Source organism: Typha latifolia, chromosome 15 (assembly GCF_019914945.1).
Source record: "Typha latifolia isolate L0001 chromosome 15, TyphaL0001v2, whole genome shotgun sequence".
Classification (NCBI taxonomy): domain Eukaryota; kingdom Viridiplantae; phylum Streptophyta; class Magnoliopsida; order Poales; family Typhaceae; genus Typha; species Typha latifolia.
The window spans coordinates 1,794,702-1,866,790 of record NC_133100.1 but is presented as its reverse complement, the minus strand read 5'-3'; the positions used below and the strand labels follow the sequence as shown (position 1 = coordinate 1,866,790).

Here is a 72,089-nt window from a genome sequence, read left to right as displayed (position 1 = left end):
ACGTTTCATAAAGTATATGAAAAATAGTAATAACTGATAGTGAGACAGCGACTATATGAATGAGTTAAAATACTTTTTGATGTAAAGATGGTTTTAATAACTTTAAGCAATTTTTTTAATGTTAAGATAAAAATGAAAAAAGAGAACTAAATTTTAAGAGCAAATTAGGAATATTTAGAGAACTAAATTTTTCGTTTTATTAAATGCAAAATATAAGAGACACTCATCCACCACTGGAAGCAGCTCTCTTAAGTTCGAATTCAACTGTGATTGATGCTTCATTGAGTGCATACATTCTACTACTTCTCAGCAATAATGAAACAGAGAAATTAAAAGAAAAAAAAGTAAAATCTTTTATTGCTTAAAAGCAAATGAAGGGCTCCTGGAAAATTTGTTCTCATAGTTCAAAGGAGAGGTTAACCCTTAAAAGAGTACCGAAAGCTCTTAAAATTAACATGATGCTTGTTGTTCTATGATCTGACAGTAAATAGCTGAAGAAGAAGTAAATATATACATAAAACATGCCCCTTATTCCTATAATTACATACGCATCTAACATGAATAATGTTTGTTGTGCATCGTTCTCCTCAACTTTTCTAAGATTCCACTAGCCTTTCTTTGCGCCCTCGACGTACCATTTTGAGCCAGCCAAGATATCTTTCCGTTCATCTTTTCGTCGTCTCCTACCTCTTTCAGCTTTGTTCTGTCATACATACAGATAGAGAATAAGATTACAACTGCATTCTCTTTATTACGCCCACATGAGCTCTCCCTTATGATGTGCAGTACACAAGGAAGCCCATCGCCCTCACTGATCTCCTCAACCGCCTCTTGATCACTCGATAGTAATGCGAGGATTGCCAACGACTCGTCCACAAGTGACTGATCCACAATGGCCTTCAATGCTACATTGACCACCCCTTCCTGAACTGCTCTTGCTCTATTCTCATGTGCCATGCACAAATTAAAAATAGCAGATGCTGCATCCTTCTTGGCATTTGGGCTTCCAAGTTCTAGGAGGTCCACAAGATGTTTCATGGCTCCCATTTCACCAATCTTCAACTTATTTGTATCATGAGATGATAGCGTGAAGAGTGCGGCGGCGGAATTGCTGCGAGCCTCCATTGTTCCAGACTTGAGCGCCTCGATAAGCAGCGGTATGGCTTTGGGGTTGTCTCCAACAATCTTTTTATTGCTGTCGTGGATTGAGAGATTCAAAATTGTGGTCACCATGTCCTCTTGTACTTCTAGATCACCATGTAAGCCAGGCACAGAGAGGACACTGAGCAACTCCGAGATAGAATCTGGCTTGTCTCCTATAATAGCTCGGAATGACCGGTTGCGTTTGGTAAGGAGGCGGAGCTCCCTCACGCCTTGCTTCTGTTCGACAATGGAGGAGGAGGATGAAATCTTCTCAAGGAGCTGACTGAATGCACTTCTCTCATTCTTTGTTACTAGACATTCCTCTTGGTTGTCAAGTGAGGGCAAAGTAATGTTATGTTCTATGCACCATTCAGATATCATGCTCCGAACAAGGTGGTTTGGCGTGAGGGTGGTGTTGGAGAGGACGTGCTGGGTCTGAGGGCAAGTCCGATTGCCCGAATTCAGCCATTCTTGAATGAAGGGCCGATCATAAGTCTGTGTGAGGGCAAAGAACCAAATCTAGCTCAGATGCCAAAAACAAGGAACAATGAAGAACAGACATATAGCAGCAGTTCAACTATTTGAGATTCGGAAGGCAATATTAGCTAGTTAGAGGGATGGATGCAAGTAGCTTCCTTCTCATTGACAGTACTGGCCACCTTCATCACTACATATTACAGGCACCTAAAATTCCAAGGCACAGGAAGAATTTTCTTTTTCTTTTTCTATGATGAGAGATTAGGGACTAACAAACCAATTGCAGAGACACCAATTCACAAATCTAAGCAGGGGAAATTTTTTTCCCATAAGTATGGTTTCAATTGTGTGTTTGAAGATTTTACCAAATTAGAAAGCAACCACTAAATACAAAGTTATGTCGCAAAACGTTATAGTGCATCACATAGAGATATTATAAGAGGAATAATGGCGAACATATAAAGTACCATAATAACACAAAGAAACAGAGCAATCCTATCTCTGAAATTGAAAAGAACCGAATTTGGCAGCACATTTATGATTTGTTCTACAATAAAATCAGTAATTTGTACGTTTAAGAACAGCTAATTCCCATCCAACATTACGTTTCCGAGATTATAAAACAAGCAACACAATCGTAGACGACGATTAAAACAGAGCCCTCAAACGAATAAAAAACCCAATCCCATAAACTATAAATACATTTTATTCCCCCCAAAAAAAGTGTCGATGCCAAATCCTCTCCACTAGAAACCACTCCAGAGCACAGGACCAAAAACCGAACAAAGATTAAAAAGACATAAGCCTAAGAGATTAACGATTACCTGCCCGGAAGCCAAAACCACGGGATCTCTCATTATCTCTGACGAGATAGGACATAGGAAGTGCACAGGAATCTGAACACTCTCCTCCTTCCTCCTCTCCTTCGAGAAAGACGAACCCCGCCTCCCATTCGAACTCCCAAATTTGAGATCTCTCAACGCTGCCAGCGCCACCGCAGCCTCCTCGTACGTTTCGGCGGCGGCCCCGGCGTCATCGGAAATGACGCGCACTAGCCGCCGCAGCTCCCTCCTCAGCTCCGCGGCGCACGCGGCCGCCTCCCCCGCCTCCGATTTCGCCATTCCCGGAGAACGATTTGGCCGGGACTGGATTAAAGACAGGATCTTAGCGTCGGCTCCTCGTCTTCGCCTCCTCCTCCCTCCTCTCTCATCGCCTCGCGAAGCGGAACCGATACGAACGGAAGCAGCCTTTAGCCGCTTATATAAGATATGCTAATACGCCATCGATCAATTAAAGCTAAAAGGGCAATTTTGGAAATAAAATTTTTAATTAACCAAGGAAGGATGGTATGTTGCGCCGACGGTACAGGTTTAGAACCATAGCAAAATGAGGGAGTTTGAATTTTGCAAACATTAAGGCTGCTCTTAATAAAATAATAATAATAATAATAATAATAATGTAATTGCGTTATTAGGGTTGTTTCGGAATTTAAGTTGTTCCTACGGAGCAGGTTAAAGCGGGCAATGAGGAGGCCCACATGTCCCACCTGTCCTCCTAATCGTGGAACGCCTGGCTCGACAGCTGGCTCTGCTGCTATCCTATTCCTACTCCTTCTAGTTTATCCGGAATAAGATCCACTTATCCACCTTTTTAATTACCTCTTCCTGGACTAAATTGGAAATAGAAGAATTAGAATTTGGTAAATTTAGTAGGGTCGGTGGCTTGCCGGTAAGTGGGTGGCCTTCTAATTAATCTTTGGCCATAAAGTTTTCAGCTTATTACGAGACAGCCATTGAACTTTTCTTTTTTTTATCACGGACGACTACCGCGTGCCGTGAATTTATCCGGATTTGCGGATGGGATAGCGGAGTTATTAGGTATTTGACAGTGGATAACGCAATCGGGAATAACGAGGTCTAACTTATTCTACTATTTAATAGAATTCTCATATATTTCTTAGTATTATTAGAATGGTTTATTAATACTTTATTCATCTGAACTTTGGTAAGAAATTTCTAATATCTATGTTGGGTGACTAGATATGTGAAAAATCCCATTCCCTCAATTTTTAAAATTTATCTTTCTAATTATATGGAAGTATATTTGAGAGAATTTTAGAAGATAATTAATACACTTTTAATTTTTACAGAGCAAAGTGATACTGGGTTAACATTTACGAAAGCAGACTGTAATTAAGCCTATTAATTAAAAAAGAAGAAGAGAGAAGATATCTTAATTACTCTAAATTTTATAGACCTTTTTGCCTTCAAGCATGCATATCTCTGACATTAATATTAGGGCAATATAAGGAGTTATATAAATAAATTAGTCATCTCAAGTATTATTTTTTTAACGCATTAATATGCTCTTTAAAATATATGGCTCCATAAAATTGCCGAATCAAACATAGTTTGCTTAGTAACTTTTAAATTTTCAGCACTTAAATTTAAATTTAAAATTTAAAAAAGTAGTTTAAAAAAAAGCCCCACTGATTCTTCCTACTATTAGACCAACCAACTTTACGTTATTCTAAGCAGGAAAATGAAAATAAACCAAGAAGATAAAATAAGATATACGGATAACTTTATGCAAGTTCTTGGGTACACATGTTTGTCAGTAGTTAGGACAGTTTCTCTAACGTCATTTGAGACCTGCAAACCGGGTTTAATTTTTTGAACTTGTTAGAGAGGTGAAAAGAAGTAATACCTTATCAAACTAAATGATTTACGGCCGGACAAAGTGCCAACTCTCTCTAGATACAGAGACATTGAGACACCATCAAGCTTTTAGCTGCTTAGTTTAAGCTTCAAGTCATATTCGTTGTCGATCAATTGCTCCGAACCAAACGTCGTCGAAATCTGCTCCAAGCCATTGGTGTTGCCAAGCCGTCCTCCAAACTACTGCACTATCGAGTCATCAACTGAATTAAGCTAAGCTACTAAACTACCATGATCACAATATTGTTTGGGGTTGGAGTTAAACCCATGACCAAGGTACCCAAATGATTTTTTAGTTAGATGTTTCTTTTTTTTTTTAGTTTTATTTTTTTTAACAGCAAATTATATTATATACTGTATATTTTTATTATTTATAAATTGAGCTTTAATGAACTGATACCGGTACAATATTCTATTGAGGACAGAGATTTTCTTTCTAAAATAATTAAAATGTCGTTAGTTTTAAAATGATGAGCTTAGCATGACTCGATTGATAATATTTTTATAATATTTTAATATAACTAATTTAACTGAGATGTTTAATTAAGTTTAATTAACAGATCTAATAGTATAGTATTTTCTACACATATTTGCTAAAGTATAAGACTCGATTTATAAATAATAAAAATCTAATAGAATAGCGTTCTAAAATTGTTCACGGTAAACACTTCTTAAAAAAAATGTCACATCGTTTCCAACTTTACACTATTAATCCTTAACTTAAAGTTGTTAGTGGGTCTTGGATTATGTGGCCTATCCACTGATCTCTGACACCCATTATTGAACTCAGAATGATAAAAAGCAAAAAAAAAAAGAGAGGAGAAGAAGATAGATGGATTGATGCCATCAAACCACAAGCCAAATTAAGCATAATCTTCAAATCTTAATAACTTCTTGTAGTTGTTAGCCATGAGATTTCGTGGGTTACTTAATTGTTCGACTCGGCTGATAATTTGACGATATGATTGACTGAAATAGCAGTTCAGCAGCGCAATAATTTAGAATAAATTTTAGTTGTATTTAGTTCGAAATAATTATTTAACGAGACATATAATTTAAAACTTAAATTAGAGAGCTGACTGTACTATATATATATATATATTAACTAAGGCTCGGATAGATGGATGGATGGATGGTTGGATGGATGGCATCATACAACGAGCCAAATTAAGCACAACCCTAAGAGAACTTGATAACTACTCATAATAACTCAGTCGACAGCTCGGACGAGCCACATGATGTGGTGAGGCCCACCATGCATGGCCATTGGATGGCCATGACATCATGGGCATCAGACCACAGTAGTATGGTCGGAGTACTAATTTATTTTTTTAATAAAAAAAAATAGTATCTACTCGTACTTCCAATCATTGTCTCTAGGTTTAGCTCTTGCAGTCGAACGTCATACAGAGAGCGTACCCTATTAGGATGCGCCACGTATGTTACTTTTTTTCCCACCTGGCGTCTTCTGGTTGGGTTATATTCGGTGGCTGGATTGGCGCGCGGGTAGCGACGGAGCTAGCCAATCATGATGCAGCTGTCTAGTTATCCAAAACTAGCAACGAGAACGTGGTCTTTGATTGTTCTTCCACATGTTAGAAGAATTATTGTTAGGTTAAAGCTCAAATTGGAAGAGGTTTAAATTTAATTAAAATAAAAAAACTATAAATTAAATTAACACTTAGTATTTATTTCCAATGTCTCTTTTGTACTCTAATACTAATAGGCAATGACTTTTAACACCTTTTTTTCACGAACTAGAAAAAATAGAGAGAAATAAAAGCGATAGATAATCAGTTTACCAATAGGATAACTAAAAAGATAAGCCGTGATGCTATATTAGATAGTCAATGATCTAAAATTTTAAGTTAATAGTTAATGAGGTAATAATATATATCATAATTCAACGTGGTTGGCACCAAAATAAAAATTAGAAAAAAAAAGAAATAAAAGCTAGATGATGAGATTTCAATTCATAGCCGACGGTGTTCTAGTGGGTATATTAGCTAACTAATTTATCTAAAAGCTTAAGTCGATAGATAATAAACCACACAATATCACATGCTATCCGTAATAATAAGAACTAGAAAATGGAGGAAAAAGGTCCTAATACTATATTAGATAATCTGTTGATCTAAACAACTCTTAAGCTAATAGGTAATAAACTAACAATATGTATTATGCTTTTAACAATATTAGATAATTAGTTGATTCAATGGATTAAATTGGCAGATATGATAAATTCCTTCCTATCTTGCATGATGAATTATTTTCTCTTTCCCTCTCTACTCTGCCAGACATAAAAAGGGTCTCTCTTTATTTATTTTTATTTTATTTTGATTCTTTTGAAGGACCCATCTGCACTCTCCTCTGTCTACTTCTGAGGTAGCAATCCAAGGCCAGACCCTTCATATGCCTGCCCATTATTTTGCCTCAAGGTCACATCATTTTCCCATCTTGGTCCTTAGAGGTGCTCTTGGGACCCACCCAATGACTATTGCCACCTCACACTATGTAGGTCTCTTATATATATGCAGAGAAAATGTCCTTTTGAGCTACTTGTAATCTTTATTTTACTCTATGAGTGAAGTTACTAAGTAGTTTCTTAAGATATTTTCTAACCTAACAGCACACTTATCAAATTTACTGGACTTGATTTTTGCATAAATACCTTTTAAAATACTTGGTTTCTTTTGCATGGATATTGTTTTTAAAACTCTTATTTTTATATAAATATCCATGAAAATTAACCAATAGTTACATATTCCTTCATATTTAACATAGAAGGACAAGATTACTATTTTTCTTTTTCTTTTTTCTATTTACATTACATTGCTCTCAAATAAGAGCATCTTTGTTATTTTATCTATTAAATGCTTCAAATTTTAATATATTGTTATCAAAAGAAAGGCAGAAACAATAAATCTTGAAAGATATTCATGTAAATACAAAATTTTGACACAAGAAAATAAAAGGAGTACAATAAAAAAAAAATCCATTATAAAATGTATGAGCTATTCACATAAAGAACTGTTAGATTTTAGTATTAGTAAGATTGAACTTTTAAAACTGAATGTGCTCATATTTTATAGTAGATATATATTTATTTTATACCGAAATGCAGTAATTTACATTGACTATGCCATAAGTGCTTATTTTTGCTAATTTAAAAATTAAAAGGTATTTTTTTTGTTGCAAATGTAGTACTAAAATATTAGGTGTTATTTGAGAAAGTGAGAGATGTTTGTGTAGTTTACCCACCTCAAACCTACCAATTCTAACTTGTAATCTAATCCAGTGGGGTTTAGTTTTGGTCCCATTTGGATTGGCCACTTCCTAATCTAGTTTGATATATAGATTGTGATTAGTGGGTCACCCCCAATGAAGCATCAAACTGCTGCACTATCTAATGGCTAAATAACTACTAATGAGTTTCCAAACAGAGTGTTGTGGATAATGACACCCCACTAACCTTTTTAGAAGTACATAGGAGACTTATCCACCCATTTTGTGGTCCTCTTATTCCCATGGACTTGGATAAGCATAATTTCTCCATTGGTTTTAATTCTCTAGCTACTCTAAAAAATTAAAACATTATTATCTAATTAACAATTTTAAAACATAAAAAAAAACAAAAAAAAACAATAGAAGTAGCATCACCAAATCAATAATCAACATCTATATATTCTTGCTACTTCATAATAATAAGAGAAAGGAAGAGGAAGTAACATCCTAAATGTGTTCATATACATATATTCCTTCTTCCTTAATCAAGAAATGATTTAGATTATCTTTTAAATTCTGAATTCTACTGTATATAATGGGGTTATTTCTTTTAATCAAATTAAGTAGAGGAAACAACTCTAGATTATGTAGAAGCTGGAGATTTGGTTTGTTAGTATGGATAATTTGGAAGTATAAAAGATACTTTCCTCCAAAGAAAGCCTAAAAAGCACCTTAAAGAGAAATTGGGCCGAAAGGTGCTCCATATGAATGCAGCCCAAATTGAATAATTAGATTAGCCAAAGAAGATTTGTTATCCATTATTCAAATGGCATTGTGAGAATAATCTATACCTATATATAATCTTTGTCATGAGTTTGTAGGACTAGACTAATGCAGTGTTTTCAAGAAAGAAACAAGAGGTTTGCATTAATTACTAATTATGATTATGGAATGCTTAATTCATATCCGAACAAAAAATATGTAGAAATTTATTTCGTAATTTGTGAGCCCTTATGCAGCATTATTAGCTTCCCGATAAATATGATAGTAAGATAACTAAAGCAAGTAGAATAAGGCTTCCCATATGGCCACAACCTTAGCCATCAGGGTCAATCAGAAGAAACTGTGGCAATAGCTGACCAACATAGGAGTGTTTGTGCCTGCACAGAAGCAAGCCTGCACCACTAGGTTTACCCTCATAAAAATTTATATCAGAATCATTAACTTCTCAAATACAAGAAAAAAAGAAAATAATAAAGGAATAAATTACTAAATGTTCTCGAAAAAGCTTATAGACAGGTGCAATTTTTTGTAACACTTAAACTACCTCAAATATCTAATATCTCCTCGTATTCTTAAACACTGTGTAGACGAAAAATGTTAAATGATCATCTTATTCTCAACTTCTCTTTCTTATTTTTCTCTAAAATAATTAAGAGTAAAACAATCCCCTCCTTGAGCCAAGGAAAGTCTTTTATTGACGGCGCTTACTTTAAATGCTAGTAATTTTTTTACCTTCCCCTTACTTGTTCAAGCTCTTTGATAGCCCGAGCATTATACAGACAAGTATCGATTGGGAAACGGCATTCAAAGTGATCAGTCTGCTAGTTTCTTTGATCTCGCTCGGTGTAGGAATTTATAATTGAATTCTCCTAGGCAAACATGCAGGATGGTTGACCAAAACCTAAAATTGATCGAACACGTGAAGTTTATTTGATATTTTTCTTAACAAAGGAGAGAATACTAACGGAAGGGGGCAATTAAGATATTTTACATAGTTGATGAGTCAATATGCCATGGAAAATAAACGACAAAGTGTATGTGAAAAATAAGAAATACTTCAGGAGGTTTAGAAATAATTATCTAATTTTTTGGTGTTCTTTTTTTCTATTACCCTCCAAATTTTCTTATTTATATTTGTACCTCTCAAAACCTATGGTTTTTGCGTGGATGCCATTCAGCTTACTTTTCTAACACCTATAAGTTAAAAAGTTAATAGATTAATGAGAAAACTTAGTGAATCTTAATTGAAAAGGAATGCATCTAAATGTGTTTCTTTATAGTTACTTATAGGAAATATTAAAGGTTAATTACGTTTGAAGGGTATCCATATAAAAACACAATGGTTTTAATGATATTTATATAGAAACTAAATGGTTTGAGATATATATACGAATATCAACATAAAAAAAAAATATACATGTAAATAAATAAAAGATTCTAAAACGATATACATGCAAAAAAGAAAATTTGATTTTCCCAATAGTCATGGCAAGGATTTTATGTAAGCTCCCTTGTTATATATGAGTGTAATAAGGTTTTGTTGTCTAGCGCAATATAAATGCATGAATTATAAAAAGAAAGTTGAGAAATGGCAATAATATATTCTGAACTGATAATTAAAAGATGTGAATTTATTGATGATCTATTAGATTAGCACTGATTCATTCATACTAATGAATTGTTAACATAATATTCTATCCCTAAATATATCACATGCTCAAATTGACATTTACGTGTATTATTTGGCTAATTTGTAACACCAAAAAAAAAAAAAATCGCACACGTGCTGCATTGCCGTGCACACTGTTCACACCGCATCCTAGGGGCGAGGAAGGGTCATCCTTCCTCTTCAAAAATCTCTTCCCCTTCTCACCCTTCATCTTCCTCCATCTCTTCTTTCTACTTCTCGTTCCTTATTGTTTGTCGTTACCTTTGCTGGCTAATTGACACTTTGGAGTTTAGGGGCATGATTAGAATATGTTATCACCATATTCTGCTCATGTGATTCATGCATTTTAGAGACATGATTAGATTAATGATGAAATGATGACATGAACTATTGTATGTGAGGTTGAAATATTAGTCATAGCGATACCCGATGATGTAAGGTTAGGGTATCTTTTGAGCTGCGTGCTTCTTATTCCGTTGCATGCGATGATTTGAGTTGCGTAATCCTTATTTCGCTATGTGCGATGATATAGATATAATGTTATGGGCTTATGACTGAGGTCCTTAGTCTGATTGCCATAAACTATCGGTCATATACAGTGCTGCCAGGCATGCACGGGCAATGTTACTACTAGATACATAATTCTCACCTCATTATTTTTATGATTTGTGGATGGATATAAAATTGCTCTGCGTGAGCCTATAATGGAGTAAATAAGAATGGATATAAACTTTGCATAAGTTTTCATTATGATATATAAATTGTATGATAAGTTGGGAAATAATACGTAGATATTTGACAATTACAACTTGATTATTTCCTTCATTTTAGCATCTTTACATATTGTCATATTCATGTAAGTATGAAATTTATTTTTGCTATGTTTACATTATCCTTGGACTATTGTATTATACTTATTGGGCAATTATGCTCACTATCTTTGATGGAATATATATACTACAGATTTAGAGGAGGATCATAAGTTCACTATGGACTATAGAGTAGCTGTTGCATAGACTCAGACATTTTCCTTTTATTATGTAGAGTATGTTATAATAGCTCTTGCATGAGCTGGATAGTATGGGTTTGTATGGACATATAGTTTTGGAGATTTGTTGTGGCCTATGACTTGTAGTTCTTGTCTTGTTGAATTTATGTTTCTTTTCAGTAAATTAGTTCTTATTATTTAATACTGATTATTGAGTCATATGATTAGCATGTGTTCTGTGGTGGTGGTATTTCAACTTGGTATTAGAGCAAAAGTTCCATTGGATAATCCGGCAAATCTTCCAAAACTATGCCCATACGAGTTAGGTGTAAGAGAAGTTAGTTAATAAGGATGTAGGGTAAGAAAACTTTAACGTCCAAATAAATTAAATCTCAACCTTGTTATTGCAGATTCTTTTTCTTCTTTAAATGCCTCCTAGGCATGCAAGATTGGTCTGTGCTACTACATCTGAGGGAGCTTCAACTCCACTGGATGAACAAATAGTTGATGGTCTAGTTAGTATCATGGAAGCGATCAGATGATTGATTAGATAGTAGGAGAAGCTCATTGATGTGCTTATGCAAGAGTGCAAAACTATAGCACCTCAAACACAGTACGGGATGGGTAGTCTGCACAGACTGGTAGTGGGCAACTTTGGCCGCTAAACCAGTTTATCCAGCTTAATCCACCTCTTTTAGTGGAACCATTGATCCTATGGAGGTTGATTGGTGGATTGTGGATGTCAAGAAAATATTGATAGCATTTAGATGTCCAGATGATCAGATGGTGACTTTTGCTACTTTCTTATTCCGTGGGGAGGCAGAACAGTGGTGGAAGGCCACAGAACGTTTGATGCCGGCACGCGCGGATGGTGAGTATATTACATGGGAGGCTTTTGCTGATGTCTTTAACTAGAAGAATTTTTCGGAGTCATTGAAGGCTTAATTGACTAGGGAGTTTGTTCGGCTACAACAGGGTTCTACAACTATAGCGCAATCTGAGGAGAGGTTTAACACTCTATCTCGGTTTGCTCCTCATATTGTACCAGATGATGCTGCTAGAGCTGAGCAATTTAAAATGGGCCTTCGAATTGAGCTCCGCAAAGAAGTTAATATGGCCAGGAAACTTTCATATGCTGAATTTGTAACGCCCCCCGGCATAGACCCATGCATGCCCACGCGCCCACACGGCATGAGCGACGCACGCGACAAGTCTAGCAGGGCCCATCACGCACAGATACACTCTTATGCACATATAATCATGACATCATAAAATAAAACCTGCTAATATATACTCACATAATCCATCACCAAATAAATCATACTATTAACCAAATAAATCTGTTAACATATAAATATCCAAGTCCACAATAATATACACTAGACCACTACATAATCTGGCAGAACCCACACAAGCCACGACAAACCATCAAGATACAACTAAAATAACTAATATAAGAATACACTATGATTCAACCTGTATTATACAAATCATCGTCTAATACAAAGAAGTACAAATATTAAATACTAATACAACTCAATTTCTGTATAAACTATCATCTATACAGTCTCACATTTATAGTTCACCTCATCATCGCTCTAAAATATCTTCTTAAGATATCTTAAGTCGCTATCACGTACCACATATCTAAGGGGTTAGAAAAAAAAAAAAAAGAGAGTAATAAGCAAAAAGCTTATTGAATAGACTTTACCCCGAATTAGTGATGCCAAACAAAGAGTAAATCATATATTGGATAATATGAATCACATAGGAACATCATATCATGGATGAGTATATGAATATATTCTCAATAATATATAAATAAATAGTAGATATCATGTCATAACTGATCAAATTTATATAAATCTCGACAATATATAAATAAATCTCTATATCATACTATCATCATAACTCTCTCTCGAATATGACACATGAAGCATGCCGACCATGACCATGTTATGATATCAAATACAACAATATATAATATATATTGACTACTAGATAATCAGGTAATCAGATGATAATAAAATTATATGTATTTCTCAACATCTTAGTCATTAATGTCATCTATGTGTGCCATCATCATACTAGACCAATATGCACAGTCAATACCCGGTACCCGGTCTCAACATCATTCCCGAAGGCTCAAAGTATACTCTACCACCCGCAAGGAGTATCTCAAATATAACTATACCCTGCCACCCACTAGGGTATCAACATCCATCCATATCGGGCACCCTTCTAGCTGATAGAAACCTCGTGAGGATAACTCGCCACATATGTCCTGGCAAACGACATGTGTCCGAATGTCTACTGCGCACACAGACTAATTGCCTCGGACATAAGGCCAACAGGATTGCGACTATGTCGAGTGATCAATCATCTCTAGGCACGCCCTAATCCTCGTGCCCACTTGAGTATTCTCACGCTTTCTATCAACTATCCTATCAATCACATTTAATGCTTTTTTTTTCTAAATGACAGATCATATGCATATATCCAGTACAATAACAAGTCAATGCATAACAGGAATTTAGGTGGAATATGAATCAAGAGAAAAATGGTGCGATATAGTCTCCAACCATGTAGTCAACACATGCATACCCATGCTACAAATCAACTGGATATAAAATTATAACAATAATCATCTCTAGATAAAGTTATATAATCATGCTGCAGGCCAAGACATGCATGTACATAATATATAATATAACCTAAATTGAGAAATGCGTTTATGGGGATAAAGCTACTCACATCTGATCAAAAGATCTGAACCACGTATCCCTCACATCCATCAATCAAACGTCAACTCATCGACAATGTCCACGGGGTCTCACATAAGGGGGTTCGAGATCTAAAAATATTTAAGTAATATAAAGTTAGTCATTTATCTAATTAGAATTAATTCAAGTAAAATATAAAGGTTTATTAGGTTTAGAATCACTTCTTTTTTACTTTTGATTACATAACTAGATCTATATTATAGATACGATTCAAACACTATAATTATACTATTATCATAAAATGTTAGTTATAACATAAGGAGAAAGATTTGTTTCTTTTTATTTAAAATATTCTAAATATATAATTATAAAGTAAAAGCTAAATAATTATAAAGTAAAAGCTAAATAATTATAATAAATTTTATAATTCTTACTCTATCTTGATTAATTAGAAATTATATAGTATTTACTTAATTATGCAAATAATAAATAAATAAATAAATAAGACTAGTATCTTATTCTACACACAATAGTATACAATAAATTGTTAAAATTACTTTAAAATGCACATACTATGAATATTAGTACATAAATATAATATAAATAAATAAATATAAGTATTACCTATATTTATGCGTAATAGTTATAACCTAATTAATCATTACTTATACTACTTATAATTAATAATCATCATGTTGAAGAATATACATTATTATGAACATAATTCATGTCTAAATAATTTATTTGCATTAATTAAGAAAGCAATACCTAACTAAATAAATAAACAAACATAAAATAAAATAAATAATAAAAGCAATGTCACCAGTGCTGGGCTCGGCCCAACATTGTTGCAGAAACAGAAGAAGAAGCTAAGAAAGGAGAAGAAGAAAGGAAGATGAAGGAATTAGAAAGAAGAAGAAAAGAAATAGAGGAGGGGAATCGAGCCGGCGTGGAGGGGACTCGGCAGCTGCTGGCCAGCCAGCGGCCGGCCTCTCGTCGGTGGCTCAGTTCCGGTGAACCCGAGAGAGTGAGAGAGAGAGAGAGAGAGAGAGAGAGAGAGAGGGAGGAGAGGAGAGATGAAAAGAAGCTCACCTTGGCCACCGTAGCAACGATGGCAGCAGCGGCGGTAACAGTGGGAGAGAGAGAAATTTAAAGGGGGAGAGAAGCGGTGGGGACGTCGGCGGTGGGGACGTCAACGCTGCGGCTACGACGTCAGCGGGCCCATCGGAGCTAGTTGGCTCGGCCGGCGGCTGGGAGTGCGTGGTGTGGCCGGCCACGTCGTGCCATGCAAAATTTCTTCCTCTTCTTCTTTTTTATTTATTTTTATTTTTTATTTTTAAGGATAGGTTGTTACAAAATTAGTGGAATGCCCAATTATAGCAGAGCGGGAAATTTTAGAGGAGCGTTTGCAACGTCAGGAGCAATTTGCTACACGGTCGGGTCGCCTTGATAGTCGCCACTAAGGGGGAGGATTAGGAGGGAGTGCCCCAAGCACACCTTATCAACAACGGTTTCATCCATATGCTGGTGGAGCGGGTGCCAACTCTTCTTTGAGTAAATCAGTTACTTGGGATCCTAGTAAGACCTAATCACAAGCTAGTTTCGAAGGATCAGTGCTAATTATTGGTGGCACTAATTGTGGAGGATCTTCACGACTTTCTCTAGGAGGGAAGACTTGTTGCAATTGTGGACAAAGAGGACATTTATCTTAAGAGTGTCGTAACCCTCGTTAGGCGACTTGTTATCATTGCAGTTGACTAGTCATATCCACCCACAGTGTCCATTACTAGCTAGCAAGCCAATCGAACAATCTACCCCGACAATAACAGGGGCTTCAGGGGCTAGTATAACTACGAGTGGGGGCTGAGGAGGCGGTCGGTCCGATTCGCATGCCAGTGGATGTGGAGGGCATACCAGACGAGTTTTTGCTATGATGTTGCGGGACGCAAAGGCGTCCAGTGATGTGGCGATATGTATGGTTTAATATTATTTTAAATAGGTGTTCTATGCTATTCCATTTAGAAATTAATACCATTTTTTATTTTCTTGAAAAATGGAATTATGATTAAATTATTAAATTAAACGGTATCCTCTTTTCTCCCAGACTGCTAGGATTCTATTTGACCCTAGAGCCACTCATTCTTTTATTTTTATTTCATTCTTGAGACATGTGATTGTAGCTCCAGAACCTTTAGATGAACCCTTAATCATTGCCATTCTTGGGACATATTGTATTCCTAGGACATATTGTTTCAGGTGAGGCCATTCAAGTTGACTAATCTAAGATCACAGCGATCTTAGGTTGGAAGCAGCCAAGTACTATTCTAGAGGTCTGTAGTTTCCTTGGATTAGTTGGGTACTATCAGCAATTTGTGGAGGGCTTGTCAAAAATTGCAAGTCCTCTTACCAATTTAAATCGGAAAAACTATCATTTCTTATAGACTAATGAATGTGAAGAAAGTTTCCAGGAGCTCAAGAAAAAGCTAACTTCTGCCCTTATTATTATAGTGCCTCGTAGTGGGATGAATTATCAAGTCTATTGTGATGCCTCACACTTATGTTTGGGCTGCATATTAATGCAGGAAGGTAGGGTCGTTGCTTATGCATCCCGATAGTTGAAGGACTATGAGCGAAATTACCCCACCCATGACTTAGAGCTAGCAACAATAGCTTTTGCACTAAAAATTTGGAGGCATTACCTTTTTGGAGAGAAGTGCGAAATTTACATTGATCATGAAAGTTTGAAATATTTATTCACTCAGAAGGAACTTAATTTGAGGCAAAGATGATGGCTAAAATTGGTGAATGATTATGATTGCACCATTAATTATTATCCGGGGAAGGCTAATGTGGTAGCTGATGCTTTGGGTCAAAAATCAGTAGGCAATCTTGTCTATTTGGTCACCAATCAACAAGACATCTTAAAGGACCTTCAGAGATTAGAAGTTCCCATTTTTTTTTCTAGAAGTGCAAGCTCAGGATGATAGCAAAGTTATTTGTGAGGCCGACTTTGACAGAGAGGATCAAAATCGTTCAACTAGAAGACCTACAAATGAAAGAAGTGTTGCAACAAGTTCAAGGCCTGGGACGGACAAGTTTCCTTATTGATGAGGTGGGAGCTTTGAGATTTGGGGAAAGGCTTTGTGTTCCCAATTTTGGTGAACTTTGAAAGGATATTTTAGAGGAAGCTCATCATTCTGCATATTCCATACATCTTGGGAAGACCAAAATGTATCATGATATTCATAGAAATTTTTGGTGGCTAGGCTTAAAGAAGGATATTGCAGAATATGTAGCTCGGTATTTGACTTGTCAGCAAGTAAAGATTGAGCACCAAAAACTTATCGGAACACTCCGACCTTTGCCTATTCCAAAATGGAAGTGGGAACACATTATGATGGATTCTGTAGTTTGGTTGCCTCGAACCTTGAGGAAGAATGATGCTATTTGGGTAATAATTGACCATCTGACCAAGCCAGCTCATTTCTTGCCAGTGTGTACTATTGACTCCATGGATTAGTGAGTTATTCTTTTTCGTGACAAAATTTTTTCTTCGTCACGGGCGATAGTATCCATCACCTCCGATAGGGATCTAAGGTTTATCTCCAGGTTTTGGCATCACTTTGCTAAGTCTGTTGGTACTAAATTGTAATTTAATACTACTTATCACCCCAGACAAATGGACAGTTGGAGCGAACAATTTAGATCTTGGAGGATATGTTGAGGGCATTAGTGACAGATTTTGGAGTTAATTGGGACCTACATCTTCCTTTGGTTGAGTTTGCTTATAATAACAACTATCACTCTAGTATCGAAATGCCCCCTTATGAGGCATTATATGGCTGAAAATGTCAGACACCTATTAAGTAGGACGAAGTGGGAGAAAGAAAATTAGAAAATTTTGTTCTTGTTTAGGTCACCATTGAGAAGGTGCAAAGAATTCGAGAACATTTGAAGGCTGCCCAGAGTACACAAAAGAGTTATGCTAATCACAGATGCCGAGATTTAGAATTCTAGGTTGGAGACAAAGTCTTTCTCAAAGTTTTATCATGGAAAGGGGCAGCAGGTTAGGGAAGAAATGCAAGTTAAGTGCTCGATATATTAGTCCATATAAGATTTTGGAATGGATTGGGTCGGTGGCATATCGTGTGGCTTTGCCTCTAAAATTATCTCAGATCCATAATATTTTCCATGTTTCTATGCTGCGGAAGTATCTGCATGATCCGTCACATGTACTTCGAGATGAACCTATTCAATTAAAAAAAGGTTTATCCTATGAGGAGCAACCAATCCGAGTTATCGATAGATGTGAAAAGACACTTCGAAGAAGAAGTGTACCTTTGGTAAAAATCCTATGGCGAAATCATGGTATGGAAGAAGCTACTTGGGAACTAGATGAAGAAATAAAATCTAAGTACGCACAATTATTTAACAATGCAGGTATGTAATGGTATTAGGGTTTCATTCCAGTTCTTCTTTACTAACTTGATATCCAAATTAATTTTGAGGACGAAATTCTTTCTTGTTGGTAGTAATTGTAACACAAAAAAAAAAAGCTCATGCACGACAACCCCTTCATCTTCCTCATCGAGGTTGAGGTGGAACAGTGCAACGACACTGTTCACACTACAGCCTAGGGGAGAGGAAGGGTCATCCTTCATGTTCAAAAACCGCTTCCCCTTCTCACCCTTCATCTTCCTCCATCTCTTCTTTCTACTTCTCGTTCCTTATTGTTTGGCGTTACCTTCGCCGGCTAATTGACACTTTGGGGAGATTGTCGGAGCCTCGCCGGAGCAGGGAAAATATTCCGCCCAATCTGTCGATCTATTACCATATGGAGAGGGTTCCAAGACGTAGGAGGTGATCGACATTTGAGGAGAGCTCTTTTCGATTCAGTTATAATACCGAGGCAAGTGAATCTTTCATAGTTTAAAGATGACGTGAATTTTAGCTTGTTATTAATGAGTGTTATATTAATTCAGTTATAATTGTCATACGTAGTATTTGTTTCACTATTATTTTATTCATAATATGTTATCACCATATTTTACTCATGTGATTCATGCATTTTAGAGACATATGATAATAATTAGATTAATGAAGAAATGATGATATGAACTATTATATGTGAGGTTGGGATATTAGTCATAGCAGTACTCGATGACGTAGGGTTAAGGCGTCTTTTGAGTTGCGTACTCCTTATTTCGTTGTATGCGATGACTTGAGCTACGTAATCCTTATTTCACTACGTGCGATAATATAGATATAGAGTAATGGGCTTATAACTGAGGTCCTTAGTCTGATGGCCATAGACTACCAGTCATATACAGTATCGCTAGGCATGTACGAGCGATGTTACTACTAGATACATAATTCCCATCTCAATGTTTATATGATTTGTGGATGGATATGAAATTACTCTACGTGATTCTATGATGGAGTAAATAAGAATAGATATAAATTATGCATAGGTTTTCATTATGATATATAAATTGTATATTAAGTTGGAAAATAATATGTGGATATTTGATAATTATGACTTGATTATTTCCTTCATTTTAGTATTTTTACATATTGTCATATTCATGTAAGTATAAAATTCATTTTTGCTATATTTTCATTATCCTTAGATTATTGTGGAATATACTTGCTCGGCAATTATGCTCATCATCTTTGATGGAATATATATATAATAGATTTAGAGGAGGATCATGAGTTCACTATGGAGTAGCTGGTGCACAGACTTAGACATTTCCCTTTTATTATGTGGAGTATGTTGTAGCTCTTGCGTGAGCTGGATAGTATGGGTTTGTATGAATACATGGTTCTAGAGATTTGTTGTGGCATGCGACTTGTAGTTCTTGTGTTATTGAATTTATATTTCTTTTTAATAAATTAATTTTTATTACTTAATACTGATTATTGACTCACGTGGGCATCTGGCACGTGATTAGCATGTGTTATGTGATGGTGATGTTTCATAATTGGTTAATTAAGTTTCAAAACTTAAGCAATAGTTTCTTGGATATCCATTACAATTAAGATCATTTGCTGATTTAAAAGATTAATTTGATTAGTGAGATTGCATTAGTAGATTATCTAACTCGTAAAAAGTGAAGAGGTAACTCCTTATAGTAATCAATACTTACAATCATTTTTGTAGAGTATTATATGATTTCAAAGAGAAAAAAAATACATTTATCGAGCACTTTTAAAGTAGATGGTTTCAGAGAAATAGAAAAACTCAGTTTCCATTCCAATTTCTTTGTCGATCCATCCGGTATAAATTTTTTACTACTTCCTATTGACCAATGACAAGCTAAAACTCTAACCTCTAAGCTCTACTCTCTTGGTTCATTGAACCTGGACATTTTTACATGGATTCAACGTATCAGGACGCTAATCCCATCCGTCCTCCTCCCTCGTCCTCGACCCCCCGCTTTATAAATCCGATTCCTCTCATATTCCTCTCTCTCAATAATACTCCTCCCTCCTTCCTTTCACCACTTCTTCTATTCTCTTCTCGTCATAATTTTAATATTATCGACGTACGAGCAGCTCGGCTGCAGGGCTCATCGTGTGGCATCAAACTTTGTGCCCGAGCATATTCTGCCACGTGTGCGGGCGTGTAGTACTCGTAACAAGCATATGCTCTCAGTCCACAGTGGGGGATTTTTTACATCCTACAGAAGTTGAAGAAAGGGAGATAAAAGGAAGAATATTCTTCGCTTATTTCATCATCCTCTCCACATTATTTGTAGCACGGTGATCGATGGATGGATGTCGACATCTCTCCTGATCGTTTATATTTCCACTTGTAAAGCACCGAGAGAAAGCAATTCCCCTCTCCGGCCATCTATCGGTCGGAGCTCAGATGGCGGCGCACGCGAGAGCCAAGCGCGCGACCGACCCCCTCGACGACGCCGCCAAGGCCCGCCTCAGCACGTGCTGCGCCAGCAGCGGCAGCGAGTACGAGGCGGCGCTCTCCGGCCTCGTTCACGCCTTCCTCGAGCCCGACGGCGTCGCGCCGCCCGCCGCTGAATCCGACGGCGGGGAGGAGTCCGATGATACCGGGGGCGGTGACGCCGGCGTGGAGGCGGCGGAGGAGATGAGGAAACTTCTCGATCCTTACTCTAAAGGCGACCCATTTCGAATCCGGCTCCACGGAGACGCGGTCATCGCGGTGGAAGCAATGGCGGCGCTTCGGCAGAGCCGGTCGGGGTTCCGAAGGGCGGTGATGGCGAGGCTGAGAGAGCGAGGTTACAACGCGGGAGTTTGCAAGGCGAGGTGGGAGGGGTCGAAAGGAATGGCCGAAGGAAACTACGAGTACATCGACGTGATTGAAGAGGTTGACGAGAAGAGATACATCGTCGACGTCGGCTTCGCATCGGAATTCGAGGTGGCGCGGTCCACCGAGAGTTACAAGTCGTTGGCGGCGGCAATGCCGGAGGTGGTGGTGGCGCAGCCGGAGGAGGTGCGGCGGGCGGTGCGAATCGCGGCTGACCTGGCACGGCGGTCGCTGAGGCAGCAGGGGCTGAGCGTGCCGCCGTGGCGGAAGCGGCGGTTCATGATCGCCAAGTGGCTCGGGCCATATCGCCGGACCGTCAACCCTCTGCCAGCATCCGCCGGAGCAAAGATGGACGGCGGCGGGGAGGTCAAATGCCGCGCCGTCGGATTCGCGCCAGCTGAAAAGGAGGCCATAGCTGGATCTAAATTAATATACTATTTTTAATAGTATATTTAGGGTATATATAATTAATTAGAAGACAAGGTATGGATCGATCGAATATGCGGCGAGGGGGTTGGCTTGTTTGTTAGATTCATGGGGTATTAAAAATGTTTTCAGTGTACTGTAAATACTTCTTTTAGCATATATTGATCTAATGCTGTATTGTACCTTTTAAGAACATGTTTAAATATGAGGAGGAGGAGATTGAAGAAGAGGGGATAAGGAGAGGAGAGGATTCTAAGGATGAGTACAGGGGAATGATTCATAGGGTGAAACGGATTAGGTAGTGCTTGACTCACAGTTGGATTTATAATTTTGGTCAGATATAGATATTAGATAGATAACAATTCTAAAATTATATACTAATTAAATGGATATAGATTTAGATGGGATATTGGTCGGGGCTTAACCAAATACTGATAATATGATGCACAATATACCCTAATTTGTTACTCATAATCCAAATTGGAGCATCCAGAATGAGAGAAACAATCGGATAAAGAGCAAATAAAGCAAGGATGGCCGTGTCGACCGCGTACCGGCACATGGCACGAGGGGTGCCGCATGGCACCCCTTCTAATATTTTCGCTGCTCGCCGTCGACCTCGTTGTCGATCGCCGTCGCTAATCGCCATCGCCGTCGCTGTCGCCGTCGATCAGAGAGCGGCAAGCGGCGACGGCGATCGGCGAGCGGTGACGACGAAGGTGAGTATCTATTTATTTGTGTATAAAATCTTAGAAATTGTAGATTGAAATCATTGTAAAGTTTATTGGCAATGTAATTCAAAATATTCTAATTGTATAGAAGTGTCTAGATTGTTTGTGTGAGTATATGCACAAATCATATGATAAACTATGCAAAATTTTAAGAAAAATAAATAAATATTACAAAAGTCAATCTTATAACGACTATGAAAATGGTTCAAATAAAAAAAAAATAGTAACTTTTATGTAATTAGAAGATTAATTCTAACCTATTAGGGAATAAAAATTGAGGAATCCATATTTGGCATTTGGATTCAAACACCCTTATTAGCATTCAAATGTTGTAGAATCTTGACCTAACCATATGACAACTATTCTATTATTTTTGAGCAACTTTATTAAAAAAATTATGAGATATTGAAGATTTAAATGTTGCAATACAAAATTATTTGAATTTTGTTTTCGAAATGAGGTTTGGAATTTTTTTTTTTTTTGGTTGAAAAAATGATTTAAGGATTATAATATTAAAGGGGGAACATGGGTCTTTGCAATGGGTTTGTTCTTATTAATTAGACACTTTATCAATTAATTAATGATAAAAATGGTGAGAGTTTAGTTTGGTCTCTGGTTTCTGTAATTGGTTTCTAGTGTTTTTAGCTGGTCTTCTAGAAAATTTAGAACTTGAGAATTATGGTATTATAGTATGTCTGGTGTCCTTGGGTTTATTATAGATGATGTGCATGCTATTATATGTATTAATTTATCACACATTTATAGTTATATTTTTTTTTACCATACATGCTTTCACTTAGTATATATGTTTTTTGGTTTCACAGATTTATTTAAATCTCATAACACTTGTGATATGCTCCTTTAGGGAGTTGTAATGAATGGAGTTAAACATTGCATTGGTGAAGTTTATTTAGTCATAAATTACCAAGGAAGAAAATTGGAAGATTTTATTATAATCGGCATTGTGTTTTAAAATATTCTCATTATGTAAATTAGATTATTTTTATGAGCAGATATATAAGTCATATGATTTACTATAAATAATTTTAACAGAAAACCAAATCCTCTAGGACTAGAAGTGGTTGGAATTGCTTTGAATATTGTTTATACTAAAAAATTATCAGAGAATTTTAATGTATGGAGATTGAAATTGAGGAAATTAACAAATTATTGGCGATCTGTAGAGATTCTACAATTGTCTACTTCCTGGAAATATTTTGAAGAATATTAGGAGTTTATGTGGTAGAAGTATAAAAGAGGAGGACTCTCATATAACCTATGGCATCTCTTATGTTATCTTTGAAGTAAATTTTGGAGATCATATTATATCTTTGGAAGGTTTGTTGATAGAATGTGTCGAATAACTAGAAGGGTTACTCAGTTGCCTAGTTGTTTGTAAGTCTATATTTTGCCTGCTATAATTATTTAGTAATTAGTTTGGTCTTAAAGTTAATTTGCAGTGACCGGGACTTATTATTGTACATTCTATTATTATTATGCTGTGTGAATAGTCTTTGTTACAGTGCCGATGAATAATTGTGAATAGTGCCTTTGAATATTTGGTTTAATTTTTTATTTTGTCTTCCACTAAAATCTGTGACAAATTGATCTCTCTAGTGTGTTTTAATATTTTCAATCATGTCATCCAAATTTATTCCAAAAATATATTAATAAAAATATCCACATGTTTCATTTGGCAACACTGAACTGCGAGTGTTAATTAAATTTATGAGCAAATATATTGATTCATGGAGTACTCTAAAATCTTAAGATGTTATGGTTAATACTTTTCCTCACTTCTAGATTTAAGATATTTTTGATGGCCCAAGAAATAAACTTGAATAAAATAGATGATTGTTTTATACTTTAGATAATAGATAAGCTTGGCGGTATTTATCTCTGTTAAGTTTTGTAACTAGCCAATTGATAATCAAATAAAGTCAGTCATAATGTAGTTTTTCTTGATTTTAATATATAAGTTATGAGATAATACTCTATAGAGTTTGAAAGATAAATAAAGTGGATGCATCAAAAATTAAAGTTCGTTTGAAGTTCGTTTAAAGTTTATTTAAAGCTTATTCGAAGTTCATTCAAAACTTGTTCAAATAACTTCGGATAAAACTTGCCCTAAGGCTCCAGAAGATATTCAAGAGAAGAAGTTGAGTAGTTTATTCAAAATAGTTCAAACTACCTTAGATTGTTCGAAGTCATTAGAACAAACTTCGATTGTTCGAATTTGTTCGAAGCCGTTCAAATAAAACTTGCCCAAGAGCTCTAGAATATATTCAAAAAATAAAGTTGAATAGTTTGTTCAAACTTATTTGAACAAACTCGGATTGTTTGAAGTTCTTCAAAATCGTTTGAACAAAACTTGTCCGAAAGCTCTAAAAGACTTTCGAAGTAGCTTGAAGCGAGCATGTTTGAATTTGTTCGAATATGTCATGAAAAATTCTTCTCATTCCGAATTAAGGTTTCGGGAGCCTATTTTTTGGGGGGCTATAAAAGAGAAAAATTTCCTTAGAGATCACTCAAGGAGGAGTTGGGGAAATCATTTGTGAGAGTTTAATATTTTATCTTATTAGAGTTCCACTATATTAAATATTTCATTAAATATTATCTTAAGTGTTATAGAGACAAACCTACAACTTTAAGTGTCACTAAAAATAATATTAAGCGTCAGTAGCACCATGAGGGGGAGTGAAGCAAAACACTATCAAGAGGATTGTGGGTAATAACAATCTGATTGTAAGTGTTCTATAATTATTTTTTTATAATGCTTGATTTGATCTCATAGAAAATATTTATAGTTTTTACCCTTAATTGGTAAGAGGTTTTCCACTTTAATATTGTTGCATTTACATATGCCTTTGTGTTCCGTATTTTAGTTATCTAAATAAGTGATGGAATAAATCTTCTAGACGGTAATTAAATATTTTCAATCTCTATCTCTAGGTTCCTATGTTTTTTCAAATAGTCTTTATTTGGATATAGATATAGGTTAAAGAATACCATCAAATTATATATAATTTAAAATATTATAAAAAGTAACAAATAAATAAAATAAAATAAAATATTGTACTTTTTGCAAAGAACTAGACTGGACTAGGTGGTCGGACCAAACCAGTTCAATTTTATTTTTATACCGAAAAAACAATATTCTTGATAAAAATCAGCCAACTCAGTCAATCTTTTACGAACCGACCAAGCACTTATGTTAGCAAAATTACCTAATAATCTTTGTGATATTTAGTTGTTCTATTTCTTACCCTAAGAGTACTTTAATCCTCAAATTGAAACAAATTTTATCTTATAAACCTAAAATAATTTAGAGGGAAACCTTGATCTCTTTGCCAGCCACCTTAGAAACAGTGATTGAGATACTCTAGAGTGCTGTACTTGTGTCATCTTTACCTCTGCATAAAAGCATAACCTCTCTACTTACAAGATATCTAAATTCAATGTTTGAGAGCATTATAAACACTTGTGTGAGCTTGAGAGCTGAGGAATAGGATAAAGAATTCCATTCCGAAATTCTGTAGTATTTTTTTTTCTCTCATTTTGCTTCTACACTTTAATTGTTTCCATATTAGCCCTACCTTATAAAAAAGATAGAGAGAACCTAGCAAAATGTTGAACCTACGGAGCTAGGCTTAGGGTTGAAAATGGGTCGGATTAATTCTGATCCAATTTAGATCGGATTCGGATAAAATTTTTTTATCCAATTCAGATACAGATAGAATTTTTTTTTAAAAATTCGGATACAGATTCGGATACGGGTCGGATATAGTTTTTCGGATTCGGATACGGATATCGAATAACTCGTTTACCCGCATATTTTTTGAATGATTTACGGTTTTTAGTTTGCTTATTTAAATAGTGAATATTGATATTGTTACTAATAATGTGTTATATTTTATTTGTAAAGATTAATTTTTCTAATTGTATATGTATTTGACATACAAAAAATTTAATTTTTCTGAAACTCTTAATATTTTTGTGTTAATTATGTCTAAATAAAATATCATAATTCATTTAAAATTAGATCAACATCCGTTTAAGATTCGATTCTCTATCCGAAAATTATCCGTATCCGTTTAGTTAGGATATGATTTGAAATTTTGCTATCCGTCCAATATTAGTATCTGAATCTGTATTCGGACTAAAAATATGGATCCAGATATGGGTTGAGCACTATCTGGTTTGTATACAATCCATTTTTACCCCTAACTAGGCTCCATAAATGTTGAGCCAACCCTACTGTTTTTAGAATATTTATAAATTACACCATAGTTTTACTTATTTTATAATTCACACTCCGTTTTTGCGAATTTTATAACTCGATCCCACATTTTCTTCTATAATTCTCATTTAATACCCTGGGTTAACTAAGACGGTACTAAAAATAAAATATTATATTATAAAATATAAAATAATTTATAAATACCTAAATTATCCGTATATTCTTTATCTTATTTTTCTCTTCCCAGAGAAGAAAAAGAAGAAGAAGAAGAAAAGGAAGAGAAGGAGAAGAGGGGAAGGGAGGAAGACGAGGAAAGGAGGCGGCGGCGGCAGCGACAAAGATGACGGCAATGGCGACGGTGGAGGATGTAGGTTGGAAAGATGATAGAGGGATATAAAAAATGAGAGAGAATTATAGAGGTATTTTAGTAATTTAATTGACATTAGTTAGTCAAAATAATGTTAGAGTGTTAAATAAAAATTATATGGCAAAATGGTGAGTCGGGTTACAAATTTCTCTAAAATAAGGTGCAAATTACAAAATAGATAAATATAGGGTTTGATTTGTAAAACTTCCTTTCTTTTTAAAGTAATTTAGTGAACATTGTGCCAACATAAAGTAACACATTGGCAATGATTACTTCATTCATTTGTTGTCCTATTGACACATGGCATAACGTTTTAGGACCCACCTTTGATGGTTATAGCAACAATTATTGCTTGAATTGCTAATGAATTATATTATTTTCTTTACATACATATATAGATATGCATAGTAAACAGGTACCAAAATATATAGGCTTACTATGCTCGTTTGCTTGATATATAGGCATGAGGATGGAATGTCGAATTTATTCATATTTAATAGTTTGTGAAGCCATCAGAAATATGAAATCACTTAAATCTATAATTAAAATAAAGAGATTAGAATTTCACATAAAATTATAATTAAAAATATTGGACTGAGCATTGACATGCTTAGAGTTTGTTAGTTTAACCCTTGATTCACCCAACTGCTGATTTTTTTTTTAAATATAATTGTATATCTTCTATTAATAGCCACTTTTAACTAATCTTTATGTTAATAACATTAAATTTATGTCTCTAATAACAATTATCGGAGGTGATGAAGGGGTGGAATCACTTTCTAATTGCTCCATACTTTCTTGTAAAAGTTGAGCGATGGATCCAAAAGTACTCAACAAAAATAAAATAATGATAAAGGAATACCAGAGGAACAGTGGGTTTATAAGTTAACTTTTGTTAACTTGTTTTATAGCAACGAGGCTGCAGAGGTTGAACACAATGGAGATTGCATAATGCAGGGCTTCTTGTGGCTCTCAGGGTTGAAACTTGGATCCTGGCCAAGCCAATTGAGGAATTTTCAATTCGAGACTACATAATTACAACCGGGTTTAGGTTCTTCTTGGACACCCTAGACAGTTAGGTTTTGTGACGTTCTTTTCCACCTACTTGGAGTTGATTGGTCTTCCATGAGCTCTTTTGCAAGGTCACTCATCTTCCTTACTTCTCGGACAAACCATGTGGCTATTTGGCTGCAATATGGTCTTTTTAATTCCCTCAACGAGTATGTCATAAGTGGTTCCTGCCTTAGTCCTCGATCTAATGGGTTGTCGTGTGTTGCTTTGCTGCTACTTTGGTCTATAGTTTTCGTCAACGCTCTCATCTGCTCTTCTCGACCATTAGTGTCCTAACCTCTTTGCATCATGGTAGCCTTTCATGAGCATCTCCCATAAGTCACCTCACCTAGGAACAAATGGACATTGCGCCTTGCGGTGGATTTAGCCATCTGTTGATCCAAACACAGTCTATTTTTACTATGTTTAGCATAGAGATCATTGTATCCCTTCAAATTATCTTAGGGTTTCTTAAGTCTACCTCAGCCACAATCAAATTTAGGTCCTTAGACACACTAACCACTTAGATTTTGGTCAAATTTTCATTTTTTCTAGGAAAAGTGCATATTAACGGATTGACCCTGGTTGATAAAAAAATGTAGGCATAAAATGAAGCAGGATACTAGTTACCAAGGGGTCATAGGCAATATTGACCGAGTGATCGTTACCAACCTGATGAGTAGGGCTGCCAATCGGGTTGGGTTAAGCAGGTTTGGGTTGGGTCGGCTTCAGGTCGAGTTAACTTTACATTGACACGAATGCGACCTAATTAATAAATGGGTTGCATTTGGTAAACATGAATAGGACCCGATTAATATACGGGTAATACGACCCGTCTCATCTAACCCGTTTAATAAACGAGTTGAGTTAACGTGACACACTAACACGACTTGTCTAACACATATACTTAAACAGGTCGTGTTAACCCGACATGTTAATACGACTCGTCTAACCCGTTTAATATAAATCTTATATAAAATTTAATATTTACTAATTTATCCTATATAAATAGTGTTCTATACGAACAAAATAATCCATTACCAACTCAAATCTCATACAATATCAAAATTATAATCCTAATACATATATGTCCATCTCCTGAGGCCAAACAAATGTCGTGCCCCATGTTGTCGTTGAACACACCGTATCTAGAAGGCCTATCAAACTATTCAAATATGTTTCCTCTACTTGCTTTTCTTCCTTCGTTACCTCTTGATACGAATCAGGTCAAATCGGATCACATCAAAAGGAGATTAGGCTCAATGGATTGAGTCTAATTATCTTATTTGGTTATTTGGTTATTTGGTTTAGTTAGTAGGTTAGGATTTTATTTAATTAGCTAAATCCAACTTTGCGCAATTTCGAGAAAATATTCATAGAAAATTCTACACATATCCAAATAATATCAAACTAGTTGGATAAGGTCGCCATCTATAACTTTGATATTCATGACTTCTCCATATTCGGAATATATCTGCGACGAAATGAAAGATTAATCCGAGAGGTAATCGGAGAAGATAAGGAATATTGGTTTAGTTAGTTTGTTAGGGTTTCGTATTATTTTAGGACTTGTTAGCTAGCCTCTATATATATATATGGATGGCAGCCAACTTCATAATGCTATTGGAATATTGATTTCTTACCTCTCTATCATTTATCTCTCCTAATCTCCCTCATCTCACTTCACCATTCTTCCACCTCTATCGTTGGCAAGGTTTCTCCTAACTTCTAATCTCCCTCGACTATCGAGCCCCCCTCTTCTTTGGTATCTCGACCACTTCGTTCCCTTCGTCTACTTTTCTTAATTACTTCCACAATTCACCCTCATCTCTATACCCATCCATAACCCTAATATCCACTTTACTTGTCACCACCATCATCACCCACGTTATTCTATGTTTTCGTCCCTGCTACAATTCTAATCTATGAAGGGAATACATACAAAAGTTGTAGATCAAGAAGATAAAAATCTAACCCAATTAGTTTCATAATTTTCTCACTACTAGAGAATATTTGACTAATAATTTTCCATAGTTGCGCAGACTGCTTCTTGTAATAAATTCAGATCTTAAAGAATTATTCCATAGCCAATCTTTTGGTACAAGAACCCATCAATTTGGTATCATAGCTTATCAAATTGGTATCAGAGCCTATCAAACTGGTATCAAAGCCTATCATTTGGTATTAGAGCAGGCGAACCTCAGACCTCCATTAATGGTTGAAACAAGGAAGATGACATAAACAAGGAGACCTATGGAGAGCACACCGATAAGGGGGGACTCAATGCATGATGATCCTAACTGTGAGGCCGATTCCTTTAGAGCGACTACGATAGGCCGAGTCAACCAATGTCCATGGGTTCGAATATGGATGAACTAAAGGGCATGTTCCAAATATTGTTGCATAGAGTTGACAACATACAAAAAGATCACAATGAATTTAAGGAATATGTCGAGAATCAATTGGGTTTGTCATCTCCTCGGCGACGAACGGAGTTTCAAGAAGGACCAGCGGTGGGACCCTATAGTACCGATACCCCACAGGTCCAGGTGCGTCATATGAGTGTCAATAATCTACTCCTATCTATGCCTTCACATCATCTCCCACCTCCGTTATAAAACCCAAGACCGACGGTGGTGGAACCCAAGAGGTGTGCTGCACTAGTGCGCTTCGTCGATGAAGAGGATTGGCACTATGAAGATGAGGTTGATCCCTATGGAGATGGTGATGTACGTGCTCGAGAATTTAGAGAAGGTAATTAATATACACAAATGTTTAGACCTGAACCAAGGATCCTTCGCGAACCCGACAACGCTATTCGGGGAGAATCACACGCTTGGACTTTCCAACGTTCCAAGGCGGTGATCCAACAGATTGGGTGTTTCAAGTTGAACAATATTTTAATTATCAAGGTACAGCGGAAGATGCAAAAGTCCAGATGACAAGCTTTTACCTCCAAGAAACGGTATTGCATTGGTATAGATCGATTATTCATAGTGGTAGATTTATCGGATGGGCTAATTTTTGTAGGAGAATTACATGCAAATTTAGGACAGCGGCATATGAAGATTTTGCCACCACATTAAGCAAGATGGTTCAAAGGACTACCGTATTGGAGTACCAAGTTGAGTTTGAAAAAATTAGTAGTCGTTGTGAGCCACCGTGGCCCAAACGTACATTGATGAGTATATTTATATTAGGGCTGCAAGAGGAGATACAAGCAGATGTTCGTGCTCTATGTCCTACTACTCTTAAGAAGGCCTTTAAAAAAGCCGTGAGGATGGAACAAAAGCATAGGGCTCTAAAGATGGTCAAGAAAACCAATTAGGGGCAACCGAGATGGGCAGTTTGCACCTAGAACGCTAGTTAAAAATTCTGCAGTTTTAAAAACAGCGGCTATGACTAGTAAACCACGACCACCTTTGAGACCTTCTTCCAATGTTAGAGGAGGCATAAGACCCCCCGTTCGAACTCTCACACCTACCCAGGTGGAGGAGCGAAGAGCGAATGACATTTGCTATCAATATGATGAGTGTTTCACCCCTGGTCATCGGTGTTCTAAACCGATCGGGAGTGTGATGCTTATCGATGGTCCCGAGGAGGATGATGAGGTAGTTGATGATAGAGAGTATCCAGAGGAAACCCAAGAGGAGACCGTTGAGGAGGGCGTGGAGAAAGATATCCAAGCTGAAATATCGATGCATGCATATTCGGGTACGTCCGCGCCGATGACGTTATGAGTAAATAGACTTGTTAGAAAGCATTGTGTGCACATCCTCATTGATTCGAGGAGTACACACAACTTTCTACACGAGAAGCTAGTGAGGAGATTGGGTTTGGATGCCGAACCGACTACGGGGTTTGACGTTGCTATTGGAGACGGCACGAAGCTTAAGGCGGAGAGCTTGTGTCGCCGGGTCGGTATACGGGTGCAAGGACATGACATCATTATGGACTTGTATCCGTCGATGCTGTGAGGAGCGAAGATTGTCATTGGTGCTCAGTGGTTACATAGTTTGGAACCCGTCATATTTGATTTCTAGAGCATGTGGGTGAAATATAAATAAGGAAACAAAGATGTGCGGCTTGATGGTGTTCGAACTTCCCCGATTCCTGTGATGCAGCCTATGGTGGGGCTGCTTGGTGCGTATGATTTAGCCCATCTTTTTCAGTTAGGACCAGCAAGAGATGACCGTCAAACGAGTTCAAGTACTACCTAAATTAGATAACTTTTATGGACTATTTGAGGAGTCGTAGGAGTTACCACCGAGGAGAGCAGCGGACCATCGCATAGAGATTATATCCGGGGCTGCACTGGCGAACGTGAGGCCATATCAGTATCTACATGTGCAAAAAGAAGTTATCTCAAAGATGGTAGCCGAGATGTTGGAGCAAGGCCTCATACAACCAAGTCATAGCTCATACTCATCTCCCGTGCTTTTGGTGCGAAAAAGGATGGAATATGGTATTTTTATGTCAACTGTCGAGCACTAAATGCTATTACCATCAAGGACCGGTATCCCATTCCAATTATCGAGGAGTTTTTGGACGAGCTTGTAGGGGCGACTATATTTAGTAAGCATGACTTGAGGGTCGAGTATCATCAAATTAGAGTTCACTCGGCAGATGTGCATAAAACGCATTTCCAGACTCCGGATGAGTATTACGAGTTTCAAGTGACGTCTTTTGGTCTCATCAATACTCCAGCTACCTTCCAAAGCCTCATAAATGATATATCTCGGCCTCTCTTGCGAAGGTATGTCTTAGTTTTTTTTGACGATATTTTGGTGTATAGCAGGACTGAATTGGAGCATTGGCGGCATTTGGAGGACGTGCTGAATTTATTAGAGCAAAACCAATTGAAGATCAAGAAGTCCAAGTGCCTATGAGGAGTACTACAAGTGGAGTATTTAGGCCACATCATTTCAGCGGATGGTGTAGCGACAGATCCTCAAAATGTTGCATGTATGACCGCTTGGCCTATTCCTACTATTACCACCAGATTAAGAGGATTTTTGGGGCTGACCGGATATTATCGATGCTTCATCGCTGGATATGGCAAGATCACTGCTCCTCTTACTTATTTGTTGAAAAAAAGAATTCTTTTAGATGGACAAATAAAGCTACTTCATCACGATTCATTATTCGAACTGAGCAAATGAGCCTTCTATACTTTATGGGATAGTGTATACACACTCCAGTACAGTAGAGATGGGTCACAAAATTGTTGTGATATGATTATGAAATCCAATACAAGAAGGGAACGAAAAATAAAGCGACGGATGCACTATCGCGCCAACCCGATACCGCCGAGTTTGCAGCCTATTCTTCTCCTACCTTTTCTTTCTTTGACGAGCTGAGGTATGCGTGTAATTCTGACCCAAATGTTTTGAGATTGTTGTAGGAGGTGTTGGATAATCTAGAGCGCCATCCAAAGTTGGAGAATCGAGGCGGTTTGCTGCTGGACTGCGGATGCATTCGGGTGTTGGAGAGTATTGGTCTGATTGCATATAGTTTGGAGTTGCTGGAGGGGTTGAGAGTGCATCCTGTCTTCCATGTTTCATTGCTAAGGGAGCGCATAGGATATCATGAGATTGTTGAATCAGTTCTATCAGAGCCATTGGAGGAGATAGAGATTATAGAGCCAGTTCGTGTACTTGCTAGGCGCCGACGATGACATGGTACTAGATTGGAGATGGAGATTCTAGTTGAGTGGCTTAGCAAACCATTCAATGAGGCGACATGAGAGTTGGAGACTGACATTTTAGAGCATTTCCCTAGCTTTTCACCTTGAGGGCAAGGGGGAAGCGTGGTGGATTGATACGAATCGGATCAAATCGGATCACATCAAAAGGAGATTAGGCTCAATGGATTGAGTCTAATTATCTTATTTGATTATTTGGTTTAGTTAGAGTCTTAATAGGTTAGGATTTTATTTAATTAGCTAAATCTAACTCTGTGTAGTTTTGAGAAAATATTCATAAAAATTTTTACACATATCCAAATAATATCAAACTAGTTGTATAAAGTCGCAACCTCCATATCTACAACTTTGATATTCATGACTTCTCCAGATTCAGAGTCTATCTATGACAAAATGAAAGATTAATTTGAGAGGTAATCGGAGAAGATAAGGAATACTTGTTTAGTTGGTTCGTCAGAGTTTCATATTGTTTTAGGACTTGTTAGCTAGCCTCTGTATATATGTGGATGGCAGCCAACTTCATAATGCTATTGGAATATTAATTTCTTGCCTCTCTATCATCTATCTACCATAATCTCCTTCCTTTCTCTTCACCATCCTTCCACTTATTTTATTGGCAAGGTTTCTCCTAACTTCTAATCTCCCTCGACTATCGAGCCCCCCTCTTCTTTGGTATCTCGATCACTTCATTGCCTTCGTCTACTTCCCTTAATCACTTCCACAATCCACCCTCATCTCTATACCTATTCATAGCCCTAACATCCGCTTCACTCGTAACCACCACTAACACCCACATTATTCTGTGTTTCCGTCCCTACTGCAGTTCTAATCTATGAAGGGCGTAACGAAAGATGTATCAGGAAGTTACGGATCTAACTCAATTGGTTTCATAATTTTCTAACTACCGAAGAATATTTGACAAATATTTTCTCACAATTGCACAGACTGCTTCCTGTAATAAATTCAGATCTTAAGGAATTATTCCGTAGCCGATCTTTTGATACAAGAACCATCAATTTGGTATCAAAGCTTATCAAATTGGTATCAGAGCTTATCAAAGTGGTATCAGAGCCTATCAATTTGGTATCAGAGCCTATCAAAGTGGTATCAGTATTAGAGCCTATCACCTCTCCTCTTCTTCCACCTCCTTCATCCGCTTCCTCTTTGTCACTCCTCGTGGCTTATCCTCTACCTTCGGCAACAAAACTAATGATTGAGACGAGCATCCCCTTCACCAGCAACCGAATCGATCCCCCCTCTCGCTCTGTCAACATGAACTCCTCCGAGCTCCTCTCCTTCTTCTGAACATGTCCACCATGCGTCATATGGAGATCAATGCTGACTCCCTATACAAGGCGATGCTCATCTATGGCTTCTGCCACCTCTACGATGGCTAGGAGACCACTGAAGTCGGCATGGAGGCCGCTATCACTAAATCTAATGCCATCATCACCGCTTACCGTGACCACTACATCTACCTCGGCCGCGATAGCGATCTCGTATCCGTCTTCGCCGAGCTCATGGGCCGCCGCACCGGGTGCTCTAGAGGAAATGGTGGATCAATGCATTTCTACAAGAATGATGCGTATTTCTATGGGGGACACGGGATCTTTGGGGCGTAGGTTCCCTTGGGATGTGGCGTTGCGTTTGGTCAGAAGTATAACAACAAGGGGACGGTGACATTTACGTTATACAAAGATGGGGCAGCAAACTAGGGGCAGCTATTCGAGGCACTTAATATGTCGGAGCTGTGGGAGCGGAGGCACGGCAAACGGACGCCAACAAACTCTTGGGGCAGGCGGTAGGCGGAGACTAAGCGGGAGGCACCGCGGCAGGCGGCAAACGACGGCTGAAGAGATTGGAGAGAGAGGAGGCGTCGAAATTTTTTTGCCCTTTTGGTGAGATGAGGCGACTGCAGCTGGAATCCTAGAGATTGGAGAGAACGAGAGAGTGATTTAGGTTTTAGATTTAGTTACCTTATATATATATGAGTTGGCGGATTGATCCATTTACGACTCAAATCCAATAAGAGTTGAATTATCGTATTGAGTTATCGGGTCGAGTCAAGATTTACTATCCTTACATATGACTAATACCTAATCTCATATTGGTGGGCACTTTGTGGAGGATAGCTTTCCAAGACCAGCAAGACTTTTTAGGGCCATTGTTTTCCCAAAAATTTAAGTTATAATATTTTTTTTATATAATTGTAACCCAAAAGGCATTGTCATCGTAAATTTAAACACGTTTCAGCCAATAAGAGCAGTTTTGGCCGATCGAAGATCCCTACATTCAGCCCCCCCAGTATCCCAACAAGCATATGCTCTCAGTCCACAGTGGATTTTTTACATCCTAAAGAAGTTCAAGAAAGGGAGATAAAAAGAAGAATATTCTTCGCTTATTTCATCATCCTCTCCACATTATTTGTAGCACGGTGATCGATGGATGGATGTCGACATCTCTCCTGATCGTTTATATTTCCACTTGTAAAGCACCGAGAGAAAGCAATTCCCGTCTCCGGCCATCTCTCGGAGCTCAGATGGCCGCGCACGCGAGAGCCAAGCGGGCGAACGAACCCCTCGACGACGCCGCCAAGGCCCGCCTCCGCACGTGCTGCGCCAGCAGCAGCAGCGATTACGAGGCAGCGCTATCCGGCCTCGTCCACGCCTTCCTCGAGCCCGACGGCGTCGCCCCGCCCGCCGCTGAATCCGACGGCGGGGAGGAGTCCGATGACACCGGCGCCGGTGACGCCGCCCTGGAGGCTGCGAAGGAGGTGCGGAAGCTTCTCGATCCTTATTCTAATGGCGACCCATTTCGAATCCGGCTCTACGGAGAAGTGGTCATCGCGGTGGAAGCACTGGCGGCGGTCCGTCCAAGCCGGTCGAGTTTCCGAAGAGCGGTGATGGCGAGGCTACGAGAGGGAGGTTATAATGCGGGATTTTGCAAGGCGAGGTGGGACCAGTCAAAAGGAATGGCCGAAGGAAACTACGAGTACATCGACGTCGAGGTTGACGAGAAGAGATACATCATCGACGTCGGATTCGCCTCAGAGTTCGAGGTGGCGAGATCGACGGAGGGTTACCGGACTGTAACGGCTGCGATGCCGGAGGTGGTAGTGGCGAGGCCGGAGGAGGTGCGACGGGTGGTGAAGATCGCCGCGGACGAGGCGCGGCGGTCACTGAGGCGGCAGGGGCTGAGCGTGCCGCCGTGGCGGATGCGGCGGTTCATGATCGCCAAGTGGCTCGGACCATATCGCCGGACAGTAAGCCCGCTGACGGCTTCCGCCGGAACGAAGGTGGCCAGCGGCGGGGAGGTCAAATGCCGCGCCGTCGGGTTCGCGCCGCAGGAAAAGGAGACCACAAGTGGATCGAAATCAATATATTATTATTAATTGAGAGTATATAATTAATTGAGGAGCAGCAGTGGAATTCAGAAGACAAAGGGATGAATGGAATATGCGACGAGTGGTTGGAATGTACCGGTGAGCGAACCCAACAAGCAGTAGATGGTAGAAAAAACTAGGTGTTTATATATGATAAAATGCTTTGCTGAAGAACAATGTAGATATCTATCATCACAAAGCTATGTTGAGAATGATCATAAGAGTTATGATGTATATTTCTTGGTAAATTTGATATTCCTACTTGTAGCAAAGAAGCTAAGCAAAAATAATCATAGATGGAATGTATAGAAAGATAGATAAAATCATAGATGCAAAAGACAAGAGCATCATCAACAATAATCAAATGCCTTCTGAATTGAATAAATTATATAAATATTAGTTTTTTTTTTAAACTTCTATTATTATTAAGATTTTATTTAATTATGCAATGACCTGTTAGATAGAAATTGCTGAGAATGAAACACATTTAATGAAAACCATAGTATTAATGAACAATTCATTGAGAAATTGGCATAAAAATGTCCTGTCGGATCTTGATGTGTGTTAAAAATATTTTAAATAATTTAAATGTAAATTTTTTTTTACATAATTAATTTGGTAAATTAATTATACAAGAATGTAGAGAAAGAAATATAAAATCATAGAAGGAGAAGACAAGAGCATCGCCACAATAATCAAATGCTTAAATATGTTTTAATCTAGTGACTACTAGTTTGTGTATTTGAATTGAGTATATTATATAAATATCAGGTTTAATTTTTATTTCTATTACTATTATTCTCATTTTATTTCAATTATTCTTTGACTAGTCACATTGAATTGGTGAGAATGAAACACATTTAAAGAACATCATAGTATTAACAAAAAAAAAAATCATCAAGAAATTTACTCTATTTTTATTTAGATAAGCAATTTTCCAACTCTCCTCGAGCTGACCCATTCCTCAATTTTTTTTTGTTCGCCCCCTTATTTACCCCATACCTTGATAGAAATTGGTTACATAAATCTCCAGTAGGATCTTGATATGCATTAACACCATTTTAAATCATTGAAATATAATTAAATTATTTTGCATAAGTGACTTAGTAACTTAATTATATAAAATATAGATAAATATATATAAAATCATAGAAGGAGAAGACAAGAGTATCATCAACAATAATGAATTTCTTGATTAGGTTTTAGTTTTGTGATTACGAAATTATGTATTGAGAAATTATGTAAATATTAGTTTTAATTTTTTAGTATTATTATTATGATTTTATTTTAATTATTCAATGACCGGTCACAAATTGGTGAGAATGAAACACGTTTAAAGAAAACCATAATATTAACAAAAAAAGTATCAAAATATTTGACAAAAGAAAATCTCCTGTTGGATTTTAATTAATTTAAATATAATAATAATATTTATCTAAGTGATTTAGTAAGTTAAATATACAAGAATTTAGAGAAAGATAAGTAAAATCATAGAAGGAGAAGACAAGAGCATCACCAACAATAATCAAATGTTAATCGGGTTATAATCTTATGATTACTAATTTATGTCTTTGAATTGAATAAATTATCTAATATTAGTTTTAAATGTTTTTTAACTTCTGTTACTATTAGCATTTTATTTAACTATTCAATGATTGATTATATAGAAATTGGTGTGAATGAAACACATTTAAATAAAATTATAGTATTAACAAAAATATCATCGAGAATTTGATACAACAAATCTCCCATCCAATCTTGATATGTATTAACAATATTTGATACGATTCGGATCAGGTTGGATAACCTAGAAAAATATTGGGCTCAATGGATTGAATCTGGTTATCTTATTTACTTATTTAGTTTAGTTAGAGCCTTATTAAATTAAAATTTTATTTAATTAGATAAATTTAGCTCTGCATAGTTTCGGAAAAAATATTCGCAAGATATAATATCAAACAAATTAGATAAGATCCAACCTCCAAATCTACAACTTTGGTATTCACGACTTATCCAGATTCAGAATCTATTTGTGGGAAAATGAAGGGTTATCCCGAGAAGATAAGGAAGATTGACTTAGTTAAATTTATTTAAGACCTTTTGATTTAATCTCTATAAATAGGACATTATGGCTTATATCTTAGGCATGCTTAGAATGAAAAGATTAATTGGCTTTTTCTCTATCATCTCTCTCAACTAGGCCGTCGGCCTCTACATCTCTCTCCCCTTCGTCTCTCTATCTTAACCATTTTTATCTCTAATGCGGTTTTTATCTTTACCCGCTATCATAATTGTAGACCAATCATAGCTTTCAACTATCTATTGCATCCGCATCCGCAAGCTACCACCACCATCACATATTGCCAAGCCACCTCCATCAACTACTCGGCCTCCATTCCATCATCACCTCCATCCTATACTTAGGAATCCGTGCCTCCACCCATGGATCCCAAATCGTAACAAACCTGAATCTCGTAGATCTGATCTTCCGACCTTTATCTACTTTTTTTAATCTCAAAATCTAGCTATTCAAACCCTATAATCCTAGATTCATTGGAAAGATTTTTTCAAGGGCCACAACATATTTAAAATTTAGCAAGATCCAACGGCTAGATCATCCGCAACTTCTTTTGAAATTCAAGTCCTCAAACCGGTCCAGAATTATTATGGATGGGATCAAGCCAATTTGTAACAATATTTTAAATATAATTAATTTGTTACACAAGTAATTTAGTAATTTAATTATACAAGAATATAGAGAAAGTGTTAGGATTTTAGTGTTGGCAAATGTGTACAAAATAATCTAAGTGCTTTTACACATACATAAGTATTTCTATAAGTTTTGAAAGTACTCGGACTAAGAATTTTCAAAATCTAAAGCAGACAAGTCACTGTATTCACCACGTTCACATGACGTTTAAACGCACTTAGATCGCATTGGAACACGGTCTCAAGCGTTCACATATAAAAAAAGTGTTTCAGCCAGACGCAGACTTAAAGGTTCGTACATACAACGATGTTGTTTTGGCTATCCGAACGCATGGACTCACTTAATTGAAACAAAATGGATATACATATCATTATCTAGAGGGGTGAAAAATGAAAATGGTTTGATCACTGCATGATCCCTAAATGTTGATGTATCCATCAGGCCGTGTTTAGTTGGAGGGAAGTAAAATGTGTAGTTTCAGAAAATATCAAGTTTTCTATTGTTTGGTTGAAGAAAATGAGTTGAGAAATTACTTATTATACCTCCATATTTTTGACCAAATTCACTCCTCTCTATAGGAGGGAGAGTCGACTTCCCAGTTGTAGTTCCTAGTTATATGCAAAAAAATATGACTACTAAGTTCCTATAATATTTTATATTATTTTATCAAATATTCTTTTCCAACTTATATGCTCTTCTAAGATCTATTATTTAAATATATACTCATTTATAATTAATATTTAATCTACTTTAAAACCCTTAATCTTTTTTTGACATAGATATGTTCTTCAAAAGAAATTTCTAAATACCCTTCAAACCAAACTAATTATTAAAATTTCACCAACTTGACTAATTAATAAGACAAAACACCCTTATTTTTGTTTTTACACACTCTTTTTAGTTAATAATTTTTATGGTTTTATATTTTAAGAACTAAAGATTTTAACTTATATTTGTTAAAAACTAATACCAAAGGTACATATACATCGGAAAAAAGAATTTTAGTTAGGTATAGATGAAAATAAATCAATTTATTTTTATTTTAAACTCCAACTTCTATTTTTTTTCTCAATCAAATAATAAACAATAAAAAAAATCATAATTCCACTTTGTCTCACAAACATTATGAAATAATAAATTTCTGTTACAAAATAAGTTTTCTAAGAATTTCTCCTTCGTATGGCTTCTTCTACTTCACTTTTGGCATTTATCGATAACTAAATATGCCGTTAGCAAATCGAAAACTTTTAAATTTCTTTTGAGTCTTTTCCTTTCTTTTTATTTCCTCCAAAGAGTAGTACCTCTTTAGCAATAATTGTTCATGTAACTATCAAAGGTGGGTGGAGTGCTAAATAAATGATCAAACGACGTTACATCATATGTCGTTAGGGTTAGACAGTTGAAAATTATGTCCTACAAGTAGAAGTAGTAATCATGTTAATTTGTTATTTGTTATGACGACACAATGTCTCAGTTCTTTTTCATTTTTACACAATGTCTCAAATCACACACTCGTACGCAGAAATATTAATCCAAATACTATACAAATATATATATATATATATATATATCGTAGACTGATCATATCATTAATTCAATCAAACGATTATAGCTTGATATAAGAGAAGAAAGGGAAATAGAAAAAATCCTAAGAGCAACCCCTCACTTGGCTGAATTACAGACCTTGCAATAATTAAAATAAAATATTAAGCATGATCAAACACTCAAGCATAATAAGAAAAGAGGAGATAGAGTCATAAATATTTAAACCTTTCAAAGTTTCAACATAATAGAGACACCCTTTGAAAAAATAATTTCTGATGAAGAAATATTTTATTTACCGAATATTTCTGGGGTAAAAATGGTGATGGATCTAAAAATATAAGATGTTCAAGGGTGTAAAATTTTGAATGAATTCATATATTATATTTTAAAATATAATTTTATTTATATAATATATCTAAATTTTATGTACGAGCATATGTATAAATTATTGATTAAATCCAATTCAAATTTGATTCAAAATAGGCTTAAATATACTTATCAAATGGCTTGAAATAAGTCAGAGCGAATTAGGTTTAATCAACTCAAATTTAATATTTTTAATTAGGCTCGAAACTAATTTCAGTCTAAGCTTAGATAAAACTCAGCTCTGACTACATCCTAACCAATATCTTTGTAATTGTCTTTTCTTTTGTGCTGGTGAAAATTATGATTCTTTTTCATAATCAAATGAACAATACATTGATTAATAAAAACTAATAATAAGGTGTGCATCTGACGAGGTTAATTTAAACCTAAAGAGCCTAAAAAATATCAACTCGAGTTCAATCCAATCTAGATACAAGCGAGCTTTCATGCTCTACTTACTACTTTGCATCAGTTGTAACCCTAAACTGTACTACCGTTGGTTCTAAACTGGACGTACGCACTTTTATCGATGGAACGTACGAAGGCGTACGGCAATTCCTACCTTCTTCGATCCCTTCTCCTCCCTCTTTTACAAATCATCGAGTCATCTCAGACACCTCTCTCTCTCTCTCTCTCTCTCTCTCTCTCTCTCTCTCTCTCTCTCTCTCTATAAAATAATTCGTCTCTTAGCTAGCGTGTGCAAACGACAATCTTCCTTGCTCCAGGATCCATTTTATGGTATGAAACCTCGTGCCGCTACGTATCCCGCCTCGTGTCGCCGCGTGTAGTACTCGCGCTGACTTTATCCTCTCCTTGCAGGCTTTCCCATTCCCGTGGATTTTTTTTTTTTTTTTTATCTCCTCGCATCTAAAGAGTTCAAGAAAGGGAGATAAAAGAAGAAGAATATTCTTCACTTAAATCGCCAAAATCTTCATGTACATGAATTAACGATGTATGGATGGGTGGATGTTGACACCTCTTCTGAATAATTACTTAATTAGCTTCCATCTAGATCCGGCCATCTAGATCTCCCTCCTCTCCCTTGGAACTCAGATGGCGGCGCAAGTGCGAGTCAAGCGTGCGACCGACCTCTTCGATGACGACGCCAAGGCCCGCCTCCGTACGTGTGATGCCAGCAGCGGCAGCGAGCGCGACGCGGCGCTCTCCGGCCTCGTCCACGCTTTTCTCGAGCCCGACGGGGTGGCCCTGCCTGCCGCCGAGTCCGACGGCGGGGAAGAGTCCGATGACACAGATGAGGACGGTGATACCACCGTGGAGGCATCGGCGGAGGTCAGGAAACTTCTCGATCCTTACTCTAAAGGCGACCCATTTCGAATCCGGCTCTACGGAGACGTAGTCAACGCGGTGGAAGCAATGGCGGCACTACGGCCTAGACGGTCGGGGTTCCGAAGAGCCGTGATGGCGAGGCTTCGAGACAGAGGTTATAACGCGGGAGTTTGCAACGCGAGGTGGGAGGGATCGAAAGGGATGGCCGAAGGAAACTACGAGTACATCGACGTCGAGGTTCAGGAGAAGAGATACATCATCGACATCGGATTCGCGTCAGAGCTTGAAGTAGCGAGGTCGACGGAGGGTTATCGGACGGTGGCCGCTGCAATGCCGGAGGTGATCGTTGCGATGCCAGAGGAGGTGCGGCGGACCGTGCAGATCGCGGCGGACGAGGCGCGGCGGTCGCTGAGGAGGCAGGGGCTGAGCGTGCCGCCGTGGCGGAACCGGAGGTTCATGATCGCCAAGTGGCTCGGACCATATCGCCGGACGATCAACCCTCTGCCAGCTTCCGCCGGAGCGAAGGTGGCCGGCAGCGGGGAGGTCAAATGCCGCGCCGTCGGGTTCGCGCTGCCAGAAAAGGAGAGCACAGTTGGATCGAAATTAATATATTATTATTAATTGAGGAGTAGTAGTGGAATTTAGAAGACAAAGGAGCGGATAGAATATGCGGCGAGGGGTCGGAATGAAGTGGTGGGCGAAGCCAACAAGCAGTAGATGGTGACGTGGAGAAGGGGAGGGCAACAATTGGGGAGTGGTTTGTTTAGCTGTATTGTAGATATATTCTTCTAGTTTGTTTAGATTATGGTAAATATTATCATAATTGGTATTAGAATATTCTCAAAATATTATCAAGATACTATTAATGGAATATTCTTCAATTACCTAGTATAATATGGTAATATATCTTATTATTTGCTATATTTAGTATAATATCAATTATATTTTTCCACTGTGGCCTCATTCAACTTTGAATAAGCCACCATATATAGAAACATAATCAGTCATTCGATCATTACTTTTCTTCTGCAATTATCTTTCTCTTTAGTTTCCTACAATATTTGCATGGTATCAGAGCATCCGTGCCAAATTTTTCTTCTTGTTTGGGACTTGTTATGCACTTGAGGGGGGAGTTAATCTTGCTGCATAAAATGGGAAGTCAAAATTTATCTTCTTTCGTTTTGTTTTGGATCCAAGGAGCCACTAGGCTTGAATGAAAGACGCATAGTGTATATATGAGAAAAGTGAAGTGAGGGTGGCGCAGCGAAACTTCATCTCGTATGGTAGATGTCTGCTTGGATGGAAAGAAAGAGATCCATCAAGCTCGATTCATTTACATTTGTTCTTAGCTTGTTCAACTTGTTATAATGTCGGCACTGATGTTTCAATGTATGCTTCAACCGGAATCCCCAGAGGGGTAATTAATCAGAAAGATAGCTTTTCATTTGACTTCTACTCTTTGCGTATATATTTGTCCATTTGGACTCATAGTCTTGAGCTAAACCAATCCAAGTAAGAAAGTCATCTTCTTCTTCTCTATAATATTTCTCTTTTCCCTAATTATCTTATCAGTCAAAGCATGCATCAAACACAGCAACGCCACCACACCCATAAATTACCTGCCCACACTAGTCAGTGTCATATTAAAATGTCTTCATCTACCCAAAATGATGCCACTCGTCCAATTGAGATTATTCTTGATGGCACCAACTATAACATATAGGCATCTACCATGCATGTATTAGAAGGACGCAAATTATGGCATTATATTTCTGGCGAATTTTCTATGCACGCAAGTCGATTAGATGATTGGGAATGCATCCAATGTAAAATTCTCTCATAGTTCATCAATACTTCAATTCCTTCTATTCATAGAAATTGGGAAATGGCAAACTGGCATGAGAATTTTTGGTGAATCGATACAATATCACCAATGACACATCTCCACAGTTTTAAATTGAGATTAAACTCTATCAGATGCGCTAGGAGCCAAGTCAATTCATTGCAAATTATTCGCAAGTTACTAATCTTTGGGATCAGTTAGGTGTCTACTATCGCTGAAAGTTTATGCATGGCGCTTTGTGATGATTTTGAGTCTACTTGACCCTCAATCCTGCATTTTACGCCTTTCCTCCATTGGGCATTGCTATCGCCGAACTTATTTCTGAAGAAAATCGTCATTCCACTATGAAGATACAATCTCTAGACATGGTTATGGCTACTCCCTCATTTGATGGCCCAAGACAATCATCTAAATCTTCAACACTGTAATCGTCATTCAAACAACTATCGTGGAAATATTGTCGAAGCTATGTTCACCATGTCAATGAGTGTCGCAAGCTACACAAGAACAACCAAACTCGGGCTCCCACCCAAATGCTGTTGCAATTGCTTTCGCTACCCATGAGTCTTCTGCTACACTTGAGAGTTTATCTCAGACTACTAATCTCACTACGAGTGGCATTGAGGCACTAAATCATCAGGTTATGTTCTATTCTCTCATTACCCTCTCTATCACCTCAGATAAATCCTTATGATTTATAGATTCAGCATCTTGTAACCATAAACTCATGATCCGTCCTTATTCGCTATGAAAACAAATCTTACTCCTAAGCCTATCGTTTATACTAGTGATGATTCTCAAATGCTAATTAGCCAATATAGGATCTATTTTCTCTTCAAATTTATCTATTGATAACATATATTTAGTCCCAAATTACCTATAAAACCATTGGACAACTTTGTGAACTGAACTAGGCCTTGAAGTTAAATTCACTAACTAGTGTAGTAATGTGTAGGATCCATAGACAAGTTAGCTATTTGGGATAGGTCATAAGATTGGACGCCAATTTGAGCTTTGTTCCTTGTAGATTTTTTCCTCCCTATCTACATCAAGTGTTGCTCTTGCTACCTCCTCCAGTTTTTGGCACTCTCATCAGGGTCATGTCTCTTTCCCTCGCATTCAGTCATTGGATTCTAGTGGGCTTCAATAAGTTTGATTATGTTTCTTGTCAGTTAGGTGAACAAACACATTTATCTTTAATAAAAGTAGCTCTATTTCTTTTGCACCATTTGATCTTGTACATTTTGATATTTGGTGTCCTTCCCTAGTTTCTACTGAAGGGCGTCTCATTATTTTGTTATTTTTATCAATGATTATTCTCGTTAAATATGGATATATCTCTTAAAGCATAAATTTTGAACTTTTTAAAATGGTATAAACATCCTTTTCCACAAATATTAAGGTTTTTCATTTAGATAATGCTATGGAATATAATGAGAAATTATTTTCAGTTTTGTTTTACAACAAAATGGAATAATATTTCATCGTTCTTGTCCTTTCACCTCTCAACAGAATGGTTATGTAGAAAATATCGTTACATTTTAGATACCATAAGATCTCTTCTTATTTTTCGAAATTAAGCTACCCTTATTGCTATTTATATAATCAACTGTTTTCCATCATTACTCATTAAAAATAATGTAAAAGAAAGAAATTAAAATAGAATGAGGTAATTATGTGTTTCATTAAGATGAATCAAGTACATAAATAGGAGGAGATTACGACAATCTCTCATACAATTAAGCTTGCCTATCCAACAGATTAGGATAGAAATGCTATATACAAGGAAAGTAAATAACAAACAGATTAACTAAATCAATAACAATAGTAATAAAATCTAATTTTGATATTTCTTTCCAATACTCCCCCTCAAGTTGGAACCAAATCTGATTTCAATATTTCTTTCCAACAAACACCCCCTCTCAAGTTAGAACCAAATATTTCTTTTCCCAAATGTTTAGTTAACAAATATGCCAATTGATTTACTGAGTCAATATGCTTGGTAATTATTGAACCATCTTGACTCTTATCTTGAATATAGTGACAGTCCAATTCTATGTGCCTTGTGCGCTCATGAAAGACTGGGTTTGCTGCTATATGCAGAGCGGCCTTATTGCCACAATATAAGGAAGTAGGTCCATGGTGAATAAGGCCTAAGTCTCCTAATAGGCACCGAAGCCATGTTAACTCGCAGCAAGCTCTAGCCATTGCGCGGTATTCTGCTTCGACTGAAGACAATGATACAGTTTTCTGCCGTTTTGATTTTCATGAAATTAGTGAGGACCCAAGGAACACATAATACCCTGTAGTGGATTATCTAGTGAGAGGACAACCTCCCCAATCTAAATCACAGTAGGATCATAATTTCAAATAATTTTTTGAAGAAAAAAATAGACCTTGACTTGGGGCACCCTTTAGATATCGAACAACGCGTAAGGCTGCCTCCATATGATGTCTTCTGGGTTGATGCATGAATCTACTCAAGACAAACAAAATAAGTGATATCAAGTCTTGAAACTATCAAATATATTAGGCGGCCAACCAATCTTCTGTATTTGCCTGGATCTTTAAGCAATTCATCTTTATCTAACAGTTTTAAGCCTCTTTCCATAGGAGTGTCTACTGGAGCAGCATTTAATAGACCTGCATCTTTGATTATTTCTAATGCATATTTTCTCTGTGACACAAAAATCTCATTCCTAGATGTAGAAATTTCTATTCCTAGAAAATATTTCAACTCGCCAAGGTCTTCAAGATTAAAATTTTTATGCAAATGCTTCTTGATGGCAGCAATACTGTTTGGATCATTTCTAGTGATCAAAATATCGTCGACATAAATTAGGAGAATGGTAAAGGACTTGCCTTTCTTTTCGATGAAGAGGGAGTAGTTGGCTCGTGATTGTACAAAGCCAGCGGAAGTGATGACAGAATAAAACTTTGAAAACCACTAGCAAGAGGCTTGCTTCAATCCGTAGAGCGATTTGTATATGCGACAGACGAGATGTTCCTCCCCCTGTCTCCGAAGCCCTAGTGGTAGAGACATGTAAATTTCTTCAGTCAGGTCACCGTAGAGGAATGCATTGTGGACATCAAGCTGATGAAGTGGCCAGCCTCTGGCAGCAGCTAAGGCAAGAAGATAGCGAATAAAAATAATTTTTGCTGTGGGAGAGAAAGTCTCGTGGTAGTCGATGCCCTCCATTTGGGTGAATCCTTGGGCAACTAGACGCGCCTTATGTCACTCTATTGTGTTATCAGAGCGACGTTTAATTTTGTAAACCCGCCGACATCCTATGGGTTTCTTGCTAGCCGAAAGAGAGGTTAGACTCCATGTGTCGTTGGCAGCAAGGGCATCTAACTCAAGTTTCATTGCATCACGCCATTGAGGGTTGGTAATAGATTCATTGCAAGAGGTAAGCTCTCGCTCTTGACTGATAGAAGCAATAAACAATTTGTGTGCAGGTGTATAGCGATGATAAGAAAGGTAATTGGTTAGTGGGTACCTTGTCCCTTTGTGCAAATCTAGAGAGAAGGAGGTGACTGGATCTGAGGGAGGATGCATGATGACGGAGCAAAGGTAATCGTTGAACCTCACAGGTGGATTAGATTGTCGAGTGGAGCGGCGGAGAGGAATATTGGTTGGTGGTGGTGGATCGGGTGTTCCGGTAGAGGGAATGGTGGTAGTATGGCAAGGTGGTGGTGGCGGGGAGGAAGTAGAGGGGAGAAGGTTCATGGGTGAACAAATTTTAGGCGATTGTATGTGTGGTGGTGGTGGAGTTGCGGTGGAGGGTGGTGAGGTGGTTGGGTTAGGTTCAAATGATGGTGATGTGGTTGAGTTGAGTTCAAAAGAATGGCCATATGGGCTTATGGGACCTGTATCATCTCCCCTTGATGGGCTTGTTGTTTGGATCAAAGGAAAGGGTAGAGAATAGGTATTATTTGAAGAATAAGAAAAAATATCTTCTTTAAAATGGATGTCTCTGCTTGTGAAAAAAATATTTGTTAATAAATCAAAAAGTTTGTAACCTTTTTAACCTATTGGGTATCCAATGAAAATGGAAGATGTACCTCAGTAGTCAAATTTATGAGAGGTATGGATGTTTGTGGCATAAGCCAAGTAACTAAAAACTCGTAGATAGAAAAAAAGTTGGAGGTTTTGAGTAAAGTAGCTCAAATGGTGTCTTGTCGGCTAAAATTAGGGAAGGTAGCCGATTAATGATGTGAACAGCAGTAAGAGCACATTCTCTCCAAAATTGGGAAGGAAGATTAGCTTGAAATTTTAATGCTCTTGCTACTTGAAGAATATGACGGTGTTTGCGTTCCACAACCCTATTTTATTGAGGTGTGTATACACAAGAATGTTGAAAAATAACACCGTTATCTTAAAAAAAAAGAACGAAGAGAGATAAATTCGCCACCGTTATCATTTCGAATAGTTTTGATGCGAGTTTCAAATTGAGTAGAAAAATAACTAAAAAATGTTTTAAAAGCAGTTGTGTTTCATCTTTATATCGCATCAAAAATATCGAAGTAAAACGTGAAAAATCGTCGACAATGGTGAAAAAATAATGAGAACCAGAAAGAAGGATGTCGATAGCGACCCCAAATATCACAATGAATAACATCAAATGGTTTAATAGAGAAAGTATTACTGACATTAAAAGGTAAACGACTTTGTTTGGCAAGACAAATAGAGCAAGATTTATTAGAATTAGCAAAAAAAATTAAGAAATTTTGTGCAATAAAATTCAAATGGGAAGATGATACATGCCCTAAGCGGTTGTGCCAAAGGTCGGTAGGTGAGATGGTGAGATTGCATGTTGGTTGGTTTGAGGACATGGCTTTTTTAGTGGTAGACTTTCCTACTTGTAATGCCACCAGATAATAGAGTTCGTCACGCATTTCACCCAAACCAATCATCTTCCTCGTATCCAGATCCTGCAAAATACACCAATAAGGGAAAAATATCACTGAATAATTTAAGCCTTTTGTCAATTGCCCTACTGGCAACAAATTAACTTTGAATGTAGGAACATATAACACATTATGCAATTTATAGACGGAATTTAAAGGCATGGATCCTTTAGCAATAGTTTTGGCCTTCTCTCCACTAGGTAATAATATGGGTGACAATGAGCAACCTTTGTCTTTATGCAGTATTTTTGATGATGAGATAATATGATTTGTTGCACCACTATTGATAATCCAATTTCGACGAGGTAATTGAAACATACATGGTTTTGTGACCGCATTTGCCTTAGGATTAGGGGTACCTTCTACCCGATTATTGAGAAGTTCCATAATCTATTTTAATTGGGCCTCTGTGAATGTGGTGTTAGGTCCACCTTCTTCACAACTTGCATGGTTGACTGTAGAGTAATTGGGCAGAGCAGAGCCTAAGCTCGGATTCGACTTGGCCTTTGGATGGGCAAGGGGGTAGCCATATAATTTGTAACACTTTTTGACCTAATGTCCATCGGCATCACAATGGGTGCAGTGGGGTCGCACCTTTTCAGAACCGGGTCCATTGTGTCTATCATTAGAATCAGGACGATCGCTCCTCTCGTTCTTCCTTGGTGATGGCGGATAAAGCTTGCAGACAGCTATGGCAGCAACCAAAGTCGGCTCGGTGGAGGCGGAAGTCACTCCTAGATGGCGTTGTTTCTCCTCTTGAGCAACGAAGGAGTATGCTTCGCGAACCGAAGGGGAAGGTTTCATTAGGAGGATCTGGCCGCGAATTGCACTATAAGATTCATTCAAACCCATTAGAAATTGCATTACCTTTTGTTGCTCCGATTGTGGTGTTTCACAATGCATCCCTAGCTCATCCCATAGGGTTTTTAATCGAGTGTAATAGATGGAGACAGAGGTGGTTTCTTGCTTGTGGAGGGTGATGTCCTGTTATATCTCAAATATGCGGGCTAGATTGCCCTGAGAGAATCCAGTGTTGAGGTCCTCCCAAACTTCTCTGGTAGTGGAATAAAAATTCACACTGTCAACAATTTCTGGATCACAGGTATTGAATATCCAAGAATGGATAATGTCATTACATCTTGACCAAATGGTATGACCTTCAGGATCATCTGCTTCTGAAGGAGCTGAGATAGACCCATTGATGAATCCGAACTTATTTTTTATATTTAAGGTTTGAATCATGGATCTTTTCCAACTGGAGTAGTTATCTCCATTGAGGGGCTTGAAAACGAGAACCAATCCGGAATGATCAGAAGGATGGATAACATAAGGATTGGAGAGGTCAGTAGGGGGTTTTTCTTTCCCTACCTTTGATGGATTTGGTAAAACAACACCTTGGGAAGAAGAATGATTATCTTCAGCGATTGAGGGTAATGAAGGTTTTGATGGATTAGAATATGACTGCAATAGAACTTGGTTACTAGGGTTCTAGCTCTGATACCATATAAAAGAAAGAAATTAAAATAAAATGAGGTAATTATGTGTTTGATTAAGATGAATTAAGTATATAAATAGGAGGAGATTACAACAATCTCTCCTTCAATTAAGCTTGTCTATTTAATAGACTAGGATAGAGCTACTATATACAAAGAAAGTAAATAACAAACAGATTAACCAAATCAATAACAATAGTAATAAAATCTGATTTTGATATTTTTTTCCAATACTCCTCAAGTTGGAATCAAATCTGATTTTGATATTTCTTTCCAACAAATACCCCTCTTAAGTTGGAACTAAATCTGATTTTAGTATTTCTTTCCAACAAATAAAACCCCTTATCAACTTCTATATGGCACTTTACCTAACTACATCTTACTTTGGGTTTTCAATTGTGCATATGTTTTGTTCATCTTTTACCACATGAATGAACAAAGTTAGAATCATGTTCTAGGCTATGTTGTTTTCTCAGTTATGGTATTGAACAAAAAAGATATAGATGCTACGATCTCATAACCCAATATCTTCAAGTGTCTCGCCATGCAGTAATCTAGGAACACAAGCCATTTACTAGTCTTTCCACTATTACATCTATCTCTTTGAGTCAATTACCAATCATCACTAATTCCGCCATTGATTTGTTTCCAGAATCATCTGATACCACGACAAGCACTAATGGGTGATCAATCTTAGGCTATTCCAAGTGTATCTGATGAATCCGATGGTCCTTATGGTACACTGCATAAATCTGAGTACATCATCGACGTCGAAAGGGATGACCGAAGAAAACTACGACTACATCGTCGTCGAGATTCAGGAGAAGAGACACATCCTCGACGTTGGATTCGCTTGAGAGCTCGAAGTGGCGAGGTCGACATAGGCTTATCAGACGGTGGCGGCGGCGATGCCGGAGGAGGTGCGACGGACAGCGCAAATCGCGGCGGTTGCTGAGGAAGTAGGGCCTGAGTGTGCCGCCATGGAGGAACCGGCTGTTCATCAGGATTGCCAAGTGGATCAGTCCATATCAACGGACGATCGACCCGCTGCTAGCTTCCAAAAGTTGCCGGCGGCAGGGAGGTTAAATATATAGGCTAACGATGGGAGTGAGATTATTTATTTCAATTACTGTTACTGTTGCCATTATATATAATGAGCTTCTTTTAATGATTTGAACAATGTCCCATTAATTTGGAGCAAGGTCTATGATATGTGTAAAACAAATTATAATTGGTATTTTTATTGCTTGAATTTATTACATTATATATATATATATATATATGATCTGTACTGATAGAGAATACAACACAAGAAGCAAAGCTTAACTCATGATGTAGCTACATAGAGATTGAGCTCTATGAATTCTTTCTTGAAGAACTTTCATAGGATCAATTAAATCCTTTGGTTTGGATTCCCATCGATAGTAGTTAATCTCCTAAGACACCCTCCACAAACTCGACATGAGGGATTAAACGTAGCTATTTGCTCTACATGTGATAACATCAAGTGCCAGAAATTGATAACTCACTTCTCTTCTCTTCTCTTCTCTTCTCTTTCTTTTTTTGTCTCTCCTACAACCTGAATAAAAGAAGAGCAGCTCCTAAGATCTCAGCAATAATTGTTCCTTGTTTTGTTTTTGAACTGAAGCAATAATTGTTCGTATAACCACAAAAGTAGGTCCTACGATTAAGGGTAACACAAATCGCATTTTAAACGAGGCCTAAATGATCAATGTTACCTCTATGCGTCAATAAGGATAAAGAGTTGATACTTGTGTCCAAAGAATAAATGTCGTTTGTCAATTTGTAAGTGTATGATGACATGATGTCTCTATTCGATTCTTTTTTGTTTTTGTTTTGGTTTTTTTAAGACAATGTCTCTTACACACCCATACCCTGAGATGGAGTTACCTTGCCTGTAGCAATCTTAATCCAAATCCTACAAAAATATGTTTAACCTTAATGTTTCAACACAATAAGAACACTCTTTGAACTTTTGCTGGGGGACCAGAATGTTATTTGTCAAATATTTCTGAAAAAGAATAGGGGGAGGATCTAGAAAATGTGAATTTTCTAAGTCAATCTAGCAAAGTTAAGCAAAAGATAATAATATACTGAATTAAAAAAAATCAGAATGATCACTACATAGATCGGTAATTTTTATATGACATGAACTCGAAGACTTTAAATGAGTTTAAATTTAATATAATTAGAAGGGATCTTAAATAGATTGACTTGCTTAACCCAATAATAAAATAAGTTGTGTTTGTGTTTAGCACCTCAACTCATTTAACATGTTTATATCCCACCAATTTGTTTATTGCACGAGAACTCAGTTATGATCCAAATAGCTTGCTTAATTATCATAAAATGTGATAAACTCATTTGTAACTCAGTTAAATATGTTTATGACATGAATAACTAATATAAATTCGAATAACTCTTGTGGCCTAATAAGTTATTTATGACCTGTGTAATCTGTTTAATTAATGAGTTATACTCATGTTGGCTTATATTTGACCCGATTCAACTGGACTCTATCCGACTAGATCTAACCTAAATTTGACACTAACTTGAAGAAATACAACCTTATTGCCACCCTTAGCAATTATGCACAAGATTTTTTACGCGACAAAATCTCTATCAACTAAGATATAAGAAAAACCACGTATCATCTCTAGAGATCAAAACTAATGCACTATCAAATTTAGATATAAGATATACTTAATTATAACTAATTCTATTGCTTAACACCTACATATGCCTAATTGTTGTTGTTCTTTTTACTCGCTGTATTTTTCGATAAACTACTCCTCATACATCACAGCTCCGATAGAACTCAAGGAGTCGAAAATCCCATGCCTCAATACTCTTCCGAGAAGCTCATGTAGATGAATAATTATAGAACTATTGAAGGGCTCTCCAAAAGTTTAATGAAAGAAATAGCTTTAATTATTCTTTTTATAGATAATAAAATCTGATCTCTTTCGGTCAAAAATTGCCTTCAAAATTTACAAAATCAATTCAAAAAGTTATCAAGCATTCGAACGACTCTATCAAGCATTCGAGCCAACTCTTGAAATCTTCGAGCATTTGCAAGGAATTCAAACGCTCTGAAAATTCATTTTACAGACGTTAAAACTTGCTCCGATACCACGGTAGATTGTTCGAAAATATTTTAATAAGTCTCTAATAAGTTGATTTGAATCGAACGAACATAACAAATAATAGGGCGTGCAGTTAGACGAGGTTAGAACTCTACCGTGTTGGTTCACTGAACCTGGACGCTTTGTTATCAATTAACGTACCACGACGGCAATCCCATCCTCCCTCTCCTCCTCTCCACCCTCCTATAAATATCGTCGATCCTCTTAGTCTTTCACACTCCCGTCGTTCAATACCTCTCTCTCTCTCTCTCTCTCTCTCTCTCTCTCTCTCTCTCTCTCTCTTCTATAAATTAACACTCGCTTCTCAGGTAGCGTGTGCAAACGACAAGCTTCCCTGCGCCAGAGTCCAATTTATGGTCTCAAACCGTGTGCCGCAGCATATCCTGCCACGTGTCCGCTCGTGTAGTGCTCGTGCTGACCTTATCTTTTCCTTGCAATTTTCCATTCATCATGGGATTTCATTATTTTATTGGAAACTTTTAAATAACACCCTATTCTTCCTATAAGTTTCATATAATATCCTACTGTTACTTTGATTAATTACTATTAACTACTATATTGAGTATATAATTCTACTGATTAAATTACTGAAATTTTATTAAAAAGTTTCCAATTTTCTCTTTTTAACGCATATCCCAACAAATTAAAAGCCTCGTTTTTAATCTAATCACACTATTTGAATAATTTAGGTATAGAGAAAGTCTGATGAGCAGGAAAATTTGGTCTCGTAGGAATTCGTCAACTATGGAAAACAATTAACTGCTTCAAACTCTGCCAAGAAAGTGCTACCTTTACGTTTGATCCATATTCAAACAGAATATTCTTTAGTTGATGTCTTCGCATTTGAAAATAATTGAATTTGGTAAGTCGTCAATGAAATTTTTAGAAGAAAAAGGAATTCAATTAATAAAGGATGTTATTTATTTTCATATCCGAGATAAAAGAAAAGTTAAAAAGAAGAATATTCTTTCAGTTATTTAGTTGTGTCATCATACTGTCCACATTTATTTGTACCATGGTAAACAATGGATGTTGACATCTCTCCTCATTGCTTATACTTTCCCCTGTAAAACACCAAGAGGAAGCAATTCCCATCTCCGCCCATCTCTCTCTCTCTCTCTCTCTCTCGCGGAACTCAGATGGCGGCGCAAGTGCGAGCCAAGAGTGCGACCAACCCATTCGACGACGACGCCAAGGCCCGCCTCCGTACGTGTGCCGCCAGCAGCGGCAGCGAGCGCGAGGCGGCGCTCTCCGGCCTCGTCCACGCCTTCCTCGAGCCCGACGGTGTCGCGCCAGCCGCCGCCGAATCGGACGGAGGGGAGGAGTCCGATGACTCCAATGAGGCCGGTGATACCACCGTGGAGACGACGGAAGAGGTGAGGAAGCTTCTAGATCCTTGCTCCAAGGGCGACCAGTTCCGGCTACGGCTCTACGGAGACGTGGTCGTCGCGGTGGAGGCAATGGCGGAGCTCCGGCCGAGCCGGTCGGGGTTCCGAAGAGCGGTGATGGCGAGGCTTCGAGAGAAAGGTTATAACGCGGGAGTTTGCAAGGCGAGGTGGGACGGGTCGAAAGGAAGGGCCGAAGGGAACTACGAGTACATCGACGTCGAGGTTGAGGAGAAGAGATACATCGTCGACGTCGGATTCGCCTCGGAGTTCGAAGTCGCCAGGTCGACGGAGGGTTACCGGAAACTGGCGGCGGCGATGCCGGAAGTCGTGGTGGCACGGCCAGAGGAGGTGCGGCGGGCGGTTCGGATCGCGGCGGACGAGGGCCGGCGCTCTCTGAGGCGGCAGGGGCTGAGCGTGCCGCCGTGGCGGAAGCGGCGGTTCATGATCGCCAAGTGGCTCGGCCCGTACCGCCGGACAGTCAACCCCATGCAGGCTTCCGCAGGGGTGGCAGTTGCCGAGGGAGAGGTCAAGTGCCGCACCGTCGGGTTCGCGCCGGTGTTGGAGAAGGAGACCTTAGGTGGCTCTAAATTTATATACTATTAATATATAATTAAAAACTGAGCGACTCGATTATGTATGTAAATAATTGAAGCTGGAGTGGGGAGTAGAGAAGTGAAGGCACGGATGGAATACGCGGCGAGAGGATTGGGATGTCTACTAGGTGGGCCATGATACAGCGACTGGTGTCGGAGAAAGAGGAGAAACAACATCAATCAATCTGGGTGGGTGCATTAACTGTAGCTATATAACTTCTACTTGATGGTTGTTGTGTGTATATATATATATATTAAGAATGTTTATATAATGTAAAGTTAATTTCAGAATCAAAGTTGTGTTTAGAATGGTACAGGAGATTGTTAGTTGTATAGTCGAAAGTTGTAGGTAAATTTCTTATGTACTACTGCATGTACTCAAGATATTTAATTAGGCATATTATAGTTATCTTTTGTGATTTAGTTGGATTTTAACTTATCTTCCTGTATTTTAAACTTAAACACTTAACATATATGTGGTTAGGACAAGATTGTAACTTTTAGTTAGCTGTTAGTTGGAATGTAGAAATATATAATAATCCCCCAAAGAATTATAGTTTGATTTAACCAGTATTTTTTTAGGGAAAGCCTATAGGTGTTTTCATTTATTTCAACTTAAAAATTATAACCGGATGATTATAAAACTGATACATAAAAAAATAAGGAAATGTTATGAATAAGTACTATAACTTGGTGAAAATCAATAGCACAGCATGACTGCAAATTGTACCAAGCCTAGAGACATTTAAACCTAACACAAACATGCCGCAAACAATAGAGCTTTTAACTGCTCCAATATGACCCAAGGATTCAAACCATTCATGAAGCACACTACCACAAAATTTACAAATAATATCATCCAAAATAGAAAAAATAAAAAACAAACATAGACAACCGGTGGTAGTCTCAACGATGAAATGGATGGCGATGAGGTGAGAGGAAGTGTTGGCGGAGCCAGAAGCACATCAGACAAAGTGGCCCTCTAGTAGAGGAAGGAGAACAACCCAAAGCTACATGGAGGCAAATCGACGATGAAGTTTGGCACCCACCCTCTGCAAACTCAACTCTATCTCCACCAACATCGAAGCTAAAAGAGGAGCTATTGCAAGGGGAGGACAGTCGAAGGTCGATCTTTGCAAGCGGGGAACAAAATACACGCCCTAAATATACATATCTCTCACATGGGTGAAGTCCAAGTAACTTGTTGGTTAATGTGATCACATAGTATACTAAATAAAAGCCAAAATTGTCACAAATAACCAAGCATAAATAAGAAACCCAAATTGCCACAAGTTAGAAGAAGCCCTAGAATATATATCCATTTACAACCAACTAATTAATAATGCCCACATAGAGGCTATAATCCATCTAATTTAATTTGCAAGATTTAAATAAATAACTAAAATGTAGTTACTACTCCTCACTAGCTCTTTCATGGACTCAAAGTCATCTATTAATATGAAAATATTCCGTCAAAATATGATGAGCATTAAGCCCAGCAAGTATACATATCTATAATCTAAAAGTAATGTTGTACATAATTCAACAATTAAGATGCGCATCATGCTCAATGATAGTGCAATAAAATCATAACTACAATAATAATAATTCACCATTAGAATTATAAAAATTAACCATGTGTTACATCATATACTTTCCTAAAGCCCCAAAGTATCATAAAATATTATGCTCACATAATGCCACCTAGTCATTTAACTTCATACAGATTCACAAATATATATTGTATAGTCCCACAAAGCATCATCTATTGAGGTGGAGATTTCTAGTAGTAGTATCGTTTGTCCATACTCAACAAATAGCTAACTAATAATTTGCCACCACAACTTAGGGACCTCAATCATAGGCGTAGGCTTATCACCATCACTATACACCTCAATGCTACCCGCATGAGCTCTCAACTCATCATCTCTGCAAGTCAACATCGCATCTCGATGCTACCTGCATGAGCCATCAGCACATCGCAACTCTAACATGGAAACATGACCGCCGCTCAAAGACGCACTGACTCTATGTCATCGAGTACCGCTAAATCTATAAATTTTGCCTTTTAATCATAATTTAAATATTATTCAACGTATAATATCCATACTCAACAATATTCACGTCTCTTCAATTAGTGTACACGATATCAAATAGTCATGGGGATCAGCCTAACAAATTCAGACATTAGTTAAAATTAATATAAATACTAGATATATATTCTGCCCTTTAACCCTAGTTTGGTGAGTAAATGAGCACTACTAAGACATGACTTAAGTACATGGCAACATATACTAATCATATAATTTGCTCATAGTAATTATCATACATAATGAATGAATAATTCTACTAAAGATGAAGTAGTAAAGCATAATTATGTTGATTATTAGATAAGGATATACACATGCATGACATGGGTGCCATAAGGCCACAAAATAAACTACCATTACAGTATCTACACTACTCTTAGACTACGGAGAATTTATTTGCCTAAAATATAGTTGAACTATTGTGAACACTCTCCATTCATCTATCTGCACCTAGGTCATCAGTTCCTCCAAAAATAATAACTGATCTACCAATATGATGAATGTAATCTAATCATAAATAGAAAACTTACCTAAAACTAATTAAAAGAGCATACCACAGACTGCCTCTATAGCTTTGGGTAGGTCTAGTTGAGAATTCTCACATTTATTTTCCCAAATAACAATGGTAAAACAATACAATTTAAAGGTTGCTAGGAATAGTTAATAGAGACACATTCTTCTCCTCAATTACATTAATTAATATTGACTTGTAATAATTATTATAAATAATATAACTATACTTCTATGAGGATCAACATTTAATGGCTCAAACAAATATGGCCATGTCTATACAATGTGACTAATAAAGAAATACCACCAAATAAACCCACTTGGGACAAGGCCCATCCCAAGGCTAGGTTGCTATGAGCCTAAGGCCCACTCATCCCAACCAATCATCTTTCCTCTCTCACTCTTTAGAAAGACATCACAGGGGAGACAGAGGTAGCTGTTGGCATTCACCGTCTTTGACAACCAAAGCCAAACATGTCAATAGACCCACAGCGTGTTGGGAAAAGATGCACAAAATTAAAAGATCATTCCAACTAGTCAATAGGAAGGGGACACCCTTTCCATGGCTGGCGACTATCAAAATGCCAAAACTAACAATACAGCCATGAGAATTTTCAGCAACAACCCTTAAAGAATCTATATGAAAAAACAAAGAAGATAAGCAAAAAGGGCGCAATCGAAGTCAACAACGATGACTAGAAGTACTTTAAGAAGCTGACGACAAGAGGCTATGTGATATAGCCTCCACCTAAAGCCTAGAGTACCCTTGAAGGGTGGGCATGTGAGTGAACACTAAGGGGAAGCTTCTTGCGCAGCATGAGGGAGACATGAGGTCGTTGGCCATTAAAATTAGTCGACGAAAGTAGAAACCAAAAAGGGTAGTAGAAGACACCACAAGGAATAGATAAGAAATTAAATGGGAAGGAGATGAGATCCATGAGCAGTTTGAACGATGGCGCTGGCTCGCTCTAGTAGTGGGATTGGCAAAGCGAGCTAAAGGGGGGAAATGGGTAGCTGCAAGAGGGGAGAAAGAGAAGAAGAAAAAGAAAAGAAGAGGGGGCGCAGTGACAAGCACATGTGCACATCTCTCTTTAGATGTTACGGCAAGGGAGTGGGTAGCACGATTAGGGATTCATGCACCGATGAGCATGAAAGAGGGAGAAAAGTCCCTCTCCGCCTCATCCCTATTTAAACCCCCTCCCCCCCTCACCTTCTAGGTTGGTTTCACTCTTCGAAATTCCTCTCTATCTCTCTCTCTCGTTCTTCCTTCCTCTCTTTTCTCTCCCGAGCCGCCGAAGCTTTCATCGCGGGCAGCGAGTCACCGGAGCACCGGCAGCCAACCAAAACCCCCTCACCTCGATCCTTAGGTTAGCCTCCATCCCCTCTTTAGTTTAATTTAAAAATAGCCTAGTTAATCACGTGTAATTAGGAATTTATTTATGTCTGCCTTCATCAAAGAAATTCGCCCACCAATGACCTCGGGTTGACCATCCACCAATACGGGAAGTTTCTCCGCTTCAGCCCCTTGCTGTGGGTACCTAAACTAGGTACCCACGGGGCGCGAGGGAGGCGATGCCATGTCACCTCCCACCACCGGGTTTCTTTGGCACAAGCGGCCACCACCGGCCATGGTGGCCTCGCTCGTCTGCCTCGACTGACCCACCTCTTCACATGGAAGAGGTAGGTACTCGAGATGAGGGCTTCGAGCCCACCTAGCACCGAATCGGGAAGCTCCATGGCCACCGACCATGGAGTTCCTCAATTCTCACCCTCCGGCTGCACTGGTTGGAGGTTCAAATCACTCCTGCACTAGTCAACTTGGGGAGGAGTTGCTGGAGCTCGGGGCTGCCGGCGACGGGGATCACCGACAACAACCCCCCGCTCTCTCTTTAGGCTGTGGCGTGCGCTGCAACCTAAGCCCTCGGACCTTTACTAAGGCCTCGGTGGCTCCAAAGTCCACCACTTTAGTTTCTAGTGGGCTGTGGTAGGCCCGTAGCCCACCTCCTCACCCTGATGGACTAGGCTCTGGAGCCCAGTCCACCATCTTAGGGTTTGGTGGGCTACGGTAAGCCCGCAGCCCACCATCTCACTTTGCTGGTCTAGGCCCTTGAGCCCAGTCCAGTGCGTCTTAGAACTAGGTGGGCTGCACCCACCTCCTCACTCTGTTGGACTGGGCTCTTGAGCCCAGTCCATTGTCTCTAGTCTAGTGGGCTGCAGGTAGGTCTGCAACCCACTCTCTCTCACCAAATTTGCTGGGCCTTGAGCCCAACCCAACCATTAACCCTAAGACTAATTTATTTATTATTAGTCTATTATTTTTCTTAAATTCTGTTAGCTACATAAATTATAATTATTTTAATTTTCTCAACCATATTATTAATAAAATTAGAATTTATACATAATTAAATTAGGTATTTGAATTTATTAGTCTTTTCAATTATCTTCGATACTTACATTGTGAACATCTATAAATGACCAATTTTTTTAAAATTAAGATAAATAATATTTTCGGACTAGAAAATCAAACGTAATTCATACAACAAGATAGTTAGTCTATAACTCTATTAATCTTATGTTTATTTTATTTATAAATTATTAGATCCATTATTGTGCGAGAAGGATCTTGAAATTTAAGAAGAGCCGACTGATTAGGAGAGTAAGACGAATTCCAGAAATATCTCAAGCGAGAAGAATTTTATAATAGTCTACGAAAATGCATACTTATATCATTTCTTACCTGTATTAATCAAATGTCATTTATTACTTGCAAAAATTACATGATATTTTATTCTTGCTTTTAATTACATGTCAATTCGTACTTGTAATATTTATCACTTAATGCACATGTATGATAGACTCAACGCTTGTTTATAATACCTATTATTTGATGATTATGTTAAATAAATAATAGAGGTCATGGCACCACGTGCACGTATCATTGTTAGTCAAGTCCCAACTAGGCAGTGCCCCTTTCACTCGCTCAACCCGGAGTTAAGGGTAGAGTGTATTATATAGTATTATATTAGCGGTCTACAACTAAGGTCAGTAGCTGGTGGAGCATTCAAGTGATTACACTGTCCTAGTTGGAGTCTAGTCTAGTATGATATTAGAAAAGATGATTGAGTGGTAGGAATTGTAGTCCTAGCGGTACTCGAGGACGCAGGGTCAGGGCGTCTATCAAATTGTGTGCTCTTAACCGTTGTATGTGATGATTCCGCTTTGAGCGATGATTACTAAAGCGATGTTGATGGGCCTACGACTGGGGTTCTTAGTATGATGGCCATAGACAACCGGTCATATGCAGCGTCGCCAGGCATGTATAGGCGATATTACCGCTAGATGACTAGTCCCCCTCGATTTTATGGTACTTTGTGAGATATGTCTTTGTGACTCGGTTTCTGTGTGGATTTCTATGTAATTGAAACTATAGTGATGAAAGTTATTAAAAGTCAAAATGCACACTTTCCCTAACATGTTACGGGTTTGCATTTCTATTTATCATGTGATATTCTTAGATTACTATTGGATTTTATTTGCTGGGCCCCGTGCTCACCGCTATTTTGGTGGAAATATTTCAAAGTTGGTTATGGAGGATATGGATGTCGAGGAGTAGCAAATTCATTCCTCTATTTTAGTATTTATTTATTCTATTATTTATTGTTGGACTTGTATTCCTAGAGGTTTGCTGAGGCCTGTGATATTATAATTTTGGATTATTTGTTAAGTTATTATAGTATTTCTAAACTTATCCAAATACTTTGTGAGATTATTTCACTGACGGGTCTCGTGAGAATCATGTGAAATTTCTCCATATGAGGAACACGTGATTTTTGGAGGAGATAGGGAAGAAGACAACAACGAGATGAATGACGATATTGGATACTTTCTTTAGTGTGCTCAGGCCTAACATTCATGCCAAAATCAAGGCTTTGAGGCCCACTACTTCTAGTGAGGCATTCTCCTTAGCTATTTTGATGAAGTCCAAATTAGATCAATTGAACCATGTCCGCAAGAAGGAGAGAAGAAAGACGGCCCAAGCCCATGACCCAATAAAAACTACATCTTTCTGACTTTGCTCGTGTTGATAGTTTAGCTCAACCGCTAGATGATCTTTCATTATTTTGTACCCAATGACTTGGACGAGTGTAGAAGGAAAGACTTGTGTTTTTATTGTGATGATTGATTTACCCATTGGTCATAAATTCAAGATCTAGTCAACCCACATTATATTCCTAGGCGAACTCAAAGAGGATGAACTTAAGTCCATTGATTGGCATGACAAGCTCTACGAGTACAAAAGGATATGAGTGACTAATAACCTTGAGGACAATATGTCAAAAGCGTAGTGTGTTGTTATGATTCGATCACGTGGGTTAAGTTAATAGAGACAGTTGAATCAAGTTGAGTCAAATTGAATTAGTTAGTTAGATTTATCTTATTATTTTAAATTTTAAATAAAGCGGATCATCCATATGTAGATCCGATCCGCTAGAATTTTTACTTCTATAAATAAGAGTGGACATGTGTTGATAGTTATTATTGAATGAATCTGAGTTTAGCCAAATATTTCTTATCGTTTTTATCTTTTAATATAGACATTAGATCGCATTTATCTTCGAAGAAGTAAATTGTAATCGTTGAACCCTAATCATCATCTTCCTCCAGCAGCCACCCTACTCTACGGTCATCCATCACCATCATTGGCCGTTTGCCACCCTCCGACAACCACCGCAACATCGGATAATAACTATTCTATCCCATTTTGACCTTCCTTCACTATTTTAATTATAACCTTTCATCTCCCCTTCAGATTCATGTGAAGCTAGAACCATTGGAACTCTAACTCGTGAGATTACCACCATATAAATTTTTATAATTTCTTACATCTAGATCAATCCATATTTGATATGTAATAGGCCATCTTCCTTCCCTATTCCTTGCAGATCTAGTTTACCTAATCCAACTTGGACTCTATCAGAACTGCCAATAAAAATGCCTCCTCAGATGTAGTGGGCCTTAGGGCCTTGATCTCAATAGGCCTAAGCCTACAGATGAACATGCATTTGAGGGCCGAGTTCGACCAGTTGGTGACTCAGTTATAGATCTGCTCGAACTCCTCCTGGTAAGTCTGAATTGTTGTTGACTGAGTCAGCTTAGTCAATATGGTATGAAATCCTCGTATTGGGTCAGACTGAATCGAGGACAGATCGCATCAACAAAAGCCTACTAAGACTCTAATGGTTGAGTTCGCTCTATCGAATGGTACCACTTGATCGTCATGCCCTCCAAGTGGAGTGATGTGAGCTAGACTTTCTAGTGATCGAGCGTGCCATGGTATGTATATGAAAAACTATTCCGCTAGGTAGGTCTAGTCTAGTGGGTCTCGTCAAGAGAATTTTAAGAAATCAAGCTTGACTGTCCAAGCTTGAATTCCCTCGTGTGGTCCATAATAGCTAGCCAAGCAACCTCGAGGAGGATGCTGGTCACGTGGGGGCTGCACATAAGTCTAACTCAGTCAACTAACATGGGTCCACTGAATCGTTGCACCAATTATTCTCAGACTCGTACTCTAGCCCAAGGTCATGCTCATAGAGCTAGTCAAACTAGTTTGTGAAAATTTAGCTTGCCTCGAGATCCATGCACTTCATCTCCTCCATATGAATGTCATAACCCTAACCCTAGGGCTAAAACCATGTTTTGGCCTAGGAGTGCCGCCACAGGCTACATGGGTGCCGACGGCTGGGTTCAATCGTGGGTCGTTGGCAATTAATGTCCGACATGTCCTCACAATAGTGGAGGTTGAAAATTAAGCTCGTGCTCGATCTACTACAATGGCGGCCATGACATGTCGCTGGTAAATCCACTATACCCTAGTGGTTGCGATGGGTACTAAGGCCCCATAGTAATGGAGCCACTATGGCAGGAAGTCTAGATGAAGCCACCCTAACCAAGGGGTAGCTCACAGTAGTGGTAGTTGTCAGATTCAACCACCCGATAGTCGTCGATAGCTGCGACGACCACCATTGGCTAACAGTTGGGCCGAGGAAGCCAGTCGTAGTCGTCGATGGCGTGGAAGCATCGACAGTGATCTTCGATTCAGTGCAACGATGGTCATGGTTCTGGTGTGAGTGGTCCGAGGATGGGAATGGACGTGATAGTATGGGCCAAGAGCACTTGGATCATTGCCTGTGGAAAACAAAGGTTTCAAGCCATAGCTTTCATTGTGGACGAGGAAGATGGCTCAGGAACTGTCGCTGCTGACTGCTTTGGCATCATGGATGAACTAGTAAGGTCTACAGGGATGGAGAGTGCTCCATCACTACCAGAGGAGGGCTTGTTGCCACTATTTGGGCTAGCACCTCCCCTCCTTTACTGGTTGGATTATTCTCACTACGCAGGGCAGGTTTTGTCATGGCTAATGGTGCTAGCGATGCAGAGAGGTGGTGGGCTGCTAGTAGGGCTTCTGCCATAGCTTGGATCGAGTCCTTGAGGGAGGTTTGCATCTCCTTCAGGTTCTCCTTCAAATCAATTGGAAATACTTTAAATATCACCTTCAACCATTCTGATGGCTTATTGTCAGTGGTTGCTAGTGGTGGTGCTAAAGAAAATTCTACAGGGATGGAGATGAGTTATTGGTCCTCCATGGGTGCTCATTCCTCGTTCATCTTCCTCAATCTCATGTTAACTATTGGCTGAGGAATAGTAACTCTAATACCACTATTACAAACCAAAATTGGACTGATTTATTCGTAATAAAACTATGGTACTTCTATGGTGGTAGCCTCATGTCTTAGAATTCTTTTGACTCTAGTTTGGCATGATCCCGAGGTTGGGGTCACAATATATGATTGAAGCAATAGAGAAATATCAAAACGGGACATAAATAAAAATTTCTAACTTTATGGTGGTCGTCGAGGGGCGAGGAACGGGGTGATCAGTCGGAAGGTAGTAGTTGACGGCCGTAGGTGTGGGTGACTCGTGAAGAGTATTGGTGGATAGGGTTTGAAGGTGGAAGTTGGGTTTCTAATTAGATCTACTTCTAAGGAAATGAACGGGTATAATTAAAAGGTAAATAAAGATAATAAATTGCTAACTTAATATTTCTCTTCACATCCCAATTGAACCATGATCCCTCATATTTATAGAAGTGTAGTTCTAACATATCGGGTCAACATATGGAATATTTGTTTTAACACAAAATTAAAAGTAATAAGTAAATATAATCGACTAGACTTGACTCGACTCTCGTGATCGGATCATAACAACTAAACTAACTCTCATAGTAACAGTCATAATGAACAACTCTAGAGCATATGGTGCGATTAACTCTCTCAAGGATTTAAACCCCTATCCTATTGGTAAATGCTAGTAGCTAGACCTACAGTTGCGGTAAAAACTAACATAGATATTGCGTAACCTCCCTCTCATAAATTCAGCATCAAGATACCTACTAATGTTTAGGTAATTGTTGCTTAGATCCCAACTTCTATGGATGGCATGCAACTCGGCTCTACTCATACCGATGGATTGCGTTTGATCTCTTTCCTCAGAAATAAATAAATAAATAAATAAACAGTAGCCAAGATTGTATTTTAGTTAATAAAGAATAGTGAATCATCTCGGTCTAGAAAAGTGTAGTTGTTGTACTAGTTTTTCTAACTTGGACGATCTGCTAAAGAGACAATATAGAATAGGGTCCTTTGCTGATAGATATGAACAAGAGTACTGCAGTAGAGTTTGAAAATTTATAACCCTACCGAAATAGATCTATCAGCACCATCACAGAGTAATAAGGTCAAAAGTAAGTACAAATCATAATCACACAGTACAAAAATGTTAACATGAGAAATTCTATTAATTAAGGGTAAAAATTAGGAATCCTCTTCATGGATAAAATACTCTTAGATAGAAGATATACTTACAACTCGACGCCTATAATTAATAGTTGAATTTCTTCTTACTCGCTAGACCCACAATAAGATACTCCTAGTACAATAGTCCACTACACTCCGTTAGAACTCATAGAGTTGATATCCCATGTCACAGTATTTCTTCGAAAATGCTAATGTAGATGAATAGATGCAGTATCCTTAGATTTTCACACTTGGGGACTCCGACGTAGATTTTTGACCAAAATAATCTCTCTTTAGTGGCCCTAAGGTTTTGTCAAAAAGATCCCTCACCAGCCTCCATAATTATCTCCAAAATTTTCAATCAATTTTTTTCCAAGATATGACCTAGGTTTAAGTCAAAAACCCTTTAAATACCTCTCTTGTAATAAATCAAAATTGCTCTCAACTTTGTGTAGTTCGAACTCTCCTTGAGTGCGTTCGAACCCTAGGCTCGAGAGAGGCTTCCCGAGAAAGTATTCTAAAAAAGATTTTAAACTAATGCCTATACTTTTAGTTTTGCCAAATCCTTTCCACGCGTTACGACCTGATTGATGCACTGAGTTCTTTCACTAGAATTCGCTCAACTTGTGTTATTGCTCGTACATATGTTCTAGACATATTTCCATGATTAATTTTATTTTGAATGCACATGGTCAATTATAGATCTCTTGATTAGTAATCATAAGATTAAATTTAATTAATTATTTGATGATTATTTATTACAAACTAGATGTAAGAAAATTATAAAAATTTAATTGGTGGTAGCCTCATGAGCTAGGTTCTAATAGCTCTAGTTTCACTTAAATCAAAAATCGAAATAAAAAGATATAAATAAAATAGTAGAGAAATAGACTCGACTAACTTAACATATGTAGTCGGATTGTAACATTATTGGTGATGCTCTTGTTCTTTCCTTTTGTGATTAAGTTTTCTCTATCTATATCTGAGAGGCCACCATTTTATATCAGTAGGAGCAGGCGAACACTAATCGGGAGTCAATTAGAAAACATTTACCATTGTATAGATTTAGGGTTTGAGTAGGTATTAAAAACATCATGGACCCCACATAACAAAAATAATATCTTTAAAGATTTAGTGCACCCCAGATAATAGGACTAAAATCTTTTAAAAAATTAGGCGGATCCCACTAGTATAAAATTAGGAGGACTACCAAAGCTTCATTTTCACTTTAATTGTTTTCATAATCATTAGCCGTTCAAGAACTCTTTTCATTTCTTTTTTTCATTTATTATTTTGTCTTTCATCCAACCTGACTGCAGACGAGTAGTACTTCTTTGGCAATAATTGTTTATGTAGCTATCAAAGCTGGTCGCCCTAAATGCTCAAACGTTTATATCATATGTGTCATTAGGGCGGATTGTTGAAAATTATGTCCAATAAATTAAGGGAGTAATCATTCTTAATGTGTTGTAGTTATCATAAGAGGAATGGTAAGTTTCACTGATGTTAATGTCTTCAACTTCCAATCATTTGCCAAAGCTTATCATCTAAAATATTTCACAAAAATATATATGAAAAACTAACTATATCGGCAAATAGCAAACCACATGCCCTAGATCTTTATCCAAAGCTAATAGCACAAATATTAGAATTAATACTATTCATTAGCATTAATATTTTCTCCCATAAGTAAATTGCTAAGTGATCAAACTATCTTTGCTATCCTCAAATCAGAAGGCGATTTTTATACATTAAAACTAAGGTGAGTTAGAATTAACCAAAATAAACTCATAAGATAGAGTTTACTAATTTTCAATGTTAATATATATATATATATATATATGATAATTTTCAACTCAAATGTAGGTAATGAAAGTATGCAAGATTTGTGCATCATATTGGCCTCATATATATCTTTTGGGTGATTTCAAGTACAATTATTGCAAATATGTGTGTCTTTTCTCTTACAAGTTGCTATCTCGCCTGAGTCTCTTTCCCAGGTGGCAAATTGTGGGAAGGATGGCCAAATGCAGTACAAGGTTGGAAAGCTCCTGATGGAGATTGCAATTTCGGGTGGGCCAAAAATGGTTGGCCAAAATGGATAAGATAGCAAATAGGTTGGATTTTAAGATCTACCAATGAGATGTCAAATAGATCCTGGATCTTGTCATAGGGCTTCTTTTTTTTTTACTTTCTTTTTTTCTTTTTTTGAGTGAAAGTCCGCAGATATAATTCATTACTAAAATTAGAACGATTAATCCGATGGTGGATCAGTTCATTTCTTACAATATTTTTTTGAAATTCCAAGACTAACTATAAAGTCAGTCCTCCCTCTTGCCTAATTACAAAAGCACCTTCTAAGGGGAAAACTCTAGCCAACATTGTAACTGTAAACGAAGTTGATCACTCCTGGCAATTCTCACACCTGATAAAGGAATATAAGAAGCTCATATCTGCATTACCTGAAGTGAGCCTAAGATTCACTAGTAAGGAAAGCAATCTCTAGACCCATTAGTTGGCTCGGTTGGCTTTTCAAAAACTAATAATAATAACTTAGAAAATGAGCAATTAGGTTATTTTTCTCCTCGAGTAAAGCACCTTCAAAGAGGTAAAAAGTCGAATCCACTTGTTGCATATTGCATTCACCAATAATAGGGATGTTGTTGTAGTAATCCTTTGGAGAATACCTATGTGAAAGATCATAGTTTATCTTTGTATACATTGCTTAAAATAATTTGAAAGTTGTCTAATGTCATATGATATTAATAAATTTTCTTTTACAAGGAAATTAATTAATAATAACTTCAAGAAAAAAAAAAGTGTACCTTAGACATTTTAAATACATTTGTTAATTTGAATAACCATATGTTATGAGTAGAGTTAAAATATATGTACTAGCATTTTGTCTTCCTCTCTATAGAAGAAATATCAAATATTCCTTTCTTGAGGAGCAACTTAATCTAATAGACCATTTAATTCACTTTAATACGAACACGACCCGTTTATTATTGAATTGGTTGGAATATTAAATATGAACAGTTTGTTTAATAAACAAGTTAAAAGGATCATCCATGCAATCAGCCAATAAATGGGTTAAATGGTAACAAAGGGTAAACATGTTATATGAATTACAGGAATTATTCAGGCTATGTTTATAGGATTAGTTGGGTCATAAACTAATAATTTAGCTATAAGTGGATTGGTTTTGTGGCATCTCTGTAATTCTTCATTTCAATGAATCTAATCTACCAACTTTCTCTTGAAAACAAACTTAAATAGATTGATTTTAGGGTTGAACAAGATAAAAGAACAAACACGAGTACAATCCTTTTAGTAATGCGATTAGATTGATCAACTTGTTTATAACTTGAACTTGATTATATTTAGTAGAAACTCGTTTAAATACTTCACATTTGTACCAGATTACATATCCTATAAAAAATTAGGAAAATTAATCAAAATATATATTGTATTTTACTTTTATTATCGTTTACATCTTACACTTTGACGTAAATTTAATATGACATTAGCTGACAAAATCGAGAATATTTTATTAACTAAAAAATAATAACTTAAATTCTTCTCCAGAGTCATGGGAGGGTCTGATTACTGCTAACTGATGTTATTTTTCACCTCTGTTTAAGATAACTAATAATATGTAGTTACTTTTGGTTAAGAAAACTAACATTGTGGTGTTAGACCTTTAAATGCAGGAGCCGAATGATAACTCTAAAGATAAAGATAGGGTATAAACGATAACAAAAAATAAAATAAAATGCAGTGTCTTTTATTAACTTCCCAAAAAATGAGAACCCTTAGGTAAGAATATTATTTACTTTAGATAACTAATGGTCTACTGCACTCTTTTCTATAGCATATGTCTTATATTTTTACTATCTATAAATCAAGCCATATGATTTAGTAAATATATGCACACAAAAAAAATACTCTGTCATTAGATCAGTTACTTAAACTTAACTAAATCTCTGAGTTAAATTAATTATACTAAAAATTTATGAAAATATTTTCAACCAAGTCATACTAAAGAGATTTTAGTTATTTTAGAAATAATAGTATTTTATTTATTTTTAAAATAAGAATTTTTGTAAATCACACCCTAATTTTACCTATTTTGTGATTCGTTGGGGATTTTATAACGCGACCCCTCATTTTTTTCTATAATGTTCATTTAACACCCTAACGTTACTTTAGTTAACTGACATTAACCATGTTATATAGTTTATATGACTCTCGTTCAAATATTACTAAAATACCCTTAAAAGTTTTTGACCTAATCTAAATCCCACAAAATCTTTCTTCCCCAAACTAAACCCTAACCCCACAAAATCTTTCTTCCCCAAACTAAACCCTAACCCCACAAAATCTAAATCCTCTTTCACAAAATTATATCAAAACCCTCAACCCACAAAAATCTTCCAAAATCCCTACCACCTACAAGCCTTAGATGCTTCCCCAACTTTATCTATTTTTCTCATCTCTCCGGCTCAAATCCTTTTTTTCTCCATCTTTTCCTAAATTTTCTTCATCTCCCTCCCCATATTTGAGGTCGCAAGCAACAAAATCGGCTTGGCGTTTGGGAAACTCTAAGATCTCCATGGCTTGGAGTTTGGAAACTCTAAGATTGACTTGAAATTTAGGTGATGTTCTCCATGGTTTGAGAAAAAGCAACAAGTATAGACATTCAAGTTATGAATAAAATTAGAGATAAGTATAAGAGTAATTCAGGAATGTTATAAATTATATAGTGTATTATAATAGAATATTCTCTTTCTGGTATCATTCAGTTTGATTATGATTAGGTTAAGTTAACTCAGTGTGTTAAATAAACATTATAAAGAAAAGGAGGAGTCGTGTTATAAAATCCCCAAAGATAGAATGTGAATCATAAAATAGGCAAAATGTAGGGTGTGATTTATAAAAATCTCTTAAAAATAAGATATCTCTACTTAACGGAATATTCTCATAGTGTTAATTCAAATCTAATCTATGATATTTTCTGCATATATTTACTAAATCATAAGGCTCGATTTATAAATAGTGAAAATATAGGACGTAAACCACAATTATGTTATACAGCAGGGTGTTATATACAAATTTCCTTTGAATTTAATGGTTCCCTTTCTATATTGAGAAGAACATTATCAATTAATGCTGGTAATTTAGATGGTGCTTGTCTTGGCAACAATGATTCTCTTTCCAAGAAATGGGTTGGCTAGAATCTGTTGAATTTGGTATATCACTAGAATTACATGTAAGTTTTATTTCTACCTATGTAATGAGTATATTATATTTCAAGCAGAATTTTATTTATATAATGTGTTAATATTTTATGTATAAATTATATAATATTTGATTAAGAATATGTTAAAGTGAAAGATTGATTTTAAGTCAATAATTTT

At 37.3% G+C, this 72,089-nt stretch overlaps 4 protein-coding genes across 4 annotated transcripts; 3 read left to right on the top strand and 1 right to left on the bottom strand.

The window, feature by feature from the left end:
- Nucleotides 1–329: 329 nt before the first annotated feature.
- LOC140802428 (U-box domain-containing protein 9-like) lies at nucleotides 330–2,871 on the bottom strand. The gene is made up of 2 exons (XM_073157953.1): nucleotides 2,445–2,871; nucleotides 330–1,638 (listed from the first exon to the last, which is right to left on the bottom strand). Exons 1-2 carry the CDS (start codon nucleotides 2,739–2,741, stop codon nucleotides 553–555), a joined length of 1,383 nt encoding a protein of 460 aa, XP_073014054.1. The 5' UTR covers nucleotides 2,742–2,871; the 3' UTR covers nucleotides 330–552.
- A 17,356-nt stretch (nucleotides 2,872–20,227) lies between these two features.
- LOC140802113 (uncharacterized) lies at nucleotides 20,228–21,629 on the top strand. Its single transcript, XM_073157548.1, has one exon. The coding sequence runs from the start codon at nucleotides 20,600–20,602 to the stop codon at nucleotides 21,455–21,457; it is 858 nt and encodes a 285-aa protein (XP_073013649.1). The 5' UTR covers nucleotides 20,228–20,599; the 3' UTR covers nucleotides 21,458–21,629.
- A 20,958-nt stretch (nucleotides 21,630–42,587) lies between these two features.
- On the top strand, nucleotides 42,588–43,442 carry LOC140802154 (uncharacterized). The gene has a single exon (XM_073157597.1). It carries the CDS (start codon nucleotides 42,588–42,590, stop codon nucleotides 43,440–43,442), a length of 855 nt encoding a protein of 284 aa, XP_073013698.1.
- An 11,838-nt stretch (nucleotides 43,443–55,280) lies between these two features.
- Nucleotides 55,281–56,593, top strand: LOC140802108 (uncharacterized). Its single transcript, XM_073157542.1, has one exon. It carries the CDS (start codon nucleotides 55,375–55,377, stop codon nucleotides 56,224–56,226), a length of 852 nt encoding a protein of 283 aa, XP_073013643.1. The 5' UTR covers nucleotides 55,281–55,374; the 3' UTR covers nucleotides 56,227–56,593.
- The last annotated feature ends 15,496 nt before the right edge of the window (nucleotides 56,594–72,089 follow it).

Bases quoted from the DNA above. Each gene is read 5' to 3' on its own strand.
- LOC140802428 (XM_073157953.1), bottom strand. From the start codon at position 2,741: ATGGCGAAATCGGAGGCGGGGGAGGCGGCCGCGTGCGCCGCGGAGCTG. The intron at 1,639-2,444 runs GTAATCGTTAAT...GCCCTCACACAG, and splicing joins TGGTTTTGGCTTCCGGGCAG to ACTTATGATCGGCCCTTCAT.
- LOC140802108 (XM_073157542.1), top strand. From the start codon at position 55,375: ATGGCGGCGCAAGTGCGAGCCAAGAGTGCGACCAACCCATTCGACGAC.
- LOC140802113 (XM_073157548.1), top strand. From the start codon at position 20,600: ATGGCGGCGCACGCGAGAGCCAAGCGCGCGACCGACCCCCTCGACGAC.
- LOC140802154 (XM_073157597.1), top strand. From the start codon at position 42,588: ATGGCGGCGCAAGTGCGAGTCAAGCGTGCGACCGACCTCTTCGATGAC.